This window comes from Lemur catta, chromosome 19 (assembly GCF_020740605.2).
Source record: "Lemur catta isolate mLemCat1 chromosome 19, mLemCat1.pri, whole genome shotgun sequence".
NCBI classification, from domain to species: Eukaryota; Metazoa; Chordata; class Mammalia; order Primates; family Lemuridae; genus Lemur; species Lemur catta.
Genome location: NC_059146.1, coordinates 22,690,654 through 22,760,166, shown reverse-complemented (window position 1 = coordinate 22,760,166; position 69,513 = coordinate 22,690,654). Strand labels below are relative to the sequence as shown.

The 69,513-nt window shown below is 56.0% G+C and overlaps 3 protein-coding genes across 3 annotated transcripts in view; 1 reads left to right on the top strand and 2 right to left on the bottom strand.

The window, feature by feature from the left end:
• The window catches only part of SYT3 (synaptotagmin 3), a 14,222-nt gene extending 10,707 nt beyond the window's left edge, over positions 1–3,515 (bottom strand). Inside the window, exons 1-2 of the mRNA XM_045531042.1 lie at positions 3,188–3,515; positions 1,463–1,628 (exon numbers count right to left, since the gene is read on the bottom strand). Of these exons, the coding sequence (XP_045386998.1) occupies positions 1,463–1,613 (151 nt within the window). The 5' untranslated portion in view covers positions 1,614–1,628; positions 3,188–3,515. The remainder of the gene's footprint in view (positions 1–1,462; positions 1,629–3,187) is intronic.
• A 6,948-nt stretch (positions 3,516–10,463) lies between these two features.
• Positions 10,464–19,965, top strand: C19H19orf81 (chromosome 19 C19orf81 homolog). The gene is made up of 5 exons (XM_045531041.1): positions 10,464–10,530; positions 17,331–17,403; positions 17,506–17,626; positions 18,907–19,046; positions 19,604–19,965. Exons 1-5 carry the CDS (start codon positions 10,464–10,466, stop codon positions 19,797–19,799), a joined length of 597 nt encoding a protein of 198 aa, XP_045386997.1. The 3' UTR covers positions 19,800–19,965.
• Positions 19,966–22,617: 2,652 nt separating this feature from the next.
• Positions 22,618–66,566, bottom strand: SHANK1 (SH3 and multiple ankyrin repeat domains 1). Its single transcript, XM_045531040.1, is given in 24 exon segments — positions 22,618–23,335; positions 25,232–26,475; positions 26,477–28,326; positions 30,339–30,435; positions 40,559–40,677; positions 41,061–41,129; positions 41,910–41,990; positions 42,253–42,388; positions 42,833–42,957; positions 43,186–43,268; positions 50,645–50,671; positions 51,135–51,210; positions 51,385–51,498; positions 54,730–54,923; positions 55,703–56,033; positions 56,304–56,370; positions 56,575–56,652; positions 61,097–61,213; positions 61,657–61,824; positions 63,630–63,781; positions 64,004–64,112; positions 65,182–65,253; positions 65,787–65,990; positions 66,240–66,566. Coding segments are annotated over 24 exon segments (6,486 nt in total). The 5' UTR covers positions 66,495–66,566.
• Between the last annotated feature and the right edge of the window lie 2,947 nt (positions 66,567–69,513).

The following is a 69,513-nucleotide window of genomic DNA, read 5'->3' as shown; positions in this document are numbered from 1 at the left end:
AGGTCTGGCCCTTGATCATCTCCTGGGAGGGAACCTCTAAGCCCTTAGAATGTTCTGCCTGATTAGGGTATTTTTGTTTACCTGAGGCCTTGGACCATGCTGGATAGTCTATGCTAAAGCTAACATTGTGATTTTTGCTGGGGGCCTTGGGCATCAGCTCAACTTCTGGAGGGGCTGGAGACTACAGTCAGCTACTTGGGCAATCAGCCCTGTCTACATGACCGAACCCCCAATAAACACCCCAGACCCCGAGGCTCAGGTGAGCTTCCTAGGTCGGCAATACCCTGTTCACGCTGTCACACGTCATTGCTGGGAAAATCAAGCACTGTCCATGTAACTCCACTGGGAGACGACAACTGAAAGCTTGTGCCTGGTCTCTCCTGGACTCTGCCCCATGTGCCTCTTCCCTGTGCTGATTTTCGCCTGGCTCCTGTAATAAACCATGGTTCACAGCTTCGCTGGGCCCTGAGAGTCCTTCCAGCAAATCATTGAACCTCAGAGTGGTCTTGGGGACGCCCAAACTACAGTTCTGTTGTAGACTATCCAGTGTCAAATTCTGGTTCTGCTACCTACAGGCTGTGAGACTCTGAGCCAGCGACTGCAGCTCTCTGGGCCTCATCCCTCATCATTGTCACCTGGACATCCTACACATGAGATGGCGTGCCCTGCCCCGGCGCTCAGCAAGGGTGACTGTTGTAATGTCTGAGCACACACTTCCTCCAGTTCGTGTTTCCTCAGCTGGGCAATGGCACTCAAGGTATTCCCCGGTTCTCAGAACCCTGCTGCTTCCCAGCTCTACGACCTTGAACAAGTCACTTCACCCTTCTAAGCCTCAGTTTCCCCTGTTGAAAATGCGGATTATATGTACCACAAAGGGGCACTGTGAATAGTCAGTGAAACATGCAAAGGACCTCATATACCTCTGCGGCACAGTTGGTATACAATAAATAAATCCCAACATTCACTGAATGACCACCATGTGTCCAATGTTGCTCTAAGCACTTCACACGTGTTATATCATTGGAGTCTCTCATCTGCCCTAAGGTAGTCACTTTTACTAGCCCCATTTTCCAGATGAGGAAACTGAAGCACAGAAGTCACTTGCCTAAAGCAATCCAGTGAGTAAGTGGGGGAGGTGGAATTTGAACCCAAACAAACCAGACAGTCTGACTCAAGAGCCTGAGCTTTTAACCATTACGCAAGATGCACAAATATATGTGAAGGGGATATTTGGTGGTGGTAGTTGGGGGAGACCCACAGGGCAAAACTCAAAAGGTCAGGGGTCAAGTGGACTACACAGCTCCTTCTCTTTAAATCAGAGGTTTGGGGGAGGGGAGAAGCAGTAAGCAGCATGAAGGCAAGACTGTAAGAGGGACTGGCCCCACAGGGAATAGAAAGCTGCTCTGAATCTCCTGGCTATAGTGCAGGCAGGGGGCTGGCCAAGACAGCCAGGGGTGCTGACCTGCATCTGGACCCCGGGGATAGCCTCGGATTCGCAGGTCATTGAACTCCTGGCATCTGTCATTGGTGTCAGCATCTCGGACCCGTGCACAGAGGTCTGAGACTAGGATGAGTGCCCGCCGGCAGAGGTCATCCTCATAGTCTCCTGACATGGTGGCCGTCCAGTCCTGTGTGCGGGAGGGGTGGGGCAAGGGTGCAGATGGGGAAGGGAATGGGGGAGAAGGGCAGGCAGGGTGCAGAGATAAGGGCAGAAACAGAAAGAGAGCGAAGGAAGGATGGGCAAAGGGAATAGAGATTGGGGGAGATGGATTAGGGACAGAGATTAGAGGAAGAAGGACAGTGGGACAAGTAGAGGGAGGGATGGACAAAGAAAAAGAAATTAGGAGCAGACAGACAAGAGGACAGAAATTAGGGGTGGACAGGCAAGAAGACAGTAAGAAGGGCTGGACAAATCTAGGGGACAGAGATGGTGTGAAGGGACAAGAGGACAGAAAATAGGGACAAATGGACAAGGAGGAAGAGACTGGGAAGGCCAGTCAAGGGGCCAAGAGGCAGGACGCACAAATAAGGGGACAGAGGACACAAAGATCAGGGGTGCACAGGTGAAGGGACAGAAGTTAGGGATGGACTGACAAGGTGATAGCCATTCATCACTTATTCATTCATCCAACAAATATTCATTGAGCACCAACTGCACACTAGGCACAGTGCTGGCTGCTGCAGATTCAGCAGAAAACAAAGTATTGGAGTTCCCCGACTTCCTGGTGTCACAATCCAATGAGAGGAGACAAAGAGTAAACAAGTAAACAAAGACACATAAACAAGACACTCTCAGACTGGGAGAAGCACTCTACCAGACATAGCTGGCGGATGTGCCACAAAGGAACTGGGAGGAGGGTGGGCAGGGAGGGCTCTCCGAGACCTGAAGGATGAGGCGGAGCCAGCCACGGGCAGCGGGCAGTGGGGCTAGGGTGGGGAAAAGCATTTTAGGCAGCAGGAACAGGATCAGCAGGGCCTCAGAGTGGGAAGCACTGGAGGTCAGATGGGGTAGACAAGGGGAGGAGCAGGAGAGAGGATGGAGGCAGGTAGAGAGGGAAGAGGTGGATATGTGCGGTGGCAGCTGGGGTGGGACGGAAATGCAGAGATGGGGACCACCTTGGGGGAGGGAGAGGTGTGGGGAGCAGAGAAAGATAAGGAGAAGGGCAAACTTGGGCCCAGAAGAGAGAAAGAGGTGAACAGGCAGACAGATGGAAAGTCCAGAATTGGGACTTGGGATAGACAAGTGATCAAGTACGAGCTGGTGTGTAATTCATGGGGGCTAGAGAGATGGGAGGACAGCGGGGCAGTGAAGAGGGGCAGAGATGCCTTCAAGAGAGAAGCAGTGGGACGGGAGGCTGGATGGGGTGCAGAAATAAAGAAAGCAGCAGACAGATAATGCCTGGAGATCACAGACAGACAAAAGGAGAGAGAGCAGGGCTGGGCAGACAGACAGGGGTCCAGAAGGGAAGCCTGGATGGGGGACATAAATGAGAGGGGGCCAGAAGAGAGAGGTGGATGTGGAGAGAGAGGGAATTAGTGACACATGGCTTGGAGCCAGGCATCAAGATGGGTTGAAAGGAGGATGCAGGGGAAATGAGGAACAGACAGAACAGGGCTCACAGATGGACAGGTGTCGTGGGGGTGCTGCAGAAGGCCAAGACTCCGCGACAGGCATGGTCAGACTCACCTGCGCTTACCCCTGCTGTGTCCTGGGTGGCAGCCGAGGCGGCGGCGGGCGGCAGCCCATGGGGGTTGGTAGAGCGGACAAGGGGCTGCGGACCGGTCCCCACGCGCTGGGTGGTGAGAGGAAGTGTCTGATCTGGAGGCCGAGGCCAGGAGGAAAGGCTGAGCCTAAGCCTCACATCTTGCCCTATTCGGGCCAGCTGCCAGACCCCAGCCAACCCCCGGGGGTCCAGCACCCCCCTCCCACCTCTGGGGCCCCAGCTCCCAGTTAAGAGCTTGGAGACTACAATTCCCGGCAGACCTCGCGCTCGCGCCGCTGCTGCTTTATAGACCCGACGCCGCAGTGGCTGCTGGGAATTGAAGTCCTTAATGCCTCCCCAGGCTGCAGAGAGGATGGGAATTTTTTTTGGAGGGGGGGGGGTTGACATGCGGGGGTCCCAAGACGCTGCAGGGGAAGGGAACGATGTTCAGAGCCTCGAAAGACCGCGAAGTCCTAAGTCTTTAGGGGTCATGGAATTGGTAAACGATCTCCATGCGCTGGGGATCGGTGGGCGAAGGGTGGGGTACACCCAGGTGTTTCAAGACCCCCTTCCAGGGCCACGTGCCCCTCCCTCGGGGTGGCCAGCGACCGCTGCAGCACTCCAGCTCCCCGGCCCAAGGTCCTCGCGCCACCGCACCTACCCCCTCCCCCACGCGCCGGGGCAGTCCCCTGGGATCAGGCTGGGGCGGGGGCTGTGGCGGGGGGAAGGGGAGGAGCGGACTCACCCGGAGCCGCCACCGCCGCCGCAGCCCCGCGCGCCAGCCGCGGTGCCGGCTTGGCTCCTCCCGCGGCCCCTGTCGCAGGTCTGCGGCTCCTCCCCCCGCACCCCTTCCCTCCTCCCCTCCGAACCCGCGGCCGGAAAGCCAAAATCGCGCGGCCTCAGCAAGGAAGGAGGAAGATTTCCCGGGACCGGGGCGCTTCCACATCGGGGATCCAAAGATCTGGGATCATGACGCGCTCCTCCCCCAGGGTCCAGCGAGCCCGGTCCTCCGCCCTCTTCTCTCGGACGTGGAAGTCCGGGACCCCAGCCCTCTCTTCCCCAGGACGGAGGACTTCGGGTCCTCCCACCCAAGCAGCTCTGAGGACTGCTGGTGGGAGGGTAGGTCGAGACTCGGAGTCCGAGGTACAGATTCAGACTAGCAGAGGTACAAGCAGGGACCTGGTATGAATCCTGCCTGGACCAGCTCCTGCCTGTATGATCTTATGCTTCTTGCTCTGAGCCCGTTTCCTCATCAGCAAAATATAGACAATAAACTTATTTCCTAAGGGACTCACAGTTTGGAAAACCAATCAGTATAGACCAAGCATTGGCACCAAGTAGGTGCTTAATGAATATTTCTTAAAAGCAGCAAGTAATAGTTTCTGGTATATTAGTAGCAGTTAATGATAATTGCCACTTACTATAAGTAGCAACGTGATAAGCAAATCCTTTGAAAGCATTTTTTATTTAATCTTCACTTTGGCCGTATGAGATGGCTGCAGTTATGTTATTCCCATTTCACAGAAGAGACAGCCAAGGCCTATGGAGGTTAAATCCCTTGGGTAAGGTCTAGATCTACATAGCCAAAGCCGCAGTCCAGAGAGGTGGCTTGGAGGCTCCCCAGTCGCCCTCTGCACTGACCCTCAACCAGGGACACCCAAATAAATATAGTTTCTAAGTAAAAAAATCAACTTGCTTCTTCTGCAAACACAGCTTTAAGACAAGTCTCCCAGGCTCTCCCTCTAGCTAGATTACCCCCCACCCACCCATTACTGCCTGTGTGTCCATTTTGCAGTCACTATCATACCACAGAATCCCCCAGAATTCTGGGTGTCCCAACCTCATGGCTTCTTGCATTTTTCCGGATGGGTCTGCATTTGCACCCAGGGAAGCTTGCGTGGGTGCACACCTAATGGTACATGCAGGTCCCGATGCCCACTCTCGCAGCCCCTTGCACCCAACCAGGACTGCCCAGAGTCCACAGGCAGCCCTGTTCCACAGGGAGAGACATACAGTGAGGCACACACTCAGAGATGTGTACACATATGGGCTCGCCAGACTGCTACGACACGTTTCCAAAGAGATGCTCAGATTCTGAGGCTGCTCGGGCGCTGTGAGGCAGCTGCAGTGCACTGGGTGTCTGTGTGACTTTGGGGGCAGCACACCAGGGTTCAACTCCCAGCACTCACCCTGCGACCTTGCATGGGTTACTTTCATGCCCCATGCCTCAGTTTCCCTCTCTGTAAGCGAGGATAGTAATAATTTTTTAAAAATCAGGTTCTATCTCTTTGAGTTATTTTGAAGATTAAATTCACAGGAGGTGGTTAGGAAAAATGGTTCATTTTTAGTGTGGTCATAACTAAAAATTACATGCATTTGCTTATTAAACTTTAACTTCACTTGACAAGTGAGGAAATTGGGGCTCAGCGAGGGGAAGTGCTCTGGCCAAGGCCACCCATCTGAAGCATCAGAACGGAGACTGAAAACCACGTGGGTCTGAATCTAGAGCTTTTGCTTTTATCCACTACGTTTGCATCTAGGATGTTTGAGGACCTTGCATGACATCACTGCTAGGAGTGTAGGATAATGTAAAGAGACAGAGAGCTAGGAGACAGAGATAGAGTCCTCCACATTCATTCAACTTCATTCATGCAGTCATTTGATAAATACTTTCTGAGCACCTACAGTGTGCTGTGCATTTTCTAGGCACCAGGAATTCAGCTGGGAACAAAACTGACAAAAAATGCCAGCCTTGGGAGAGTTCATGGTCTAGTGGAAGAGACAGATAATCAACTAACTGCACATACTGTGATCTTCATCCTAGGATCAATGCTCTGAAGGAAAGTCCAGTGCACTGTGTGTTTGAGCACAAGGTCAGGGCTTTCTTCCCTGAGTAAGTGGCCTTTGAGCTGAGCTCAGAAAGGTGAGTCCAAGGAAGCCAGATGAAGATGGGGAAGAGGAGAGGAAATGCTCCAGGGGAGAAGGAACAGCCCTTGTAGCACCTGGGGGCAAGAGGGAGTTTGGCACATTGAGGTCTGCTGGGCGTGCAAGCTCCACAGGGGTAGCACTTTGTTTTGTTCATTGCTGTGTCCTGGCTGCCTGACACAGTGCCTGGCACGTTTTAGGCATTCGATACATATTGGTTGGTTGAATGAATGAGCGAACAAATGGTTGGATAAATGGAGGAATGTGTGGATATAGGGATGCATTGATGGATGGTTGGATGGTTGGATGGATGCTAGAGGGTTAGATGAAGGGATGGATGGATGGATGGATGGATGAGTGGATGGATAGATGAATAGTTGGGTGAAGGATGGATGGATGAATGAATGAGTGAGTGAATCAATGAGTTTTCACAAATACCTACAGAGTCACCCACAAATGTGCCTGGAAATAGATGCAGACACACACCCAGAGAAATGTACACATGTGTGTCAACACAGATTCACTTGTTCTCCTGGGGCTCCTCTGGAGAGAGCAAACACTGAGCGGAGAGCTAGGCCATGCTGGCCAGGAGCTGCGTGGACGGGGAGGCGGGAGGCAAACCCTCCGACCAGGGCTACAACGTCACTGTGGCCCTGACATTATTTCCGGAATTGGAGGAAAATGCTGATTCAGAGATGTGTGTCCCAGGCTGGGTGCCAGGCTAGGAAGTCGGATGGGGATGGCCTGGAGAGATGGAGTGAGTGACAGAGAAAGGCATGTAGGGATTTATGAGACAGAGAGACAGGCAAAGGGACAGAGAAACAGAAACAGAGACAGAGAGATGGGGAAGTAGAGTGATGGAGACAGAGAGAGAGAGAGAGAGAGAGATATGCAGAGAAGGAGAGACAGAGACACCCAAAGACAGAGCTCCAGAAGAGGCAGCCAAAGCTAGATGCAGAGACAGAGAACTGGGAAAGGAACAACCTTCAGCTGTGCCTTGTCCTCTGTGTCTGGCTCAAGACGTAGGGGGTTTGCTGCATGTCACTTCATTCAAGCACCAGTAACCCTTGAAGGTAGCATTGAGGAGGGCAAGAGATGAGGAAATCGAGGCTCAGAAAGGGGAATATACTTGCTCAACGTTGCACAGTTTGGGAGCAGCATTCAGTGCTTGTCTATTTTACTCCAGAGCCCATGTTCTCTTTTTCACCCCATGTTGCCTCACGAGGACCAGGAGGGACATGGCAGATGGGGTTAGGGACTGCTGAATGTGGCTCACAGAAATAGAGGGAGATAGTCAATTGTTTATTCATTCAACTCACATCTTCTGAACTTCCCAGAGATCTGGCCCTGTGTAGGGTGATGCTGGAGAGCTAGAGATGAGTCAGGGGAAAAGTTCCTGAGCAAGACAGATGGGGGACAGTGGTCAGAGGCCCAGAAAGGCAGCAGATAAAGAACAAGCAGGGGGAGGAGATGGAAAACACAACTGGTAGGAGGAAGAGTCAGAGAAGGCTTCCTGGAGGAGGGGGCATTTGAGCTTCTTATTAAAGGATGAGGGTATTTGGGCATGGGGGAGAGGGGAAGTTGGAAGAGCATTCCTGGCAGAAGGCACAATGTATAGAAAGAGTGGAGACAGAAATGGGGTGGGGTGTGTGGGAAGGATTAATTAAATAAAATAATTAATAAATGGTGGTTGGAGAATGTTTGAAGGGGTGAGGTGGGAGAGGAAGATAGGACTAGATCATGCAGATCTTGAATGCCCATCTGAGAAGCTGAAAGGTTGTCCAAAGGCACTAGGGAGCCATGGGAAGGCTGTGAGCAGGGGAGGGGCAAGTCAGCTCTGGATACAGATATAACTTTCTGCAGCCCAGCCTGCAGGGAAAGGAATGAGGAGAAAAGACTGGAGGATGGAAGAACAAGAAGGAGGTTGGGGCAAAGGTCCTGGAAGGTGATGACAAGGTCTGAGTGGCTGCCAGGGCTGTGGGATGGAGAGGAGAGGAAGCAGCAGAGGGAGGTGAGAGGCAGAAGGGATTGAGCTTGGGAGTGATGGGCTGTGAGGGCTGGGGGTGCCTGTGCTCATGGCAGTCAGAGGTGTCCCCCATTCTACAGAGATGGAATTGGCAACAGGAAATGGAGATGGGCGAGAAAGAGATATGAAGATGCAGGGAGTCAGGGCTACAGAAGAACTAACTGGGTGAGACTATTTAAGTCTGAACCGTTTTAATTGCTAATGACAGACACTCAAATTGAATTTACCTAAGCATGAGAGGAAATTTATTGGGTGGATAAGGGCTACAGGCACAGCTGCATGTTACCCCCTGACCAGGGTCCTTGCCCACTGCTCAAGAGGGAGCCAATACACTGAGACAGCCGGGGTTACAGTGGAGAAAGAGTTTAATATCAATTCATTTTTACCTGTGAGCAACAAACAAAAATAATAAAAAATAAAAAATAAAAAAATATCACAGGGCACAAAATTAGGATATGGGAGAAATTTCTCAAATCCATCTCCCTGAGAATATTGGGGCCAAGGTTTTTAAAGATAGTTTAGCAAAGGGCTAGGGAATTGGGTCTGCTGACTGGTTGGGGATGAACTCATAGGATTGGGAAGCAGAAATTGTCTTCTTGCGCTGAGTCAGTTACCAGGTAGAGGGTGGCAAGACCAGTTGAGTCAGTTCCTTGGTGGGCCACTGCTCTGGGTGGGTCAGCCAGTCTACTGGAATGCAGGGTCTGGAAGACATTTCAAAGACCAGCCTTAGGTTTCACAAGGGTGATGTTATCTATGAGAGCAGTGAAGGAAGCTAAGAATCTTGACCATTAGCTATGTGATTCCTGAGTAGTGAGCAATTATAGGAAAGCAAGCTAGGGAACAAAGGATGGTTTTATATATATATTTCCTAAACTATGCCTAAACCTTTGTAGGATTCAGGCCCCTACCATGGCCTTTTATTAATTTTAGAAAGGGTGGTTTCAGATCCAGGTGTCCCAGTCATCACGAGGAATCTGTCTGTATCTTTGGGCTCTGCTTCCTTCACGTTGTCTTTGCTCTCAGGCAAGGTCTCTCCCTGCCTGGTGACATGGTGGCCCCTGGCAGCTCCAACCTGGGCTCTGGCCAGCCTGGCAACCTCGGTGAAAAGAGAGAGATCATCTTTTCTAACAGGTCCAGGAAAAGTCCAAGGGTTGACTCTGTAGTCTAGATTGATTCTTAAGCTTGGCCTGAACAAACCACTGAGGTAATCTAGGCACTGCTACCTAGAGAGCAGGGAACTGATGCTTAGCAAGCGGAAACCATAGCTAGTCAAAGCAGAGGCCACCTGGCTGTGGAGAGAAAGGGAGACAAATAGAGATACAAGTAACACAGACAGAGACTGGGGGGACAGATGAAATAGCTAAGGAAAGGTCCAGATTTCTCTCCCACAGTTCCTGCTAAGAGCTCTGCAGACAAAGAGAAAAGGATGCCTAATGGGCACCTTTGTGGCTAGACCCCTCCGCTCTAGTACTTGAGGCCCAGGAGTCCCCAGACCCAGAAGTCCAGGCCTCCAGCCCCTCCTTCCTCAGACCCAGGAGTCCAGACCCCAGCCCCTCCCCCTTCCTCCAGGGGTGCCATGGCAACCAGGCCCCCTGCCCACTTTCCCCTCCCCCATAGAGAATCTAGTTTCTGTTTGAATCTGGCCTGTGTCTAACCAGTTACTGGGTGAGGCAGGGATGAGGAGAGGGCAAGTGGGAACAGAAAGGGGATGGCTGAGGGGAGGGGCCCAGGAGAGTGGCAGAGGCAGCTGTGAGAGGAGAGAGGTGGAGCAAGGAGACTGGGTAGAGATGGGGAAAGAGATGGGGAGACAGAGGGAGGGGTGACACGGTTAGAGAGATGCCAAAAACTACGAAGAGAGGGAGGGACAGGGGCCTGGGGAGAAGCTGGGGAAACTGATGGAAGAGATCTCAGAGATGGAGAGAGGGAGGAGAGAAGTGGGGAGCAAGAGGGCAGACAAATCAAGCAAAAGAGGGGAGGAGAGACAGGGAGAGAGGGAGAGAGGGAGGGGGGCAGAGCGATGGGGGGAGAATGAGGGAGAGAGGTACGGGAAAGGGGGCTCCAGGAGACTAAGAGAGATAGGGGACAAAACAGGGAGGTGGGAGGGAAGGAATTGGGGCATACAGGGAATCCCTGAGGTTAGGGGAACCCGGATCTCCCTGTGGTCTCAGCCTTCTAGTTCTGTATTTTCTTCCTGGGGCTTCAAAGAGGAGCAGAAGGAGAGATTGCTGAGGAGAAAGAGCTGGGGTGGGTGGTCCCCTCGCAACCCTTCTTCCCGCCCGCCTGAGACATCCCCCACCCACCTTCCCAGGATGCAGCCAGAGGTGGAGCCCCTGCGCTCCCACAATGTGGGCAACCCCAGCGTGCACAGGGAGGCAGGTACTGAGCGGTCTGCGGAGGGGGAGGGCGGAGTCCCTTCATCCAGGCATTGTGTGGTGGCCCTGGCTCGCAGTGTGGCCTTAAGCCAGTCACTGACATTGTAAAGTGAGAGCCACCCCAGACTCATAGTCACCAGATTAGGGGACACTGGCCCTTTGGGCCTCAAACCGCATTGCCTATGAGCCACTGAAGTTCCTTGGCCAATACTTTGGATCCAGCACCACATTTCCCAGGAACCTCTGGGGCCTTACCAACTCCACTGAGGCCATTATTCCCCTACACTAGACACCCTCACTCTCCCTGTCCCCACACTAAGCTCTCCTCCTTCCTGGTTTTCATTTTCAAATGGCCCCACTGCCAACCCGGTCACTGGGCCAAGCCTCAAGTGCCATCCCTCCCCGCCCCCCATTCCCCCTCACAGCCCATTGGTCCCCATCTTCCCACCCTCTCTCTCTGCCCTGTCCCTTCCTCTCTGGCCCCAAAGCCCTGGCTCAGGTCTTCTGCTCTTCCATGTAGACCCTCTCCTCACCTCCTCCCTGGTCTCCACTTTCCCCCACATGGCTCCGGGGGTCTTTCTGACTTCCAGCACTGCCCCTGGCTGTCCCTTGCTCATAGCCCTCCCTGGCTTCCCATCATCCCCAAGAGAGAGTCCCAGCCCCTCAGCCTGGCTTTTGAGGCCCTGTGTGGTCTCACCTCTGCTGACAACTTTGGGCCTCGGTGCCAGCACTGCCTCCTTGCACTCTGGCTTTAGCACAGTTCGTTCATTCATTTGCTCACTCAACATTTATGGAGTAGTATCTCCGTAAGGATGCGTGTGGCTGCAGGTAATAGAAAACTGAGCTTAGTGTACTGTAAAAGAGTAGGAATGTCATTATCTCACCCAAAAAGAAACGCAGAACTGTATGTGGGGAGGTTGGGTTTAGTTGAGTCAGCAGCCCAATGATGTTATTGAGGACCCAATTTCTTACAGTCTCTCAGCTTTTGGGTGTGGGATATGTCACCTTTGTACACCAATGTGCTTACCTCTTGGTCACAGGATGGCTGCCACAGTTCCAGGCATCACCTCCAGAGGTTTTCATTGTTAGAGCCCCCAAGTGACCTCTCCTCACATCTCATTGCCAGCACTCAGTTACCTGCTCATGTTCGCCTCAATGCCCTGGCAAGAAGAATGGGATTATCATGATTATTTTAGTCTGGGGTCCTCAACTCTGGTTACACTTCATGTGGAAGGGTTTTAAAAAACAAAAGAAAGAAACCAACCTATACCTAACTCCACCTCATACTCAATTAACAAGGATCTCTGGGATTGGGGCTCTAGCATCTGTATTTTTTTTTAAGAGACAGGGTCTCGCTCTGTCACTTAGGTTGGAGTGCAGTGTCACGATCATAGCTAACTGCAGCCTCAAACTCCTGGGCTCAAGTGATCCTCCTGCCTTGGTCTCTTGAGTAGCTAGAACTGCAGGCACGCACCACCACACCTGGCTAATTAAAAAAAAATTTTTTTTTTTTGTAGAGATGGGGTCTTGCTATGTTGCCAGGCTGAACTCAAACTCCTGGGCTCAAAAGATCCTCCCACCTCGGCCTCCCACAGTGCTGTGAGCCACTGTGCCCAAGCCTCTATGTTTTGAATGTTTGCCAGGTGATTCTGCTGAACAGCAAGTGTTGGGAGGCATTGATTTAAACTGGACAGACATCCCTGAGGAAATTGGGGATGGGTGAAGAATGGACCCTCTTCAAATAGAGGAAGAAGGTTGGGACTGGCCATGGGGGTCTCCTGTCTGGATGTATGCTATAGGTGCCTACTCTGTGCCAGGTGCTATGCTAGGCATAGCAAATGCCCTGGTGGCAAAACAGACCTTGTTTCTCTGCCCTTGGGTCTGTCTCTCTTTTAATGCCTTTGGAGGCATCTTTCTTTTGGAGACCCCACCCACACTATCTGTAACCTAGATTGATAAATATAACTCATGTATAGCTCCAGAAAAGTTGAGTGGAATTGAGTCACCCAGTTGGCTGGGTTTGTAGATTCACATTTGTTCATTTCAATTTTTCTGTTTTCTTTGTAGCATTTTGGAACCAATAAAATTATTGGTTTATCAGTTTGCAGACTTCATCATAGACCATTAGAAAGCCCTGTGGGTCCCAAGCATTTTGCCTGTAGTGCCTAATGGAAGAAATAGCCCAGCCTGTTCTCATGCAGGGAGGGCAGACATGGAACATACCACCTCACAAATAATTAATAACCTAAAATTGCAATAAGTGCTCCTTAGTCTTGGGGCTGAAGAGAATTCTGGGAAGTTCCTGCAGATGACCCTGTTCTCTTTTGGTTAAAGATGTTGGTCCATGCTGGCCCTTCCTCATGAAACATCCTTCTCCATGTCACCTCTTAATTTGGCAAACTCCTTCTTATCCCATAGGTCTCACTGGGCACCTCCTCCAGGGAGCCTTCCTTGATTGCCCTTAGACTGGACTTCCCCTCCACCTCACGACACCTCTGTTGAAGCCCCTTTCAACAACTCCCTTTGCCACCAGACTGGGCATTCTTGGAGGGAAGAGGTGGTGGGTCTCATTCATCTTTTGGTCCCCACCATACACAAGGGGGCGCTGAGATGACCCTTAAAAGTTTGAAATTATTGCATTTACAAGTTATTCAATAAGTACTTATTTTAAAATTTGTACTTTTATTAATTCAGTTACACATATACATTTAAACAAATATATTAAAATTACTGTTGTCATCCAGAAATATTTGTTATTTCTAATGTCATATTTCATGAGAAACCACTGTATTCACATTTTTTCACATGCATCTTTAATTTCACTACAGTCACTTTTTGAGTCATTTAACACTTTTCCAGGATATGTAATTTTTATTTCTAAGTTATTTGTGATAGAAATTTAAAGGATTTTTTTATAACAGAAAATTTCAAACATACACAAAAATAGAGAAAACGGTATACTGGGCTGAGTGCTGTAGCTCATGCACTGTAATCCTAGTACTTTGAGAGGCCGAGGTGGGAGGATCACTTGAGCCAAGAGTTTGAGACCAGCTGAACAGGAGCAAGACCCCATCTCTACAAAAAATAGAAAAATTAGCCGGGCGTGGTGGCACAGGCCTGTAGTCCCAGCTACTCTGGAGGCTGAGGCAGAAGGGTCATTTGGGCCCAGGAGTTTGAGGTTGCAGTGAGCTGTGATGATGCCACTGCACTCTAGCCTGAGTGACAGAGTGAGACCCTGTCTCAAAAAAAAAAGAAAAAAGAAAAGAAAGAAAATGGTATAATGAGCAATGAACCCACATGTCCCAATACCTACCTTCAATAACTGTCATTATTTTGCTAACTTTGTTTCATCTAGGCACCCCAACACACAATTTTGGGGGGACATTCTACAGGATGAATTTGTTTCGAAGAAAATCACAGACAATTTTATTTCACTCACAAACACTTCAGCATGTGTCTCTAATTGCTAAGGATTTTTAAAAATACATACCAACCGTGCATAATTACACCTAAGAAATTATTCCTGAATATCATCTCCTACCTAGTATATATTTAAATTTCCTCAATTATCTCAAAAAATTTATTTATTTATTTTTTTACAGTTAGTTGGTTTGAATTAGGACCCAACCAAGGTACACACATTGCATTTGATATTAAAGTTATATCCCTTCAGGCTTTATTCAATAAATATTTACTATGGACCAATGATATAACTGGCACTTGGCTAGATGTTGAGGGCACAAAGACAAGCCCCTGCCCTCGTGTTGCTCACAGTATGTAGGGGAGAAACATTGTAATTAAGGAATCATTGAAATAAAGGTAAAATTCCAACCACAATGAGAGCAAATACATCATGCTCTGGGGAACTCTTCCGTGGGCACTCAGAGAGACCTGATTAGTCAAGTGAGGGGAAGAGAGTTCCACAGAATCACAGCACGTGCCAAGGTCCTGCGGCAGGAGGGATCACAGGGAGTTCAAGTCGCAGAAGAGCAGTGTTTCTGGAAGGCAGCAAGGGAGGAGGAGGATGGTGCCTGATCAGGCTTAAGACATTAGCAGGGTCTGATCATGTGTGGTCTTATAGGCCACAGGGAGGACTTTGGATTTTACTTATCCCAAGGACAATGAGAAGCCCTGGGAGGGTTTTTGAGGAAGGGGGCCATACAATCAGATCTACAGTTCAAAATGCTGGCCAGGCACGGTGGCTCATGCCTGTAATCCTAGCAGTCTGGGAGGCCGAGGCGGGCAGATTGTTTGAGCTCAGGGGTTCAAGACCAGCCTGAGCAAGAGTGAGACCCCGTCTCTACTAAAAAATAGAAAGAAATTATCTGGACAACTAAAAATATATAGAAAAAATTAGCTGGGCATGGTGGCACATGCCTGTAGTCCCAGAGACTCGGGAGGCTGAGGCAGTAGGATCGCTTGAGCCCAGGAGTTTGAGGTTGCTGTGAGCTAGGCTGATGCCACGGCACTCTAGCCCGGGCAAAAGAGCGAGACGCTGTCTCAAAAATAAATAAATAAATAAATAAATAAATAAATAAACAAACAAACAAAATCCTATCCCGATGGGGTGACAGGAGAGGGAAAGGAGTAGGGGGCTGTTGTCTAGACAAGAGTGGGTTGGGAGGAAGCAGCCTGAGGAGACTGAGAACCCTCCGATCCAGTCCCTCACATTTTTATTCTGATTCTGTCACTTTGGACTGTGTGACCACAGGCAAGTCACTCACCCTTTCTGTGCTTCCACCTCATGATTTGTTAAACGACACTACCTCAGACGGTTGTCTCGAGGATGCAGTGGAAAGTATTTTTTAAAAATACTTGGCACTTAAAAGGGACTGTGAGCACTTCGTTGTTGCTATTATTGTTAAGTAGGCAGATTCGAGAAGGAGATGACTATGTTTGAGGGCTGGAGGGAGGCCAGTATGGCTGGAAGAAAATGATTTGGGGTCAGCAGGGTGAGCACATGCAGGGTAGGTGCTTCTCAAAGGGGAGCCTGTTAAAATGCAGATTCCAATCCAGTAGGTCTGGGTGGGTCCTGAGGTGCTGAGTTTCCAGCAAGGTGCTGCTCCCAGACCACGTTCCCACCACTGAGGACTTTACCCTGGGGGAAAGGGGAAGCCTCTGGTGGCTTGTAGGCATGGGGTGCTGGGGTGAAAATCTCACCTCTGCTGCCCTGGGGAGACAGGTAGAAGGTGGGGGAACAGGGAACAGAGAGATGTACTAATGGGCTAAGCCGTGTCAAAGTCAAAGGCCACCAGGAGCATACTGTGGCAGTTCTGTGCCAGAGACATCTATACTGGTCCATAGGGGCTGAGTGTTGAATTTTGTGAGCTTGTTGTTAAAACTGTTGGGAGCATGAAATTGGCCATAGTGGGAGTGCGGACACTATGGTCATCGGCAAATGCTGTGTGATTGTGAAAGCGAGAGAAAGCAAGAGATTGAGCAAGAGCAAGGGAGCCTGTTGTTAACATATCCCAGCACACCACTCCCTGTAGTTGAGTTTATTGACTCGTAATGAGGGAGATTGCACATACATAAGGTGTCTCAGCAAGGGGGTGTTAGCAAGGACTTATTGCAGGAGCTGGGCTGTGTTAGGTGATTTTGTCTCATCCAGAGGCAGGAGGAGTAGATCGAGCTAGGGCTGTGGTTAGTTAAGAAGCAGCCATCAGCCCTGCACCAGGAGGGGGTTTGGGGTTTTGGTCATTTTGGGAGTTTGGTCAATGTCTGTTGTTTCGTTGTGTGATACATGATTCGGGAGTGGTCTTGTTTTTGTCTTGGTCCATCACAGTCACAGAGTGGCCTTGCCTGATGTTTGTGTTCTGGGAAACTGTTTATGTTTAGCATGAAAGCTGCCAGGAGCTGAGTTCTCCTCTTTCAGCTGCTGTAACAAAGAGACCCCCAAAACACAATAGCACGAAGAAGACAGAAGTTTACTTGTCTCTTGTGTAGTGGGAGGCAAGTGGCCTGGGTTGATGGGACACCTTGGCTCCATGAGATGATTTAGGGACCCAGGTTCCTCCCATGTTGTTGCTCACCATATCCTGGCACAGTGGAAGCTGGGTTATTGCTACATCCACATTCTAGTCCAAAGTTAAGGGCAAAAACTCCAAGACAAGCAATTTTCTTTTAAGCAAATAGCTCCAAAGTCGCACGTCTCACTCCTGCTAACATTGTATTGGAGAGAGCTTGGGCATGAGGTCACACCTAGCTGCAAGGCAGGCTGGGAACTGTTGTCTCCAGCTGGGTGGCCGTGTGCTGGGTAAAACTTTCAGCTCATAGGGGAAGGGAAAATGGAGTACGTGGGAAAACTAACAGTCAGCCATAAGGGAAAGATCAGTTAGGTGGGATTGTCAAGAAAAGGCCAGGTTTGAGAGCTGTTATGGATCAAGTTCCAATCAGGAGGCTTGTTCTGAAAGTGTTGGAACAACTGCCGACTGGATTTAAATGCTGTTACTAGAGGGAAGTGACACTCCTGCAGTGCAGAAACAAGGCTGGGGTGACTGGAAGAGGAAGGGAAAGGAGCAAGTCCCTTCTGATTCCTTCTCCCTGTCAGGCTCCCTCTGGCACCCACTTTGGGCAGAGCCTAATGGGAACCCAGCTGTCAAAGCAAAAAGCTGGTTACAGACCCAGCCCAGGCACCACAGAGCCAGTGCAGAAGGGTGCAGTTTGGAGCTGAGGGATAATAGCTCAATGACTAGCATGTGGGCTATTCTGGGGTGGCACGGACAGCATTTGGTGATGCCCATTTAAGCAAAAGCACGGCCGAGGAGGACTTGGGGCAGCTGACACTGAGTTCTCTGTCCTCAGGAGCCCTCCTTGTGGACCTGAAGACCTCCGAGGAGATACAGATTCGGGGCCTGGGCAGGCCTGCCAAATCCTCGTGAGTGGCCCCTGGCCCCATGACCTCTGACCTCAGCTCCCCCAAATGTGATGGCAGCGACCCCTGACCTCAGAAGTCCCTGCCTACTCACTCTCTCCCCAGGAAGCAGTACCTGCGGCAGGTCATTGCAGAGTATGAGGCACTGGACCGAGAGCTCCCGTGCATCCGGAAGTTCCCCACACCGCCTGCTGCCCAGCCCCTCTGCCTCTGCATGGAGACCTCCGTGAGCGTCCCCTGCCCCTGTGGGCCCAGGCTCTTGGTTTCTGCACGGTTTGGGTGGGGTGGTGGAGAGGGCACAGGCTCAGAGCTGGGGTTGAAATCCAGGCTCTGTGGTTTACCAGCTGTGGGCTTGGCACCAGGGCAGATTGCTGGAAATTGATCATGAGTTTGTTGGAGGATCCGTTGTTAAATTTATCACTGCTCCTCTCGGAGGGCAGACAGAGGGACAGAAACAGGGGAGACTGAGGGGCAGGGAGCGAGGAGACCGAGGACACAAGGAGTCCTACTAATCTATCTACTATGGAGTTCTATAAGGTTTACAAATATAACAAAAAAAAAAAAACCTCATAAGAAAAAGCCCATGTTTTTGACAGAGTCAGTAAATTGGTCATTCGGTGCATGAATCCCTTAACAATTCCTGCCCTCAGTCTGAAGAGATGTATTAGGGTTCCAAGCACTTGATAATTAAATGAGAAGAGCTGATGTTAATGGGTGCTGATGGCAGACACAGGGCTTCCAGGAGCCCTCTCAGCTAATCTGAGTGACATCCCCCCAACCAAGGGATCAATGTCCTCATTTTAGGGACCAGTCCCCACCCAACACTCCTCTTCTTCATAGCTTTGAGCAAGGGAATCTCCGGTCTCCCCTCTTCCCCCACTCAAGGTGAGCCTTTCTGGAGGTGACTGATGTCATGATGTCATTTTCGTACCACAGTAATTTTATATGCTATGACAACCGTGTATCACCTTCTTGTGCTGAAAATGTGGTTAGTGATCACTATGTATTTCTGAATGTTAAATAGATTGACAAGACGTCAAATCCCCTGTGATCCTTATCTTTTGACAAGTGAACACTCTTTAAAATGCTAACATCAATATAAAAGGGAAAGTGTACAACTTAAATCCTGGCAGAAAGCTTCAGGAGCTTTCGGCACCATTTATTGCAGGTGGCTGGGAAAGTTTTTGGTAGATTGGTAAAATTGGCCAAATTGGTGAATCATTCGGCCAACTGTTCATTGACTTTTGGCAAAATGGCTTGGTGAAAATTGATTTCTTTGGAGAATGACCTGGAATGACACAAGATGCTTTTCCATCTGAGAGATACCTGTCGTCCCCCTCTGACAAGAGCGACAGAACCCTGGGATCAAGTGCGATCCCTGCCCCTCGAATGCCACCTGGGACTCTGGCAGGTTCGGCAGGTGGGGTCTAGGGGGTAGTGGCTTCCGAAACCGGACTGAACGAGGGAGGGCCACATGGGCTGAAGTTGTCTCTCCCACACCCCCAGCCTGAGGAGGATTTTACCCACCTGGAGGTGCTGGAGGCGCTGGAGGCCGAGTTACCCGGGGCCATGGAGAGCGGGCTGGTGAGCAGCATCCGCTTTGAGAACATGAACGTCATCTGCGGGACTGCGGGCCGCCGGGACCGGTGAGCCCGCGGCGGGGGCGGGCCCTGGGGCGACTGGGCGGGGCTGGGCGGCGGTGGGCGCGGCGAGGGGCGGGGCCGGGTGGGATCAGAGGGAAGGCGGGATCTAGGGTGAGTGGGGGACCGGACTTTGAGTGGCCCAGGGAGTGACGGGGATAGGCAAGACCGAGGTGTGGGGTTTTGAGCCTGGAAAGGCAGCTCTGAGCGGGCAGAGTGGCCTGAGCACATAGTAGGGGCAGGGGTACCTAGGTAGGAGCGAGGCCTGGAGTTGCCAGGTGAGGCTCGGGCCCTGGAGCGGCGGTTTGAGATGGAGCCTCGACAGACAGCGACTGGGGGCAGAACCAGGCTGAGACGGAGGACGGAGCTTAGAATGACCCAGGCGAGGGCCGGGTTCGGGTTAATTTCGGCGAGAGGGTAGGGCTGGAGAGGAGTTTAGGGACGGAGTGACTGGGTGTTGGACCGTGGTAAAGCACGGGGACTAGGCAGGGACGCGTCGCCAATCGAAGGCTGGCGGAGACCATCAGGGCGTCCCTTTCCGTCTGCGCCCCCCGCCCCCGCAGGTGGCTCATCATGGTCACGGACTTCCAGACTCGCTCGCGCCTGCTGCGCTCGGGGCTCAGTCCCCGCGGACTCGCGCACCAGCTCGTGCGCCACGACGAACTGCTGCTGGGCGATTACCGCCTGCACCTGCGCCGCTCCTTGGTCCGGCGGCGCATGCTCGAGGCCCTGGGGGCGGAGCCCGCCGAGCGGGACTGACGCGTGGGGGCGGGCCCCGGCTGCGCTTGCGCACCACCCCGCAGGCTCGGGCGACCCTCCCAGAGCCCAGGAGAAAAGGGGCCGTTGCCTCCCCAGGAAGGAGGCAGGGCCGGCTCGAGGGGGTGGATACTGTGAGTTTAATTATAAAGAATGACCTGGTACAAAAGCCATTTCTCTCTGCAAAATCTTGGTGGGGAGTCAGGGGGAGGGAGGTGATGGGGGCAGGAATGAACCCCCATGTTAGAATCCCGCCTCCCTAATCTTCCTCCAGTCCCTGCAAGAGGACGCCTGGGTCCCAATTCCTTGAAGGATGAACCGAGGCCCGCGAAAGGGAAGACCTGGGCACGGGGCTTTCAGCACGTGCCGAGCCCTGTCTCAAGGAGAACCAGACGTCCTCATCCGTCCCCCTCCTCTTCCCCCTCCCACCCCCCTTGGAAGACAATTCTCGGGCTTTTATTTCAGGTTTTTTTCTGGATTTTTTTTTTTTTTGTGAGTTCTAGGGGGTTTGGGTTTTTTTGTTTTTTGTATTTTCTTCTTTTGTTATTGTTTCTCTTTTTGCTTTGTCTCTCCTCTCCACCCCGCGCTGCCCCCCCGTCCAGTCCCTCCCCACTCCCCACCCCGACCTCTCCCCCCCCCACCCCCTACACCCTCCCCAACCCCGCGGTACCCATCCAGAATGAACAAGCCCTTGATAGACGGGCACCGCGCAGGCCCCCTGCGGACTGGGGGCATCCGACAAGGGGGAGGGGGCGGGTAGGGGTCCAGCGCGACCTCTGCCCCTTTCCTCACTGCCCCTCCCCCCTCCCACGACCCTCCCACGAGGTTCCCCGCAGATCCCTGACATGGTGAGGGGAGGGGGCTGCAAGCCCCCTCCCCTCGTGGACGGAGCGCCCCCCCCTCAGGGGTAGGGGGCAGCAGAGGGGGAATGGGCTTGGGGGAAGGAGGGGGAGCTCCCTTCTTTGGCAGCTGAACATGGGGGGACCTGAGGGCGATGCCCTTCCCCCTTTACCCACAGCAGGAGAGGGGGCTTTCTAGGGGGAGGGGTGGTTTAAAATTCCAAAGCCCCAGGAATAAGGGGAGAGGGGAAGCGTGCGGGAAGGAACAGCCATGCTGGAGGGAGAGAGGGTTTCTTAGAGAGAAGGAAAGGTTAGGAGAGGGGGATCTTCGTGCAAAGGGGATGGACAGATGGCCCAGGGAGGACAAGGAAGAGTGACAGGAGGGAGGACGTGAGGGCGGGTGAGGGCTGGAGGCAGGGAGAGGAAGAAGTGTGGAAGCATGGTGAGCAGGAATCAGTGTGCATAGGGTCTTCTCTCACCAGAAAGAGAAAAGCGTGAGGAGGTAAGAGAAAAAGTCAGAATGGCTGCATGAGCTGCTCCTTGACAGGAACAAAAAATAAGGGTGTCAGGAAAAGAAACGATAGTTACAGCCCAAGAGCGTGTGGAAGGGGACAAGTGTGCAAAAGCAAAGAGGTGGCAGGGTTCTCATCCAGCTAGGAAAGACAAGAAGGCATGTGCAGCAAAGCCACGGTGTGCAAGGGCGTTGTTAGGGGAGAGCAAAAGGCTTCCAGGGAGCATTGACAGTGCCGGGGAGGGAGTGTGTGCAAAAGCAAGTGTGCAAGAGGGTCCACGAAATCAAGAACGGAGATAGGCAAACACCTGCAAGAGAAGGGGGTGCAAGGGAGTGGGAGCTGGCAGAGAAGGGAGGAATGAGCATTTGTGAGAAAAACACAGTTCCTGGGAGGCAAGTGTGCAAAAGTGTGACAAAAAGTGACAGTGCAAGAGGGGGAGGGAAAGGTTAGGGGTAGGAGTGTCGTGAGAGGGAGAGGTGGATAGAGGAAGAATTTGGGGGCTCAAGATAAGAAGGGAAAGTGCTTCAACTTAAACAAATGGAGGTAAGAGTGTGTGTGGGGGGGGGATTGCACAAAATAGCCAGTGTGCGATGGTTGAACAAAGAGACGAGAACGCCAGAGAATAAATACGGATGCAGAGGCTGTGAGTGGGGAGGGAAAATGTGTCCCAAGTGTGTCTGCAGCAAGGGTTCAGAGTGAGCGGCGGGGGGTCTGGAGAGATTATGGAACGAGGCGTGAACGGGACAGTCCCAGGGGAAAGTGTGTAAGCAAGTGACAGACAGAGCAGGAGGCCTTGAGGGGAGGAAAGAAATGCAGCGTGTGCGAGGAGAACAGAGTGTATTTGAGAGCGGAGGGGGCCTTGCAAGCCGGAAGCAAAGGCAGAGTGTGCAAGACAGCGAGAGGGCAAATTTGTGCAAAATTGCAGCCCGGGAAGCGGAGGGATGGGGAGAGAGGCGAGCAGGCGTGCAACGGAGCGTGCAAGAGGCTCGGGGGCAGCTGTGTGTGCTGGGCAGAGGGGAGGTGGGGAGAGCTGAGGGGCCTGGAGAGGGTGGGAAGGGTTGTTAGAGGGGTGGCAGGTGGTGGAATCTGAGGGCACCCCCTTCCCCTGTGGCCTGGGGGATGGTCCCCATCCAATCAGGCTCAGGGCTGACCCTCTATGGCTCTGTCTGTCCCCTCCCCCCAGAATCGGCCCTTCCCTCCTTCTCCATCCCCCTCTGTGATTTCTTCCATTCCCCCCCTCTGCTCCCCGCTTCACACGCACAGTCTTGTGTCAGCTGCCCCCCTCCTGTGAGGTGCAAATGTCCAGCCTGGATCAGGTCACCTGGTGACCTCCGGCCTTGGTAGATAAGGGCAGGGCGCAGTTTGAGCAGAGTCCCTGGCCCGGGGAGAGAATGACGGTCCGGGGTCAGAGGTCAAGAGGCCAGCAGGCTCAAGGGTTCTATGGACGGGCGGGTCCGTCCAGGCCAGCCATCACCTCTCCAGGAAAAATTTGAGAGCCCGGTCAATGTTCATGCGGTGGCCCACCCTGGTCACACCCAGATCAACATAGTCCTCCTTGGTCAAGGCAGGCAGGTGGGAGCCATCGATCTCGTGGTCCAGGAACTGGGCTCGGTGCTCGGCCAAACCCAGCCACTCAAGCCAATCGGCCACGTCAAACTTGGTCCAGAACCCCAGAGGTTTAGCGCCAAAAGGCTTGTCCGGGGGCAGCGAAAGCAGGCGGGTTGGTGAGAGGGAGCGGGAGGCCCCTGACAAGGCTCCTCCAAGCCCCCCGGATATCCCCGGGTGTGGTGGCACAAAGACAGGGGCAAAGGGGTCAGCTGAGCCTCCTGCCCCTCCAGTGGGGGAGCCGCGGATGTCGAAGAGGCCTGGATAGAGGGGTCCAGAAGGCAGGATGGGCAGGGACGAGGGCCTGGGCGCGGGGCTGACCTTGTGCTCCGAGGTGGGCAGCAGCGAGGGGCTGGGGGCCCGGCGGAGCAGAGGGGGCCGCATCTCGAACTCCACGCCCTGGAGGTGGCGGGTGGACGTGGAGGAGGAGGAGGCCGAGGGTGAGGTGGCCCCTGGGGCCGCAGCAGCTGAAGGGGGGACCCCAGTTCCAGTAGGGAGCGGCGGCAGAGGTGGTTTGGGCCAGTTCTGAAACAGGCTGCTGACGGGTTTGGAGAGGAGTGAGGACTGGGAGTCGTCGGAGAGTCTGGAATGTGACAAGGGGACAGGGGTGGAGGGAGGAGGGGAGGGGTTGAGGGCAGGGGTGAGGAAGGGGCAAAGGTCAAGATACAGGGAGAGAGGAAGAGAGACATAAGGGTGGGAGTAGAGAGATGGAGAAGAGATGGGAAGAGATGGAAGGAGCAAGGGAGTAAGAAGGACGTCAGGATAGAAACGAAGGGAGAGAAAGATGAGAGGACAGGGAGAGGGTGACAGTCATGAAAGATGAAAGAAAAAGAGACATTAAGTGATAATAATAATAATCGCCACCACTTACTAATGCTCACGTGTGCCAGGCATTGTTCTAAGTGCTTTCCACATCACATCTCAATTTAATCCCCATGACAGCCCTGATGCAGGTTACTATTATCAATCAGCACAGAGAGGTTAAGTAACTTGCCTAAGGACACACAGCCAGGAAGTGGTAGAGCCTGGTTACATGGCACCAAAGTCTGAGCTCTTAACCACTATCCTATACTGCCTTTCAGGTTATGGCCAGTCATAGCAAAGTGAGAGACAGGGAGACGGTGCGAGAGAAACGAAAAGAGGGTGATCATCCGAGGGAGAGAGAAGGAAGGGAACAGGAGAGAGAGAGAGATGGAGAGAGGGAGATGAAAGAGAGAAGAAACAAGGGGAGAAAAATGTTCCCCTCATCCCTTTGGCTCCCTCCAGCATGGTTCCACCTCAGGGCACTTGAACTGGCTGTAACCTCTGCCCAGCTCAACCTTCCCCAGGTAGCCTGTGACTTTGCTCCCTCCCCTCCTCCACTCTCTGCTTGTTATTTGCCTGTTATTTAAGAGAACTTCTCTAACCATCCCATTATTGCTATTGTCATTGTCATATTTTTTTTAGGGTGGTTGCAATTAGTTTGCAACCCCTGCCTCGGTAGACTATGAGCCTTATGGGGGCAGTGCTTTGCATGTCTTGTGCACTGTGGGGTCCCAACACCCAGAAGGGCGCCCAGCACACAGCAGGTAATAAATCCATAACGGATAGCGTTTGTTGACTAAGCGTACTCTCCTCTACCCAGAATACGTAAGAATAGCCAATGAATTGCATTAAGGTCTCAAAGGCCTAATAAGCCCACATTTGAATGTTAACCATAATGATATCAGGCTCTCAAACAGAATTAGAGTGAACTCTGCAGATGGACAAGGAGATTTAAAAATCTTCTGCCACCCTCGGTGTGTATGAATCAGGAATGTAACTAACTTTCTCTAACATGAGGTCTTGAATGGCTTGAACTTTGTGGCCATCCCAGGTAACTAGCTGCTCTGGGAAACTTCTGCAACATTCTGTATGTCCCCATCTAGACATGGCTCCTCTCCTACCCCATGTCATGTTATAACAATGGCCCACATGAAATCCTCTCAAAACCCTTTTGGGCTGGCACTGTGCCATCCCCCTTCTACAGAGAGGGGGATTCCTTTGCCTAAGACCACCTAGCGAGAAAGTGCAGGACTGGGACTGGAAGCCAAGAGGTGGGCTCCACACCCACACCTGGAACCACTGTGCCCTAAAGCAGCACATCTTGAGCCATACCAGGTTCAGGGGACTCCCAGATTTCAGGGACTGTCAGAAAGAACTGACAGCCTACCAAGGAAACAGACTTGATCCAGTCTCTTGTTAATAACTTTTGTTCATCATGGGCTGTGGGTTGTGATGGTGATGGGAGGAGACCACAGAAGCTACTGCGATAAAGCGAAGTTTAAAGCACCTGTGAAAGCACGCTTCTGTGAGGGGAACTGCTGCAAGCCAGCCCGGTTTCTGTTCTCTTTCTGCCACCTTGAGACCCTAAAGGGACACACCTATGGGGAAGGTGGACTCTGGTAACCACCACATTGGCCCCTCTGGCCTCCCTTGCCAGCCACCAGCCCCTGCTCACCTCTGCCGCTGCAGGGAGGAGGTCCTCTCAGGGACATAGCTGGGTCCCCCGTGGTGGCTGTCCGTGCTTCCCGCACTGCCTCCTCGAGCCCAGGGCAGAGCACCGCCCGCTGCCGAGGAGCCCCCAAACTGCTGAAGCTTGGAGCTGAGTTCACTGATGATGCTGGCTTTTACTGTGGCCAAGGCTGAGGCCTGAGGCTGGGCCAGGGGCCCGGGCAGGGGTGGTGGCGGTGGGCCCGGGCCCTCTTCCCAGGGCAGCAGCTTCCGAGGCAGGGAGGAGGCTGTCGGCAAGGGCACTGGTGGGACTTCTGGCTCTACAGCCACCGGACCCCCAGCTACTCCCGCTGTCGAGGGTCCTGAACAAGCACTCAGGGCCAGTAGCCCATCGGTTCCAGCCCCTGTCACTGAGACAGTGGGGCTGGTGGGGGTGACAGGGTCTCGGAGTCCCCCACTGGGGCCAGGCCGCAGGCCTCCGCTGGCTCCCAGTGCCCGGCCCCGGAGCTTAGAGGGAGTCATGAGCTGCGGAGGGTATGGTGGGCCAGGAGTACCGCTGCCCCCGAAGGCCTGGCCGTCCAGGTAGGCCACATAGGTGTCCAGAAGCTCTGTGCCACTCGCCACACCAGCCCCTCCACCACCACCGCCCCCTGCGCTGCCGCCACCTTCAGCAGACAGGCTGCTCAGTGTGGATGCGCTACTGATGGTCTCCAGGGGGTGGTCGCTGCTGCTCCGACTGTCCACCTCCTCAATACCAGAGTCCGTGCCAGGTGGGGGGTCTGGGCCAGGCTGTGGGGCGGGAGGAGCCGGTGCTGCAGGAGCAGGTGGGCCTGGCGGAGGGGGGTCCCCGGAAGTGGCAGGGGCCCCCTGCGTCAGCGTGGCCACCTCACTGTCATAGGATGTCAGGCTGGATGCAGTGGAGTCCAGCGTGGGAGGAGCGGTGGCCACAACTGGGGGTGGAGGAGGGGGCAGGGGGGTGGCCACAGTGGGCGGGTCAGGCAGCGGGTGGGGAGGCCCAGGTGTTAGGGGCGACTCAGGCTTTTCGAAGCTATTGGAGAACTCCAGGGGAGGAGGCAGCGGCTCCACAAAGAGGAATTCGCCGTCTTCCACGTCCACCGAGGGGGCAGGCGGCGGCAGGACTAGCAGCGGAAGCCCGTTCTCTTCACTGCCCCTCGGGGAGGTCGGGGAGGGGGGCACAGACCGGCGTGGGCTGGGCGGCGGGACCCCCGGCCCGTCCTCCGAGGGGGGGCCCCCTTCCGGCCGCCGCAGGGGCCCGGGGCTGGCAGTTCTCAAGGAACCGCACGTGCAGGGGCAGCCGCTCCGCCTCTTCGGGGGCTCCGGACCTCCAGGCCTTGCTCACTCCGGGGTGCGGAGGCGGGGGCTCGGGCCCCAGCTGCAGCAGGAGGGGCCCCACCCCGGGAGCTGTCGGGGGCAGGCGGTGCAGCAGGGAGCGTCGGGCAGCTGGCGGACTGGCCGGAAGGGACTTCTCCTGGCTGCCCAGCCCTGCCCGGTACCCCAGCTCCCGGCGGGCGGGGTCCGGCGGGGAGGCCCCCCAGAGACGCAGCACTGGCTCATGGTGGGCGTGGGGCGAGTGGTGGTGCGGGGTGGGCGGCGGCGCCTCGTAGCGGGGCGATGGGGGCCTTGGAGGGGGCTGGGGGGGCCCACCGCCCTCCGAGGACTCCTTCAGCGCCCGCTCTCGGGCGGCCAGGGCCAGCCCCAGCGGGGAGGCTGGATCCAGGGCCTTGCCGGTCAGCGGGTGGACCAGGGGTCGCGGGGGCAGGAAGCTGGTGAAGGCGCTGCTGCCCCCGCCGCCCCCGTAGGCTCGGCTGCCCGCTCCGTAGCCCCCGTAGCCCCCGCTGCTGCCCGCGCCTGCAGACTCCAGCCGGAGATAGGGCTCGGCGGAGAACATGCCCTCGTCGATGGATTTGGAGTGGCGTAGCCGGGGACCCGGGGCCGCCCCTGGGCCCAGCCCGCTGTCGCCACCATCCTCATCCCCGGCGTCGGTGGAGAGGAACAGCGTGGACCGCCGGCGGGCTTCGTTCTGCCAGCCCCCTTCTCTCCGGGCCGCCCCCACCAGGGCTGCTCCGAACTGGCTGGTGAAGTCGAGGGTGGCCGGGCCGCTGGGCGAGGCGGGTGTTGGCACGGGCGACGGGGACGGCGGCACCGGCGACATGGCCGGGGCGGGGCTCGGCGAGGAGCCGCCGCCGCCCGCGGCCTCGGGCTGGGTGGGGGGCTCGGCCTCGGTGCTGCTGCCCTGGCTGCTGCGGCCGCTGCTACTGGTGGACGGAGCCTTGATGATGATGGTGGGGATGGGGATGGAGTTCTTCTCCGAGGGCGCGGCCGCGGCGGGCGGCGGCTGCGGGGAGGCCGGGGACGTGGGCGAGGGCGCGGGCGGGAGGCCGCCGCCCTTCTGGGGCTCGCCTTCCACTTTGGTCTGCTTGACCAGCGGGCCCTTGCGGCCGCGGCCCGAGCGGGCGGGCACGTACATGGCCGCGCTGGCCGCCCGCGGGGGCAGCTGGAAGTAGCGCAGAGCCGGGGCCTGGGAGGGGCCGCCGCCCGCGCCCGCGCCGCCGTGGTGCGACGGGGACTGCGCCCCCGGGGTCGGGCTAGGCCCGCCGCCCCGCCAACCTCGCAGGCTGGGCTGGGGCCCCAGAGCCAATCGGGGTGGAGGGTCGTCTGGGGAGCCGCCGGTCTCCATCTCCGGGGGATGCGGGGGGTGGGCGTGGTGGTGGTGGGGCTGGGGGGGCGGGGCGTGGTGGTGGTGGTGGTGGTGCGGCGGGTGGTGGTGGGCGGGGGGCAGGGGACCGCTGTGGTACAGGCTCTTCTCACGGCCCCCCACGCGGGTGTCGGGAGGGGAGGGCCCATCAAAGGACGCGGGGGAGGAGGCGGGGAGGGGGCCACCTGAGCTGGGGTTGAAGGGGCCTCCCCGAGGGGAGGGGGTGAGGCGGCCTGAGGAGGAGGGGGCTGGAGGTGTGCTATAGGGGGGCTCCGGTGGGGACGTGGTGGGGGGTGGGGGAATGTCCTCAGAACCAGGCACAGACAGGCTGCGGCTGAACTTCATGGCTGGGGGTGCTAGGTAGGGTCTGTCATCTTCTGCTGCCCCTGGGGAGACACAGAGGATTGGGAGGGGCCTTGGGGGAAGGGTCTCCCTGCTCCCTTATCCCATAGAACCACGATAATAATTATTAATCATGGCACCTAGTATATACTAAGAACTGCACGTGGACTAGCCCAGCGCTTCCCCAGCTGGGATAAACCGCAATCTGCTTTCTACTGCACACCTGCAAACCGCGGCAAAGCGGGGCTGCGAAATTCAGCTGAGCTTCCTCCCCGAGCCATAAGGGGGCGCCCTTTTCCAATTCACGAAAGGGCTCAGCAATGCTAGTGCTGGTGTTGGGTGAGCAAGCTTGGCTGGAGCTGGGAAGGGATCATCATGTTTGTGTGCATAGCTACATGTTTCTTCTCATGTATATGCGGGAATGAAGGGCAGTTAGCATGTCAAACCAGTGATTTTACAGACAGAATCGCTTAGCACTGAAAGAGGGAGCTGATTTCCAGGGAAGACATTAGGTGAACTATGAGACGCAGGCAGACCTCACAGTGCGAGACTCACACTGGTGGACTGCGAACTCAGGAAGCTGGGAAAAGCTGGGTCCAATGGGCAGAACTACTCGAGGAGGCTTGGAGAAGTCCAGTCTTTGCCTCCTTCTCAACTGTCAGGGCGCAGTCGTTGGCACCCCCCCCCCGGGACTATTCTGTCAACCAGCGTCCAGCTTCATTCGCTGCCTCTCTGCTGTTAACTCCCACATTTGTGTCTGGGGCCACCCTCTCCCCTGAGCTCCAGGCCGCTATATCCAAACGCCTGCATCCAGCTGCTTGCTGCACAGGCATCTCAAACCCCAAAAGCTCCAAACCAAGCTCCTGATCTCCCCAGCAGTCCCCTCCCAGCCCACAGCCCCCCTCACTGCAGCAAACAGCAGCTCCATCCTTCTAGCTGCTTAGACTGAAAACCTTAGAGTCTTCCTTGGTGGCTTTCTTCCTCACGCCACTCACATCCAGTTCACCAGCAAATCCTGTTACTTCAAAATGTATCCAGAATCCAACACGTTCTCACCCCTCCAGAGTCACCACCTGGGGCCAGCCAACATCATTTCCTACTTGGACAGCAATTGCTGTCATCTCCTCTCTGGGCTCCTAGCTTTGCCCTTGCCCTCTCACCCCCAGTCTTGTCCCCAGACAGCAACCAGAGGGATTCTGTTCAAATCTAAGTCAGCTCATGTCCTTCCTCTGTTCAGAGTAAAAGTTCAAGTCCTCGCCATGGCCCACCAGAACCTGCAGGATCTAGGTCCTTGTCTCCCTCTCTGCCCGCATGCCCGGTGCTCACTCAGCTCTGGCCACACTGGCCTCCTCCCTGTTCTGTAAACATACCAGGTTCAGTCCTACCTCAGGACCTTTGCACAGGCTGTTCCTTCTGCCTGGAATGTCTTGCCTCCAGATATTGCCATGACCCCCAGCACTCCTTTTCCCCCTTTTCTTCCATAGCACTTACCGCTGCTATATATAAAATATATACTATATAATAGCATACTATATAATTTTCATGTTTATCTTCCTTAGATCCACTGTCTGTCTTTCCGTGCTAGGAGATAAGCTCCATGAGGGCAGGAGCCTTTACTCACTGACACATCCCCAGCAGTCTGCAACAATTCCTGGCACGTGGGAGGTGTTCAACAAACATTTGTATGATAGAATGAATGAATGGATGGAAAATCAGGTGTAAGAGAGAAGGAACCAGGGTCTGTGCTGGGGGCTTCAGCTCACTGCATCCAGGCAGGGGCAATAGTGTCCTCATTTTTTAGATGCAAAGCCTCAGGCCCAGAGAAGTGAAGTCACCTGCCCCAAGTCACACAGCTGGGAAGGAAAGCAGCCAGGATTCACACTCAAGTTTGCCCAACTCCAAAGCCTGAATTCTTTCCCCAACTTGGTGGAACTACGGCCACATATGGAAGCAGAAAAGAACATTTCTAAGCTCCCTTGCTTCGCCCATAAACTGTCACCCTCCCGGCCTCCCCTAACCCCCAGATCCCTCATAACTACCCTTCCGGGTGACATACCAATTGATTTTTGCCGGAGCATGAGCCCAGGTCCCGGAGGCAGGAAAGAAGGACGCTCGTAACTTGGCTGGGAGCGGTGGTGGGGATCGAAGCTCGACTTCGGGGCAGCAGACAGTGGGGGAGAGAGAAAAGATAGCAGAGAAAGATCAGTCAGGGCTGAAGACTGGTGGCTTCTCCACACAGCCATCCGCATTCCTTCACAAGCCCCTGCAGGAAGGGAGAGCGGTGTGAAGGAGTGGAAGGGGTGTGTGTGTGGGGGGAAGCTTTCTGAATCTGGGCACCAGGAGAAAGGAGAAGAAAGCAGACCATGTGGACCCTGCCTGCTCTACTTCCCGTAGGATCATTCATCTGGGCACTGAATTCTCCAGCCCCTGCCCACGTCCAAGTCCCCACCGCTGCTCACCTGGATGGCCACGGTAGCTTCTTCCCTCGTTTCCCTGCTGCCACCCTTGTCCCCTTGTCCCCCACCCCCCTTTTCTGGTCTGTTTTCACACAAGAGTCAAAAAGAAATTCAGGGTGTGCTACTGCCCTGCTTGAAACCCTACAGGAACACCCCGCATCAGTTAGAAGGGGATCTGGATCCCCAACTGGTGTCTACAAGGCCCTCCGTGGGGGACGCTGCTGGTGCCCCTCCAGGTCCCCTCCACCTGGATGCTGCACCCATCGCCCACTGCTGTGAGTGCCACCTGCCTGCCGCTCTGGAGAATCACCCTTCTACAAAGGCGCCGACTGGCCCAGGTGGTCCCGTGCCCCCGCCTCCTGGAGCAGCCCACAGCGCACGACAGACTGACGCGGAGGTTCCAAGCAGGGCTAACTCTGGGGTGCGGTTCACACTCCAGGGCTCCCCGTGGGATCAGGCTGGAGACAGATTCCAGAAGGGGCCACTCCACGAGGGTTCCCCCTTAGCAAACCCTTGGCACCTCAAGCTCTCATTCTGGGAGGCTGGCACCAAAATACCCTGTGTGATCCGCTTCCCGACTCCATCTCCCACTTGCTCCCTCTGTGCCCCCTAATCCCACCTCCCCCTACTCCGCCATCAGCCCCAGGTCTATCCTTGCTTGCGAACACTGGTTCTTCTCCTTGCAATGGCTTTCTTCGTATTGTCACAGGCTCCTTTTCATCTCTCAGTTTCCCACTCAGGTGTCCCCTCCTCAGCGAGATCTTCCCTGCCCATCCTGTCACTCTCTGCTGCATTTCCCTGCCCCGTTTTCTTCTACCGCACCTATCTCCACCTGAAACCACCCTGTTTGCTTGCTTGTCTGTCATCTGTGTCCGCCACTAGCCTGGAAGCTGCCCGAAGGCAGAGCCAGCTTACCCCAGGCACTGAGCTGCAGTGTCTAGGGCTCACGATACTTCTAAGGAGAAATGTTTTCATTTCTTTTCATAGTAGAAGGAAAAAAATTCTGAATATAATCCAGCCTGGATAACATTCATCTTTGCACCAACAAAATCATAAAATACAAACTTTAATTTTTTTTTTAGGAGGAAAGGCAAAAGTGTCAAAGGCTCGCAGATGTTCATAATGAAACTTGCCTGAAGGTGGCGACTTTCTCTCTCTTGTTCCCTGCTGAGTCCCCAGTCCCCAAACAGAGCCTGCTTTTCCACAAGATCATGACAAATGAATAAATGATTGAGAACCTGCCAATGTCAGGCACTGCTGGGCCCTGACTCCCCAGCCTCTTCCAGGTGACCCTGTGTGTCTCCTTCTCCATCTTTGAGATCCGAAGTGCAGAGAAAGGAAACCCTCTCGGGATGAGGTCCCCACCTTTGGGATGGGCCCCTCACTGCCTTCTCTTCTGGCCACGCCCCCTTCTGCTCCTTCCCCGCCCCCACCACCACCATTCACATCTTCCCAGTTCTCTTAGTTTCCTGTGCTGTTTCTCACCCCTGAGCCTCTGCATGTGCTGGTCCCTCTGCCTGCAACATCCTTTCTCTGTGCTGTGCTCTGCTTGGGAAAATTCTTGTCACCCTAGCCATCCTCCCTGGCCTGACTGCCCCCTTCCTTTAGGTCATCATTGACCGGTATAGTAGCCACTAGCCATTCAGATGTAAATTTCAATTAATTCAAATTAATTTTTAAAATTCCATTCCTCCATTGCACTGGCCACATTTGAAGTGTTCAAGTCACCTGTGGCTGGTGGCTACTGTATTGGACAGCGCAGATGGCACATTTCTGTCATCATAGAAAGCTCTATTGGATGACGCTAGTCTAGTCCTTCCTAGGGCCTGTATTACCCTTCTCACTGCACTCACCACCCTGGATTGGGACTATTTCTATGTGTGTCTCATTCATTCATTCCACAAATATTTACTGAGTATCTCCTCTGTGCTAGGGGCTGTTTTAGCTGCTGCAGATGCAACAGATTAGACAAACACCCCAGCCTGCATGAAGGGCAGGCAGGCCATAAACAAAAGAAATTGGTAGAATATAACATAGGTCAGATGGAGGTAAGGGATGGGAGAGATGAAGAGTATAATTTAAAATAAGGCAGCATGGCCAGGGGTGGTGGCTCACACCTATAATCCTAGCACTCTGGGAAGCTGAGGTAGGAAGACTGCTTGAGCTCAGGAGTTCAAGACCAGCCTGAGCAAGAGTGAGACCCTGTCTCTACTAAAAATAAAAAAAAAAAAATTAGCTGGCTGTGGCTGTAATGGTGTATGCCTGTAGTCCCAGCTACTCTGGAGACTGAGGCAGGAGGATCACTTGAGCCTTGGAGTTTGATGTTGCAGTGAGCTATGATGATGCCACTGCACTCTACCTGGGGCAACAGAGCGAGACTCTGTCTAAAAATACAATAATGGATAAGTAAAACAAAACAAGGTAGCCAAAGAAAGCCTCACTGAGAAAATATTATTTGAGCAAACTCCTGAAGGTGAAAAAGGGAGCTGTACAGATATGCAGAGGAAGAGTATTGCAGGCAAAGGGAACAGCAGATGCAAAGGCCCTGGGGTGACAGGGAGCCTGGCATGCTCAAGGAATAGTAAGGAGGCTGATGTGTTTTCAGCAGAGGAGCCAGGGGCTAAGGGATGGAAAATAACAGACTTTGGAAAGGTGGGATTGGGTGAGGCCTGAAAGTTTCAGGTTTCCTTCAGACTTCAGCCCCAAGGTCTCCTCCCTGGAGAGGCTTCCTCCTGTTATTCTGCATCAGAACTCCCTTAACTTGTGCCAGTTTGGAGTCATCGTAATTATTTGCCTGCTTGTTTACTGTCTGTCTACCTGGGCTTGTGGCCTACCCAGTACCCATTCTACTCTTCTTCCTTGTCAAGAAAACACCAATCTTATTTGGCACCTATTGAGAGACTACACTTTCCAGCCTCTCTTGCAGCTAGGTGTGGCCATGTGATGGAGGCCAGGCCAGACGCATAAGTCGAAGTGTTGTATGTTACTTCTCAGAAGACTCAGAGGTAACCCAAGAGACAGCAAGGTGCCCTCTTTTGCCCCTCTGCCTTTCTACCTTTCCTTATTCCTGGTACCTGGAACGCTAGTGCAATAGCTAGAGCACCAGCAGCCAACTTGGACTATGAAGCCACTTTGTGGTTGGAAGCAAGGCTAGGATGGGGGAGCAGAAATTGAGAAGGATTCTAGGACTTCATGATCATGGAGGCTGCCAACCTGCCTGAGACTCCCTACTCCAGACTACTTTAACATGAGAGAGATAAAACCACTTATCTTGTTCAATCAAGCCGCTGTTATTTGGTTTCTTTTTCTCATATACAACAGAACCCAATTCTGCTACATTTCATCCCCTTAAATGTAAATTCCCTAAAGGAAGTGACCTTGTTTGGTTCATTCCTACACCCTCAGAGCCCAGTATCAACTCCAGCATATAGTAGGTGCTCAATAAATATTTGTGGAATGGAAGACTCACTGGAGGCGATACAGGACACCCTGAAAGATACGGGGAGGACCCCGAGGGCAAGACCTCAGTCCCTTTCCTCTGAACATCCCCGTCAAACAGCACAGGGCCAGCTCCAAGAAGGCGCCAGGAGGTGTCTCCTGAACACATCCCCACTTTGACGGATTTCCTGCCATTCTGCTCTTCCCGGAGTCTCAGCCTGCCCAATTCTTCTCGATTTTTCTGAATGTTCCTTTCCTCCCCCTTCTCCTTAAGCCTCAGCCAATACCCTGCTGGGTTTTCTGTCCTGTCCTGCAGCTGGCTGTGCATGTCAGGGGGCAGAGCCCTGCAAAAGACAAAGACGGTGGGCGCTGGTGCAGAGGGAAGGCAGGCTTCTGCGCGAGCCATGTTGCCCACTGCTTTCTGCCTATGTCCACACCAAATCCCTGAACAAGCCCGAGAGTTAGGGCTGATTATATCCATTTGGATGATAATGAAACTGGCTGTGGATCAGAGAGAGAAGGGTCTTGTCCTAGATCAGCCAGTGACTAAGGAGGAGATTAAAGAGGCATCAGAGAAAACAGATCAGAGTGGCTAGAAAATGCTAAGATCAAATGACAGGGGGGAACGGAGGGGTGGAAAGAGGGAGGAGAAGGGGATGTGACCAGGCAGAAAGGCTGCAGGGCTGCTGAGAAGGCTGAGAGGAGAGTCCAGAGGACAGGAATCCTGAGGAGAGGAGGAAGGGGAGGTGGTGGGGTCAGAGGGACTGGGGGTGTCAGGGTGATGGGGAGGGGCCAGGATGACAGCAGAGGGGTGAGAATGATGAGAAGGGTCAAAGTTGACAGGGCAAGGGTCAGGGTGCAGAGAAGGATCAGAGGGAACTGGTTAGAGTGACAGTGGAGCAGTTAGAGCGACAGGGAAGGTTCAGAGTGACAGAGGAGGGGTGCCCCGACTGAAGAGGATGAGAGTGACCAGGGGGTGTTAGATTCGCAAACTGACAAAAGACACTTCGATGTGGAAGAGGAAGGCTCAAAAAATGGGTTAGATTGACATAAGAAGGGTCAGAGCGACCGAGGCGTCAGAATGAAGGAACAGCCATTAACACTGTCTGAGGAGGCGGCGGACTCCAGAGGGGGCAGGCTGACCTCCACCAACTACGGGGAACATCCTCTCCCGCGCAGAGGGCGAAGCCAATCAGAACGAGCCAGCTGCTCATGACGTCACCGGCTGCCGGGCAGACTACCCCCTCAGAGAGCCGGCCTGCGGGCCCGGTTACCCTGTCACCTCCTCAATGGCTGTGCGCGCCCTGGTGCTGGGGCGAGGAATGACAAAGGGCTGGGACATTTCTGCTAGGGAGACAGCCCCTGAGAGGGGCTGGGGGAGAGAACAGGGAGGAAGATAGATGGAGAGACAGAGATAGAAGGGGACACAGAGACAGAAGTGGGGAGACTGCAACATAGATGGGGAGACAGAGACAGAGATGGGGAGACAGAGATGGGGAGACAAAGACAGAGATGGGGAGAGAGAGATGGGTATACAGAGACAGAGGTGGGGGCACAGAGATGGGGAGAGAGAAAGATGAGGAGAATGAGAGATGTGGAGGAGGGGGAGGCAGAGATTGGGTGCAGAAGCGGGAGGGACAGATGACTGAGGGACAAGAGAATTGGAACAGCCGGGGAAGCAAGAGGGGCCCAGAGGGGCGGGGAGGGAAAGGCCTTCCCGACCACCCTGATGAGGACAGCGCCGGAGCAGCCCCAGGAGGGAAAGACAGAGCAAGGACAGAGTGAGAGATTCCCAGCCTGAGTGAGAGACAGGCTGAAACCGGCACCCATGCACAGACTGGGGGGACAAGGGAGCCCTCGGTGTCAGTGGTCGGGCAACAGAGACGGTAGCTGAGAAAGCCAGAGCCGTACAGACAGGACAGACAGACGGACAGCTGAGCCCTAGGAGACACAGCCCAAGAACCGCCTTGACCCACAGCGGATCTGCCTGGGCTCTCCGCGGGTCTCCTCCCCGCCTCCCGTAGGCGGCAGGCCAGACTGTGTCTTTGGGGAAGGGTTGACATCTCCCAGTTTCCAAGTCCTTAAATAGTGGCAGCTTATACAATGTTTTGCCCTTGTTCACTGTTGTACAGACCTGACCCAGAAGCCTTGGGTGACCATGTGCCCCGGCCCTGCCTCTGGTCTCGATGCAGAGGGTTCGGGCAGGAGAGTCAAGATGGGAAAGAAACCAAAAAGAATGGGAGAGAGAGACACAGGAGAATGAGACCAGACGCCGCCGAGAGAGGGGCACCGAGACGCAGAAACCTCTCGAAGGGGCCTCTGGGGAGGGTGAGAAAGATCAGAATAGCAGGTGGGAAGGGGCAGAGATGGGGACAGAGAGAGCCCCCAACGAGAGAGGGAGGGCTTGGGGGTAACCCAGGGACAGATCCAAGAAGTGAGAGAAGACAAGGGGGGATTCTACAGGGCAAATGACCATTGGGCTCCTAGACACAGGGAAAGGGGCCCCGCAGTAGAACTCAGCTGAGTGCCTGTGAGATTCATGTGTAGGAGGTGGGGGCGGGTAAGCAGCTGGTTTTGTTACTGGCTGGTGTTGGGGCCCATCTTGGGGCAGGGGCTCTCTGGCGCTCAGATGGTGAGTTCTATGAGTACCAGGATCTTGGCTGTCCTGCAACTGAGTTTACACAGGGTGGTGGGCCTAGCACTGTGGCACTTTATGGGCGCTCAGTATATTTGTTAAATGAATGAAAATGGGACTTGCTCTAATCTCTTATCAGAGACTCTGCACTCGGTCTGATACGCTGTTGTGGGGTCTCTGGGGCACATGCAGGGCTCACTGGTGATGAAGGTGGGGTCTCTAGTTTATTTTCTAGCCCGAGGGGCTCACCACATGTTGAGAGCTTGCTGTGCTACAGTTAATCTCATTTAATCCTCGTGAGAACTGGGCACAGTTGGCTTAAGCCCCATTTTACAGAACAGAAAACTGAGATACAGAGAAATTAAGTAACCTGGTCCAAAGTGGCACAGTGAGTTAGAGGAAGTCAGGATTTGAATCCACATTTGTCTGAGGGAAACACCTGGGGGAGGTTTACAGCCCCAGGGAGGGAAATTCAGAGTGAGAGGAGAGTGAGATGCAGTTGGAAGGTGGCATGAAGAAATGGCATCATTGAGGGTATGTTCCAGGCCTCAAATAAATACTGAATAAATGAAGGAGCGAATACGGTGGCATCCTGAATCAAAGCCCACTTAGGGGAAACCCAGGGCTGAAAGTCTTTTACTCTTAGAATGGTGTGGGTCAGTGGCTCTCAATGAGAGGTCATTGTGCCCTCCTTGGGACATTGGGCAGTATCTGGAGACATTCGTTACTGGCATCTAGAGGGTAGAGGCCACAGATGTTGCTGACTATCCTACAATGCACAGGACAGGCCTCCACAACAAAGAAGTATGCAGCCCCAAGTATAGTCAATTCTGGTATGTTCTATGAAGTTGCCACACATTTCTGTCAACCAATCAATATACAACCTTGTTTTATGTGTATTTCTGTTGAAAGACACCTTAATATATATTGTTGATTGATTCGCATGGAACGCACAGCCAACAGCCCTTTAACTCACTGAACGAAGCTTATCTAATACGAGTATTTTCTCCTTAAAGTGCATTGCAGGCTTCCTGCACTAAGGAACACTATACGGCACTTCAACACTGTGCTTGGGGGACATTTTAAACATTGAAATCACCAATAAAAAGCACAAAGATGTAAAAATACATGGCACCAAATAGACCAAGAAAAGAACTCTTGTTCACAATATAAGAGCTGAAATGAGAAGGCAGAACATCACCTCATTCAACCCCATCTGGGTGCGTGCACATAGGGCAACTCAAAATTTTCACTGCTGTGTGTGTGTTTAGGAATAACCACAAAAAACTTGTGCATATTGATTTGGGGGTTCAAATAAATTTTAGCGAGTAGGTGAATTCGCAAAGGCAGAGCCAGAAATAACAAGGACCAACTGTGTCAACAGTGCGGGTGTTAGAAACCTTGGTGTAGGGGAAGAGGACTCGGATCTTGGTTTTGATTTCATATGCACTTGCTGAGAGACCGCAGGCAAGTGAATTCAAATCTCTGAGACTGTTTTATCTGTCAAACGGGGATGCTCTCTCTCCCTCTCCTGCCCCTCCCTCCTTCCCAGGTGGTTGTCGAGAAGTTTGCTGAGGCCTGTGAGGTCGTACTGGAGGGAGAGTGAGGACAGAAGAAGATGACAGAAGGAGAAAACAATGACAAAAAGGTAGGAGGCCAGTTCAGATAAGATTTGGGCTCCATTTAAGGAAGAACTTTGTAAAAGGTCCTTCCACACATAGAATAACTGCAGCGGTAGGTGGTGAGCTCCCTGTCTTCAAGGGCATTCAAGAACAGGCTGGAAGAGGACTGGAGAAAGAGGCAGCAGAGGGGATTAAGAAATAAGAAGTGGTGTTTGGGCTAGATTCCAGCTGATGTCCCCAGGTGATGGCCTGGGTGTCTGTGGAACTCAGAGCCAGATAGGAAGTTTCAAAAACTCCAGGGTAAATGTTTTGGGGAAGGTGGGAATGACTTCCTCATATCAGAGGGCACAAGAAAAACATCTCTCAGACTGAGGAAATGGGGGAAAGAAGGAAGCCACCACTTGTCGAGAGCCTGTTGTGCTGGGAGTTGATCTCATTTAATCCTCCTACAAGCCCAGCAAGGTTTAGCTTTAACCCCATTTTACAGAGCAGGAAACTGAGACGCAGAAATTTAAGCAGTGTGGTCCAAAACGACGCAGTAAGCTAGAGGAAGTCAGGATTTGAAACCATGTCCTGCCTGGCTCTGATGCTCATGTGCTTTGGACACTTACACTGAGCCCGAGGGAAGGTGGGCTCAGGAGGTGACCCCTTAACAGCTGCAGGGATTTCAAATTCTTTGAGAAACCAAGGCCCAGTGCAAAGTGAGGGCCTGCAGCCCACAGGGCACTCTTCCAGGCCCTGAGAAGTGGCCGAGGACCCACCACCTATAAATCAGAAAGAAATTCTAGGAGTCTTGGTGCAAAATCTGTCCCCTGTGCTTGATTCTTATAAAAGTACAAGACGCTCTAGAGCAGGTGGTCTAATCCTTGGGGGTGGGCATGTGGACTGACTTTGGGGTGCTTGTGCCCTTGGACAAGAAAAAAAAAAACATGTCTTTATTTTCATTATGCTCCAACGAAAACTCAACCTTTCCTCAATTCAGGATGTAAGCAAGAAACCCTGCGCGTCTCAGCAAGACCTACGCTGCATCCTCAGTAGACATCGCAGCTATTTCCATATCCTATTGCAGTGGCGCAGACTTTTCAAAATAGTGTTTATGTGCCTCAAGATTTTAAAATTAGAGCCGTTAAGATCCACCGCCTGATCTTGCTGTCTAACATGCTGGTGAAAAGCTGATATTATGATATCCCAAATTTTGCTTTTTAAAAATATTTTGCTAACTATATTTTAGTGTAACTTCTTTTGTTATCTTGTATATTTTACTTTATGCATTTATAAGTATTATCTAAGAAGGACTATGCCAGTCCACGGCCCCCTCAAGCCCAAAGAACCCAGTTTTAGAGTAAATGGCCCCTTGGCCACTAGGTGGTGGCTTTGGCCAGAGCGCAGGGCCTGGGCAGAGAAGGAAGCACTAAGGAGAGGTAGGGCAGAGTGTGGCCTCTGGAGGGGACAGCTAGAGGCAGTGGCGCTGACAGCCCTGGTGGGGAATTTGCTCTTGTGACGGGGCACAGCCCGGTGGGGTAGACAACCCGGAAGGGGCCGGCAGAGCCCCACCAGCATAGCCAGGACTATGGCCAGACCATGGGTTCAGAGGCCTGACTGCTTGAATTGAACCCTGCTCCCCTGAGCCTTAGTTTTCCCCTCTGTAAATGGGTCAACAACTGTGCAAACCTCACAGGATGATTCTAAAGAACAAATGAGATAATCCAGGTAAAAGGCAGCATCTAAAAATGATCAATACCCACTGTAGGGTAGCCTTTTGTGGGAAAAAGCAAGCAGAGTGGGGACAGAGATGATAATTACCACGTCCTGAGCACCTATTATTACCCTGGGGGAGCTCCATCGGTGACAACATGGAGGTGGGACAGAGAAGGACAGGAAGAGGTGGGACAAGAAAGTGAGCATGAGCAGGGATGGCAAGTGGAAAGAGGAAAGGAGAGAGATGGCATCTGGGGGCAGGGGATAAGGAGGAAGAGGATGGGCAGAGAGGAAAGGGGGCCCTCAAGGTGGGGAGAAAGGAGGGAACCCCAGGAGGTGTGTCACCCCTCCAGGACCAGCACGTGACACAAGGAAAAAGCAATGTAGTTCCAGGGTGGTGTGTGCACCCCCGCCCCAAGCCGCCTACCTCAGTGGCAAAGAAGCCTTTGGGTCGGTGTTTGCCCAAGGACGCGAGGCCACCAGGCCCAGGACTCTCGCTTGCACTGATGGTCTGTTGAGCTGCGGCCAAGATTTCATCCAGTTTGTCTAGGGGAGGTGAACGGGGGTGGGAAGACAGTGAAATGAAGTTTGCTTTGGCCGCTGGGAGCTCTTGTTCATACAGAGCACCTGTACGAACCAGCGAAGGGCAGCCCTGGCTGCGTGCTGGTGGACGGGCAGTCGGGCTGGGAGACACAAGCTCCCGGGCCAGCAGGCCGCACCCGGGGACGGGAAGGGGTGAGCGCAGGGCATCGGCCAGCTGTCGTGGGAAGGGGGAGTGGGGAGATTGTGGCCTCCTTGGGGTATGAGGGTGAGGAGCTCAGAGGTGGCCGAAGGGTGCGCGGGAGGGAAGGGGGTGGAGTGGACGTGGCACCCCGAGGCCCGGGACGTGGGGGGCGGGCAGCCCTGGGAGCAGGGCTGGGCAGTCTTACTGAGAGCCATCTGATACACGGTCCGCTTTTTCTCCATGCTGGGTACCGGCGCAGGCTGCTGCTCGTACTCTGTGGGCAAAGGACACGGATGAAGCCAGGGCGCCCCTGCCGGACACGACGGAGCGGGCTCGGCCAGTGGGCGTGGCCAGAGGGTGCGGGCCAGTGGGCGTGGCCAGCGGGCGTGCGCAAGCGCGAGTGGGGCAGTGAGGGGCCGGGGTCGGGAGGGGGCTAGTCCGCCGGCGGGTTCGGGAGACCCGGGCCCTCCCACCAGTCCTGTGCCCACTCACCACTCTTCTTCTTCCAGGGGGAGACTAGCCCGGGGGGGAGGCAGTAGAGGAGCCAAGAGTTAGGACGACTGGGGAAGGCGAGGGGCCCACTCTCTGGAACACCCACCTCCCTTGGGGCCCCCGGGGTGGGGGCGGTCAGCTGTCAGAGCCGCCCAACTCAGGGGAAACCGGACCCCCCAGGTCCACTTGGCCTCGTCTGGAGGGCGGGGCTCGCTTTCCTCTGTTATTGGGGGTTTGGGGGAGCTAGTGGAGGGAGAGATGGAGAATTGGGGTGGGGCGAGGTGGGACAGAAGTAAGGAGACAGCACGACCCGCAGAGAGGGTCACACACAGACCCTGAGAGAGACCCCAACAGAGAAACAGATACAAGAGGACAGAGGAAAGCAGGCTCTCAGACACCCATTCCCCGCGACACACACGCAGGCCAGAGAGTCCGACCCATGGGTTGGGGGACAGGATGAGGACAAGACCCCTGGTAACTAACAACACTAACAAACTCAAGGGACGGTCCAGCCCACCTTGCCCTCTCCCTCCCGGCCCTTGCAGCAGCCGCGTAGGCTCACCCATCTCCTCCAGCTCCGAGGTCATAGACTTGGACCGCAGGGAGATGGTTGGGGGTGGGAGTCGCTTAGCCTGCTGGGGTGCTGCAAAGGTGATGGGGAGGCATCAGGGTCTCAGGGGAGAAGCCTCCACTCGCTCCACCACCACAGTGCTCCCAGAGGTGGGGGAATAGCCACCGCCAGCATGCTGAGCCCTCCCTGCCTCAGTTTCTCCCCAGAAAGGTCATGAACAAGCAGCTTTGGGGACAGGAAGGCCTTGGGTGGTAAGGGCCAGTCATCACGACTCCTGAGGGTCTCAGTCTGGTGGCAGTGGGGTGCCCAGGCCTGGCCCGCAGTGGTGGAGCACCTTTCTTATGGACGGCCTCATCCATGTCCGGGTGCCTGGTGACCATCACCACCTTGACCATCAGCGTGTTGCCCCCTTGGCGGATCATGTTCACCACCTGTCGGTGTCCGACCTTCACCACATTCTGCCCGTTCACCTGTGGCACAGACACACCCGAAATGACACAGAGTAGATGAGAGGAGGGCTGCTTTCAACTTTAGAGTCCCCAGTGAACTGGCCTCTTACCTTGCCCTGTCCATGACCCTCTGACCCTTCATACCATTGCCTCTCTTGTCCCCATGTCCCTCTCCCTGTAACTCTCCTGGCCCTAGGGTTGAGAAGAGGCTTGGCCCACCCTATTCACTTCTCTGTTCCTCCTTGTCCTCCTGTATTGTGTGTGCACGTGCACACACGTGCACTGGGGACATCTCTGTGCCATTCTTTTGAGATTCTTCAGTCGCTGAAGGAAGCAGAGGCTAGCTGGAGGGTGGGCAGTGGGGCTGGGAAGCCTGGTGCCAAAGGAGAATCTGGGGGCAGGCAGCCGGAGCCTGGCCTGGGGATTTGTCACCAGGGTTCCAGGGAAGAGGGGGCCAGGACTCACCTCGATGAGGAAGTCTCCCATTCGCAGTCCAGCTCTCCATGCCACGCCACCCTCGTCCACTGACTCCAGGTACTGCAGCGCCGGGAAGGCCGGGGTGGGGGTGAACTCCTCGATGGGGGTCTGCGCTGCAGACGGGGAGGAGCCGGCGGGGTCGGAGGGGAGGGGGTGGAGAGGCCGAGCAGGGGATGGGGCTCAGACCCAAGTCACGGAGGCCTCACCGTAGCTGAGGGACCAGCACCCCAGGGTGGGGTGGTGGGCGGGCTGGGGTCCCTTCTCCTTTCCATCCCCCCCACCTGGCCCTGCTCCCAGGGTCACAGTGCCCTTCTCCCATCCCCTCCTCAGCTGGCACTCACCCTTGGCCCCTCGCAGCACGAACCCAAACCCCTCATTGTCCTTCTTCTGCAGCAAGACTGTCTTCTCCTTAATGATGTAATCGCTGGCAGGGAGGCAGGAGGGATGGGGGGTGGGGGGTGGAGAAGGGATCATGAGACACAGCCGGTGCCCCACCCGGCAACCCAGTGCCCGATCCCCTGCACCTCCTAGCATCTCTCTCACCCACTCCGTGTGCGTATGCTTGCAGCAGCCCTGACAGGCCTCCCCCGAAGAGCCCGGAGTGCTCTCTCTCCCACTCACTCTTTCCTCATTCATCCGTCCACGCATCCATCCACCCATCCATTCAGCAAGTAGTTACCGAGCCCACCCTGCGCCAGGCACAGTGGGAAGGATGGGAGCTAAGCCTCCTGATTACCAGACAGCTGGGCTTGGGTCCCTGCTAGCCACTTCCTGTCTGTGACCTTGAGCCCATGACTTTAACCTTTTCGTTTCCTCATCTATAATGGCAGACAATCACAGACTCTACCTGGTGGGGTTGCTGTGGGAGTTCAATGGGGGTCACATGCATATAGTAATTAGCACAGTGCCTGGCACATAGTATGTGCTCAGTAGGATTCGTTCAGTCCTTAGATCAAGATATTAAGTCAAGAGGACATGTACTTCAATGATAGCCCTCCAAACTCCTTTGCTGTATACATATTATAGTAACACCTCCCAAGGTCCCCAAGCATATTGTAATATTGCTTATTATGCACTGTCCAATATGGTGGCCCCTAGCTGCACGTGGCTATTTTTAGGAAAGTTAATCAAAATTAAATCAAACAATCCAGTTCCTCAGTCACAGTGGCCATATTTCAAAGTGCCCAGTAGCCACATGTGGCTTGTGGCTACCACATTGGACAGTGCAGATACAGAACATTTTCATTACTGCAAAGTTCCAGCAGACCGCACTTTGACAGTCTCTGTATTCCCCGCTGCATCTCGAATGTATCTCCTGCATGCAGTCAGTATATTCTAGTAAAATGCAGACTACTCATGAATATGCTGATAGTCCCCAGTGAAGCCACCAAACCCCACCAGCACATTTGGATAAGACTCACATACCCAGTAAATGTCAATGAAACTTAAATACATTTCATTTGTCTCAACACCTGCTCAGGCTCTCTTGAACATCAGCCCCAAATGCCTGACATCACCGCTGTATGCCTCGGAATACACATCCATTCCATTCCAGGAGGGTCCAACGCCCTGGCATACGACAAGAAGACTCACGTACCCTGGCTCCAACCCCACTGCCTTCAGAATACCCAAGAATACCCAGGAGCCACCAGCATGTGTGCCCTGCTATGCCCCAAGTATCCTTCAGGGATGTCTGAAGCCCGTCCCAGTGCATACTTGTAGCAACTCCCCGCCACCATCACACATCCTGGTGTATTCCAACGATATCCAGACTTCAGTAATATCCATGTGGCCCTAACACACTCCAATAATAGCCAAGCATGCTCCCCAATTACCTACCCCCACAAATTCAGCAAAAAATCCCTCTACGAATACTCCAGTATATTTCAGTAACACCCCCACACATCCCAGTATGCTCCAATAATAACTCCCCCTCACTCTGATCGCAGTATATTCCCATAACACACCCCCTGAACACATCCCAGAACACGCCAATGATACCTAACGTGCTCCTACTGTATTTTGGTACCACCCCCCCACAAGCACTCCTGTATACTCCCATGACCCCCACGACTCCCACTGTAAAATCCATACATTTGCACCATGGTGGAGGTGTTCTGGATGGGCGTGTGTATGCCCTCCCTGCCCCACCCTCCTCATCGTGCCTCAGCGTGCAAACAACACATGTGCACACATGTACATACCCCAGCAATTATCCTTGCTCAGAGTTCATCACGGTCCAGTAAACATATCCACACCATATTTGCCATGTCTTCCTCCCCCTGGTTTTATATTCAGCCCAGGGGGCAGCCACCTTAGTAGCTGGGTGGAGCAGGGGTTGGCAGACAAGGAGGATGGGGGTTGAAAGGGCTGAATGAGGGAAGGGGAAGGGGGAGGGGAAGGGAGAAATGAGGCCAAGAGGGCTCGAACAGTGAGTGGACAGGGTCGGTGGAAATTGGTTCAGAGGTCAGAGCTGCCTGCTCCCAACCATGCATTCTGTGATGTCCTCATCCCCACTTTTGTCCCTGCCACAAACCCTGAGGACCTCCTCCAAGCCCTCATGCCCTTGTGACTCCCATACCCCTTCCAGCACCCCAGGCACTCCCAACAGCCAGCAGCCTTCTTTGCTGTTGGCATTCAAAGCCTTATCTCTCCCTGTCTTTCACCTGCCCCCTGGAATCTCTTGTTTACCCCCACAATAGCCTCACACCCATAAATAAGCCTTCCCCAAATGTCACCCAATATAATCCCTAAAACTGCCATGGTCCATGATATGCCAGTAAGGAGCACTTGCTATGGGCTAGGTAGTATTTGAAACCCTTCACAGGTAAATATGAAATTGTCCTCTCACAACCAGCCTCTGAGGTAGGGATAAGTACTAGCTCTACTTTACAGGTGAGGAAACAGAGGCACAGAAAGGTTAAGTAACTTGCCTGAGGTCACACAGTAATATTCTTCAACAATACCAAGAAACTACTTGGGTTGCTGCAGTAGAAATACCCTCCACTCCACAGCACCCAAATGCCTTAAGCACATATATGTCCACTCCAAATTCACCATGAGCATGCCCCTCCAGCACCTGAAACTTACTCCAGCGTATGTCAATAACACAGCAGCAACCAGTAACACTGAACTTAATGCTGAGCACCAGACACTATTCCACTTTACATTTACTTGTTCATTTAGTCCTCACAACGCCCGCCCCCGGCAGCGGGGGGTTGACTGTTATTGTTTCCATTTTATAGATGAAGAAACTGAGACACAGAGAAATAACTTGTTCAAGATCACATCAGCTAGAAAATGGTCAAAGCCAAGATTTGAATTCTCACAGGCAACACATATACCCCATAGGTCAGACACCCCCAGATCAGAAGAGCATCCCCTGTCCCTCCTTCTCAAAGCCCCATCCTGTGCATGCTCCTCTCTCCTCCCCTTGACTTTTTCACCCAATCCCCAGCTATACGTGCTCCCCTGTCACTACATTCTGCTTGAACTTCCCAACTGCCCTCCTGCCCCACAGCTTCCTGAATCTCTATTCTCCGTCCACCCGGTTCCCATGCACCCCTTCTCCTCCCTGCACCTCATCCCCCACTGCGCTGTGCCCTTGTTAAAGTCCACATCTCCCTACCCACCCCCATCAGTCCTCACACCACCCGCGACCATCCCTTCACCTACCACGTTGCCCTGATGTCCCACATGCCTTTTCCCAGCGTGTTCTCCTCAGACTTCGGTGACCTGGCCACCCCTCCCATGCCACCTCTTCCCCTCTCTTTGCTCCATCCTTCCCACATCCTCTTGCAGCTCCAGCTCCGTATATAACCCCACTGGATCCCCCACAGCACCCTGGCTCCTTTCATACTCCCCAGTCGCCCCCCTTCTCATCGGTGAAAACTTCTTTCTACTTTTGCAGCCTCCATTCAGCTCCTCACACACCCGCTGCCTCCTCTACGTGCAGCTGCAGTTCACATCCCTTCCCTGCAGCCTCTCCGTGCTGCCACACGGCCCAAATCCCCACCCCCAAGTCCTGTTTGCATTCCCCTCATTCCCTCCTCACCCCAATTCTCTGCACCCTCCGTGCTCTGGCATCCACCCTCCCCCTACTTCAGTTCCCCCCCACTCTCCCCTGTTCCATTCTCATCCCTCCACCTCCTACCCGGACCCCTCTAACCCCCTCCCCCAATGTGAGCTGCCCCCGCAGCACCCCATTCATGCTCCCTGTTACTGACTACCTGCCCTGCAGGAGCTGGCACAATGCTCTCCCCCAGGCCATCCCTTGGCGACCCTGAGCAGCCTCTGGAGCTCAGCGGCCAGCTCTTGTTTGCTGGATCCCACACACAGGAGACTGCAGCGGCGTCCACTCCCCCCACCCCCACCCCCAAGGTCCTCTCTCACACACCCGGGATCCCACAGCCCAGAGCCTGCTGCTGTACATGGTGGCCCTCGGGTACTCAGCCCCTCCCCGTGTACCCATGTCCACGGGCCTCTCCATAGCCAGCCCAGAGGCCCCCCCACAGGGAAGCCAGCCCCCCTCCCCATGCTGAGAAGTGGCACACACAAGCAGATGCGGCTCCCCATGCAGCTCGGCCCTGGCTCAGCACACGTGCCCTACGCACGGGCAGAGGGCAGAACCAGTGGCTCAAGTGCCCCCTACACGCACAGACCCCCCTGGGGGCAGGGAGAGGGGCGCATGGGATAGAGACACACGAGGGACCGGTGAAGCGGGCCTGTGGGGGAGGGGCGGGCCAGGCACGGGAGGGTGGGTGTGGGGAAGCACAGCCGCAGTCCCTGGGACAGACCCACTACACACACACACACACACACACACACACACACACACACACACACGCAGTCCCCAGACAGCCTCGATGTCGCTCCAAGTCACACACAGAGACAGACACTGTCAAACAGGGACACACAGATGGACACAGTTGGGGGGTGGGCTGGGAGCCCACCATCTCTCCGTCTCTCTGTCCCTTTCTCTCTCTCTCTCTCTCTCTCTCACACACACACACACACACACACACACACAGCTGCAGGCAGTCACACGCACATCGACACAGCCACACTGACACACGCACAGTCGCACAGTGACACGCAGCGGAAAAAGAAGAGAGGAGGGGAGGCCGGGGGCGGGATGCGTGTGTGATGGAGGGGGGTGACTGTGAATGGAGAGAGGGGTATGAATGGGGGGACTTGCCAACTCCATGAAGGGGTGTGGGGATGTGGGGTCCGAGGGACGGGGCCTGGGATGTAGGCGGCTGAGGGGAGCCGCTGTGGCTCCCACCGGAGGGCTCCGGAGAGTGGGGGCGCTGAGGGCGCAGAGCAGAAAGGCGAGTGCGTTCCAGACCCTTGAGGAGGGTCCGCTTGGGGGCCTGACTGGGAGGAAGGTCTTGGGGGAAGAGCTAGGAGGGCCTGGACGGGCCTTTGAGGGGGCGGAAAGATTCCGAGGGCTGCGGAGTGTGTATGGGGGGTCTGGGGGAGAGGGGCCCCAGGAGGGAGATGGCGAGAAGGGCTGAGAAGGGGTTCTGGAAAGGGTTTAGGGCTGAAAGGTGAGGGGCAAGGAACGGATGGAGGGGGCGGCTTGGGGGAGGGGGAGGAGCCCTAAGGGTGGGGGATTAGCGTCGGGGGAGGGTCGTCACAGGGGGCCGGGGCCTCCTGGCCGGGCCGCAGGAAAAGGGGGCGGCGCGCTCCGTTACCTGTAGATGTACCAGACGCTGCGCCGCCGGGGCCCCAGGGCCGGCCAGCTGGAGGAGAGCGCGGGGGGCGGCTGCGGCAGGGAGCCGCCACCGGGGCCCCCGAGACCCCCGCCGCCGCCGACCGCAGACAAAGCCATCGCCGCCGCGGCCCCGGCCCCGGCCCCGGTCCCGGTGCCGGCCGCCCCCGCCGCCGCCGCCGCCGCCGCGTCCCCCGTCCCCGCTCGGCCGAACCCCCGTGTCCGGGCCCCCAGGCCCCGCCTCATGCTGACCCGCACCGGGAGGGGGGAGGGGGAGGGGGCGCGCACCCCCCCCCGCGGGAGGGAGGGCAGGGCCGGGGGCTCACATGCCGGGGGGCGTGGGGGCGCGGGGCGCGGGGGTCGGGCCGCGGCGGGAGCGCGAGGACCGCGGACGGCGCCGGCTTCAGCACCGCGGACAGCTCCGGAGGCGGGCGGCGGGCGCAAGGCTTAACCCCTTGGCGTCCTGCGCCGGGTGGCGGAGGGGGCCGGGCAGGGGGGAGGGGGCCGGGAGGGGAACGCAGGGGCCCCCTTGGCGGGAGAAGGGGGAGGGGCGAGGCGCGGGGGGGGAGGAGAAGGGGGAGGCACTTCCGGTCTGGGCCCCCCCTAACCCCCTCCCCCCTCCAGAGCCCTCCCGCGCAGGTGCAGAGCGAGAGAGCGCGGGGAGAGGGACGCACAACATCACACAAGATGCCTCGCAACCGCGTGCAGGGACGCGCGGACTGAGCCCCACTGCTGGGGCAGGGACACCACAGATGACAGGGGCTCCAGGAAGGGACACACAGTCCACGACCACAGACCGACACACAACGCACCCCAACACAGTCTAGAAGGACCGGGAAAGGAAGGCTAGGGCATTTAGACTGGGCCCCACGTCTGTGCGAGACACCCCTCCCCACCCCCACCCCAAAGTAGCCCATAGAAGAAGGCGGAGCCAGAGGAGAGAGGGTGGCAGGCGCCAGGAGGGGTACACATGGCAAGATCGCACACACAACGGGGTCCAGGCCACCCAGACAGGGAAGGGGGGCGTTCAGACACACCACACACAGAACTGCACAGATGAGTGGCAAGAGGAGTGGAGAAGGAGAGAGAGGAAACACATTGACAAGACAGAGCCAATCCAGGAGGAAGCTGAGGGTGAGAGGGACCAACCCCATCCAGCTGGTAGAACAAGTGACCCCCCAAGACCAAGGCCAAGGAGAGACCCAGAGAGACGGTGCAGAGACAAGAAGCAGGGGCCGACAAGGAGACTTGGGGGGGGGAACCTCGATACTCACCCAGTGCCCAGAGCCGGAGACGTGCCAGGCGAACACGCACAATGGTGAAGCGCCTCAGACACTCGGGGCGCAGGGTGGCACCCCAGCCCCACTCTCTCTCCCCGTGTTGTCATTCCTCTCTCCCCCCATCCCTGACCCATCCCCACTGGCCAGAACACGGACACATAGGTTTGGACACATTTAATGGAAGGATGCTACGAACAAGGGGACCCTTCCCTGGATTGGGGGAAGCGGCGGAGGAGGGTGTCATTTTTCAGACACCAAATTATGCCCCCCCCAGCCCTGCCCTTCTGGAAGTCCAAGCCCTGAAGTCCTCCCCTCCTCTGCCCTTCCCACCTCCCAACAGCCCAGGTCCTGAATTCCAGAACAATCAGACAGATGCAAAAGCATGCACACACTTTTATGTGCTAATGCGCACGCACAGTGACATGCACAGAGAGGGACTGATGTATGCAAAGACCCACCTGTCCATATGTGTGAGCAGACACACTGACATTTCTGGCAATGCTTGCCCACAGATTCAAAGAAGCACAGATGTGCAGAGCCAGCCTCACGATTAGCATAGCCACAAAGGCACCCGTATATACAGTGCAGGACAGACCTTCTGGCCCAGGGCACATGTACAGAGATATACATCTAGTGGCCTCCAGCCACACATGCACACAGATGCATGTCATGCACACCTACAGAGGCACACGTTCACACACCAGGAAACCTCAGCTCTGGGCGTGCACACACACACGTTCATACACCCCCACAGGCACCCGTCCTTCCCATCTTGACCCCATCCCCTCCCTGCCCCTCCCCTCTCACCTCCCTGGGCCAATCCCATCCATTAAGCTTCCGAAGCAAGTCAGCCAGCAGCCAGGGAGGGGAAAGGTGTCAGTGCACCCCTCTCCTCGCCCTCATCCCACCTGGCCCTGCCTGCGCCCCTCGCCACGCCGGTGCAAGGCATGGGATGCACACACTTCCGCTGCATGTGACTGCACAGAGATGGGGCACATGAAGGCGACAAGGGCCTCCAGCCAGCCACATACGAGCACCCCGGGCCCCCAGGCATCCCCACCCTGCCCTGACCACCTCGTTGGTTCTGGCTACTCCAGAGCCAGGCAGTCACAGTGGCTGCGAACGTTGTTTTGGGGTTGGGTTGTATTGTCTGAAGTTAACTCTGGCTTCTCCCACCCCTGAATCAAATCTTAGAAGGAACAGATCAGAAAGGGGGCTTAGAGGTGGTGGAAATATTTAAAGGTGTGGAGTGTGACGGGAAGTTTTGGGGGGTGCCCGAGGGTGTAAGGACATTTACCTTGGGGCATCAAAGCTGTCGTAGGAGCCCACAGTATAATGCCGGAAGAGTCTCTTTGCCTTGTCACTGCGGCTTTCTGCAGGGGGACAAGGGACAACCTTGGACCCTCATTTTGGAAACCGAGAGCCCACTCCCAGGGCTCCCAGCCCATCTCATCTACCTCCCAACACCCCACCCCCATCAGGAAGGGGAAAGGAAAGGACTTGAGACTCCTAGGGTACACTGAGGACAGCTGAGCGTTCCTCGTTACCTTGCTTTCCCTCCTGAGAGCGGTTTGCCACCTCTTCCAGGCAGTCGGAGGGGAACCAGCCGATTCGACCTTTGACCTGGCCTTCCCAGAAGCCTCCTTCCCCGATGCTAAGTACTGGGTGAGGAATAGGGACATAGAAACATTTCTGCATTTCTATGCTGCCCCCCAGCCCCCAACACTCCACACCCAGCCTTCCCACATTTCCCAGCACCTGGCCCCAGGGCGTCCTGTCAATGTCTGAGGAAGGGGTGAAGGGGTTGGGGGGAACCAGATCGGGTCACTCTTGCATTTTTGCTCTCTGGATCCAATGGGGACTTCAGGGGACACTGGTCCTGTTCTGTTACATGGTCCCCACAGGTTAGCAGCAGGTCCACAACTGGTCCTCATCTCCCCTGGTAACTGGTCACAGCTTGCTGGTGTCATTTCCCTAAACCTCCCTAGGCTCTGTGGACTTAGATTACTGTTGAGGGGGACAAACTCTACCCCACCCTCCCACCACTGCCCCTGCTGCCTCTGGAAGTCTCCTTGCAACTTCGTCTTTTGTCATGTGTCCCCACACCCCTTCCTCTGCCTCCCTTGGCTCTAGAAGGGAAGAGAGATCAGAATCGCCCTTCTTCCCACCACCCCTCCTGGAGGGGGCTTCCTCCCAGCCCCCACCCTTCACCATTTCGCACACATTACCAACTGCCTGTGACATGTCTGGTGCTAAAGTGCAGAGACAGATGACAAGAACAGCTAATGTTTATCCAGCTCTCATCTGGGCCAGAACCCTAGGAGGGGGCACTTGTGTTATGCCCATTTGTCTGAGAGGCAGACTGAGGCTCAGAGAGCCAAGGTCATTTGCTCAAGGTTACAGGGATGGATTTGAACACAGCTCGGTCTGTTTCCAGGGCTAATGCTTTTCATCACCAATGTGTGGCTGTCTCTCCATCCAAGGGCTTCACTGCTGCTGCTGCTAATGGCAACAGTGACAAACACACAGTCCTCCATTTCTCCAGCATTTTTCACCACTCTGTCCCCACTTAGCCCTTCACGTATTTTCCCTCCTCGCTCAATCCTTTCACCTAACTGGGTAGGTAACAACTGGTTTCCCATTTTATAGACAAAGAAGCTGAAGCTAACACAAAGCCCCCTGTCCAGAGATGGCTTAGGCCACGCTAGGGGTTGAGTCAGGGCCTTCCGATGCTCTTCCCTACACAAACTGCCTCCCTCAAGAGGACATGAGGATATACGGAGGGAAGCTTGAGGTCACAGAAGAGAGCAGGAGATGGGGTGTCAAGGGGTCTGGGTTCTTGGCTGGCTCTGCCGTGCCTGGCTGGCTGGTCTTGTCATCAATCCTTCATTCACTGAACAAATACTTATTTAGTACCATCATGAATCAGGGACCAGTGTAGATGCTGTTAAATACAACCCATGTGGTTCCTTCCTTAATAGAGTTTCCAGACCGGCGGCCACTAGAAGTTTAACTGTACACGTGACGGCATGATTGGGAATGGGAGTCAGCGCTCGAGGGAACAGAGTAGGGTGTTCGGAGAGGGGCCGGATGGGAGTATATAAAGTAGATGGCAAAGGGGTACAGGAAGGTGCCCCTGAGGATGTGACAGAGAGGCTGAGACCTGAAGGATCCTGGGAGTTGAGGAGGCACAGACAGTGAGGGAGGGTTTTCCAGGCAGAAGGAACAGTATGTTTCAAGAGTTTGGTGTAGAAAGGACTTGCGAGGAACGGAGACAAGGACGAGGTCCCTGGGACCTCGAGGAGGAAAGGAAGAGTGGCGTGAGATGAGGCCAGTGAGATGGGCAAGGGCTTGGAGGATGGGTGAAGGTGCTGGCCTATCTCACTGGGTTGTGGCGAAGCTCAGAGACATCGTGGATGTGCACGCGGTTTTAATGAAAAGTCTCTTTTAATCAAAGAGAGGAATATAAAACCAGAGTGCAGTCTGTCCTCTCCCTTCAGAGAAGTACCAGCCTCATGGTTCAGAAAGACACAGTGAAAGATACTGCCCATGGTTCTCCGCATGCCGGAGGTCCCTCGCCCCACCCTCACCTTCCCTTTCTTCTTACCCATGTCCCCCCACTTCCCAGGCATGCTGCTTCTGAAGGAGCTGCACCTGGCCCCCAGGGTTAGCGCCTGCATTTAGTCATTCATTCATTCACTCAGCAAATGTGCATTGAAGGCTCCTGTGTGCTGGGTCATTAAACTGGGCCCTAGCGACCCAGAGACCAATGACTTGTGACCTTGCCTGTAGGAACTCGAACTACAAAACAGATACAGTTACACAACCTGCCCGATGCTCTGATCCCTGAATACCCTCCAAGGCCCCACTCAAGTCCTCCCGTGATAGGACCCTCCCTGCCCAGGCAGCAGCCCAAGTCTCTCTCTTCTAACTGCCCATGGCAGGGGCTGCTTATGACAATGATGGCTGGCCCTTAGTGCTTATTACGTGCAAAACCCTGGTCTGAGTGCTTTACCTGACTGGACTCCTTTCCTTCTCACAAGGGTCCCATTTTACAGATGAGGAAACTGAGGCCCACAAAAGTCACTAAGGATGCTAGGAAGTCGTGGAGTCAGGATTTGAACCCAGGCAGCCTGGCTCTCAACCTCTATGCTGCTCAGCTCCCAGGCAGCCTGGAGCCTGGCAAAGAATTGCACTTCCACCTTGTATTAACTAGCACACCTGCGGCACGCTGCCCCATCTCCAAAGCACCCTTCTACCCGAGAACACATGTCAACAGCCCTGTGATGTCCACAAGCCGGCATCTTTTCCAGATGAAGAGAGGAGAGAGGAACCAAAGAGAGACAAACCCCTGATAACCGCAGCCATCGTTCAGTGGGACTTCGCCACGGGCCAAGCGCCTCACCCCTGCCATCTCATCAGAGCCCTGAGAAGTAGGCGCCGGCCCACGTCTCAGGAGAGGACGCCTGGCAGAGGCGGGCCGAAGTCAAGGCTGCTTGGCCTCGCACTGCTACCAGGTAGCAGGAAAGACTGTGGCCTTGGACAGGGGACCTTGGGCAAGTCACTTCACTGGGAGGCTCTTTCCCAGCGTACAGTGGGGCTCATGACACCCTCGCAAAGGGCCACCGGGAGTCTATGAGACCACGCGGTGAAAGGCTCCAGCCCTGCCCAGCGTGGCGTCAGTGTCAAATGCTCATTTCTGCTCTTTCGCCTCGACCCTGCCTCCTGACTTCGTCTCGGTGACGCTTTAGGCTCCTACAAAGCAGAAGGGGCCTCTCGGGGCCCTCTGAGGACTCCAGGTGCACTGGACATTCCAGGTGCTTGAGGATTGTTTGCCGTTCCTGTCCCCTCCCCAGTCGCCCCCAGCCCAGCCTGGGCCCTGCCCTGGGTACCTTTGATCTTCTCGCCCTTGCTCAGCGAGATCTCCCCCTCGGCTTGGGCCTGGTATGACTTCACAGCCATGAAGGAGCGTCCGGGTACCGCTGAGTAGAGCTTCCTCCGCCTTCCTCGGCTGCCCAGCGAACCCCCGGGGCCCCCTGAGCCCCCCGTGCCCCCAGCCGGCCCTTCCCGGGGCGTCCCGCTGGAGCTGCATACACAGAGGGTGTGAGAGGCAGGGGAGAGTGGAGGGAGGGGGCACCTCTGGGAGAACAGGGGTCCTTGGGTGGGGGAGGAGCATCAGGGTGGGGGAGGGGTGGAATGGTTTCCCAGCTCTGGTGTTCTCGGGGGAAGAGGGCATTTGGGGGGCCCGTCTGGCTGCCCGCTGCTGCCCCCCACTCCCCTCCTGCCTCCTGGCTTCCGCCGTGCCCCTCCCACGGTCCCCGCACGCTCCGCCTGATTCAGCTTCCTGAAGCTGAGCTGGGACTGTGTCATCCCCTCCGCTCACGAGCCTTCCGCGACTCCCAGCTTCCTCCTGGGTCAAGTCCAACTCCTCTGCCCGCTCCTCCCGGCTGCTCCGCCCTCCCTCAGGGCATGCCTGGCCGGCCTCCGCCTCCCTCCTCGGCCTCCCCTAGCCGGGCTGGCCTCCTGTCCTGTGCCCGTCCTCCCTCCAGTCCCTGCCCACCCCACCACCCTCTTCCTGCTGGGCTTCCTCCACCTCACCCTGCCATTCTATCCTCAGCGGCGGGTACCCCCTGCCCCAGGCCCCTGTCATGGAGCAGACACTCAGCTAAAACTTGGTGCATGGGGGGCGGAGTCAGGAGAGTAGCTCACAGTGTCCTCACTTCCCCCAAGGGTGAGACTCGGGACTTGGTGGCTGGGGACCTACAGCAGGTAGGCAGCTGGGCTGGCCCTGGGGGAAGCTGCAGCTTCAAGGAGGGGATCCAGTGGGGCTGGGGACTGGGGGACCAGGGCTGAGTCCTCCCCTACCTGGGCCGTCCTCGGGGCTGCCTCTTGGCCTCCTCGGGGTGCCTCCCTCGGGATGGGGAGCGGGCCCGGGCGCCCCGGGGGCTGCTGGCACTTCGGAGGGTCCCACTGCTGAGCTTGGTAGTGGGGCCTGAGGGCTGCGACTGGCCCTGGGCCCCTGAGGTAGGGCCAGGGGCCCCAGAGGACGAGGCCCCTGGGGCGGAGAACACCATCCAGTCGGGCAGTGCCATGCTGGTGTCGCTGTTGGCCCGCAGCAGTGCCGGGGGCACCGTCAGCCCTGCGCCTGGGGGTCCCCGTCGCCGGGCCGCGTACTTGGGGGACTCCTGGAAGGGCACTGAGAGGGTACAGTGGCGGGGACGGGGCAGATGGGGAGGGAGACAGAGGCAGACAGGGGCCATGCGGGCAAGAGGTGGTGGGGACAGGCACGAGGACAGCTGTGAGAAAGAGCGGGCCTGAAATCTCGCCCCACCCACTGCCCAGACATTTGTCTCCAGGGTTCTCCATCCTATCCTGGCCCCCAAGGCAGGTCCCCCCACTGCCCAGTCCCATCACGAGCCCCCTGTTGCCCCAGGCTCCCGCTCAGCCCCAGCTCCCTCTCACTCACCCACGTCCTGTTCTCGGTGGTTTCGGATCAGCTCCCCCAGCTCAAAATTCCCGGCAATCACTGCCACCTGAGTGGGGGTACAGGCAGGTGAGGTGGCAGAACACCGTTGTGAGGTACCCCGCAAGCCTGCCCTCCCTCCTCTCCCAGACTGCCACCTCCCTCCTGGCACTCCCAACTGTCCCAACCGTCCCAACTGTCCTGCCTTCCTTCTCCTTCCTTGTCACCCCTCATCAGCCAGTGCGGCCTCAGCACACCCCCCTCAGCCCCAGACCTGGAAGGGGGTCTGTCCGTTGTTGTTCTTCACGTCCTTGTTGGCCCCTCGATAGAGGAGGATCCTGGCACAGGTTTCCTGAGGGTGACGGCCACAAGTAGCATGGGACAAAAAGAAAGAAAAAAACAATTAAGATCACTACGAGCAAATACAGGCACTGTGCTAAGGACTTCAGGAATAAATAATCCGACCTAAACCTGCTTCGCTCAGGACAGCAGCCAGGTGTGGCTCCTAAGAAATTTTAACTGTGTCTGGTCCAAAAGGAGAGGTGCTGTGTGTGTGAAATACACACCGGATTTCAAGGATGTAGTATGAAAAAAAAAAAAAAGAAGTTAAGTATCTCTATTAATTTTTATGTTGATTCCATGTTGAAATGATAGTATTTTGGATATACTGAGTTCAATAAAATTTGTTACTAAAATGAATGTCCCCTGATTCTTTTTCCTTTTGGTTGATGTGGCCACTAGGACATTCAGGACATGTGGTTCGTGTTATGTCCCACTGAGCAGCACTAATCTCAACCAGGTTTCCAACCTCTGCACTGCTGACACTCGGGGCCAGGTGACTTTTCGTTGTTGGGGGTGGGGGTCCTGTGGTTGTGGGACATTGAGCAGCACCCCTGGCCTCTACCGCTAGAAACCAGTAGCACTTCCCTCCCCAGTGGTGACAACCAAAAATGTCTCCAGACATTGCCAAGTGTCCCCTGGGGGCAGAAGTCCCCCGGTTGAGAAGCACCAGTCTAAACCTTACGGAAGGCTGACTATGTCGCAGGCCAGGCACCTGCATGCACTTCAGAGGTGGAACGCACTGAACTGCCCAGCAATTCCATGAAATGTACATTATCGTCTCTATTTTACAGAGGAGGAAACTAAGGCTTTCAAAGGAGTTCAAGGTCACGCAGCTGGTGACTGTCAGCACTTGAATTTGAACCCAGGTCTGTCTGACTCCAAAGCCTTTTACCTTAATCGCATACTCTGCCAGGCCTGGAAGGAAGGGGGCACATGTCGTGGGGGCTGGGGGTGGTGCCAGGACGAGGGCGGCAGGGCAGGGATGCCATCTACATCCACATCAGCTCCTCCCAGTGTCAATCCCAGGTGACTCCTCAACACTCTTTGGGCTAAACCCAACACCCTTGCCCTGGCCTGGGAGGGTTAGGGTTAGCTGAGCTAACCTGAGCTGCCAGCCCTGCCACCCCCCACCCTGCCCTCACCAACTTCATCTTCTACCAGCTGCCCTTGCTCCCCATGCTCCAGCCACACTGGCCTCCTCCTTCTTCTGACAGCCACTCTTCTGCCCCAGGACATTTGTACCTGCTGCCCCTCTGCTTGGAACTGACCCCTGGATTTCCGTGCAGCTGGCTTTCTCACTTCATTCAGGTACTTGCTCCAATGGCCCCTCTTCACAGAGGCCTTCTCTGACCAGCCTGTCTAAAATAACCACCTTGCCCTGTTCCTTTATTTTTTTTTGTATGTGAGTCTCGTACATATGCCAGGCATTCCTCTAAGCCAATGTTAGCTTATTTTCTTCATAACACCGTCTCCCTGAAATTCCATTTCCTGTTAATCATCTCTTCAGGGTCTCTTCCCCTCTATATCATTAAGTTACACAGGGGTGAGATTTTGTGTGTGGCACCCATCACCTGAAACAGTGCCAGGCCCACAGGAACTGTTCATTAGCGGGAATGTCCTCTCCCCTTGGTCTTGGCCTGGCCCAACCCAACCTGGCCTCCAGCTCAACTGTCCTCCAGCTCCCTGAGATGCTAATTTAGCCAGCATTCCCCACGCACCTCCTTGATCTCACCCGTTCCACACGACAAACCCACCAAAGATGCTTCCATGGGCTCATCCTACAGGACAAGTGCAGAGAGGGCTAATCCCATTGCCCAAGGCCACACAGCCAGTTGGTGGAGCAGTTAGGATTCGAACCTGGCCTTCTGATCCTATCACTCGCCTGTCTCCTAGGAATGGATGACTCTGATTGCCAAAGTCACGCATCGGACAGCGGAGTCAGCCCCGTTAATGTTCTGGGTGTGTGTGTGAAAGTGTGCGCACCTGTGTATGCACATGCTGCCCCCACCTAGACTGTTAACCACTGCCAGGGGTATTGCTGCACATTTTCACAGCCCAGCGCCCACCCTGGGGGGCACAGGGCCAGAGCACAGACCCTAAGCTCTCCAGCTCCTCATCCTACTCTTATGCGCTGAGAGGGTGTCCACGTCTGAGTTCGTGGCTCCCCCAGCTGGGCGCGGAGAGAAACTGGTATTTACTGCAGTCTTAGGGCTTATCGCAGGGTATTGCCGCTATTTGTTTACACGTCTGCCTCTTTGCCAGACTGCGAACTACCCCCCCTCCCCCACTCCCAGCCCTCCCCAGGGCAGGCGCCCCGTCTGATTCATCTCACATCCCCAGCGCCTGGCACCAGGCACACAGTAGACACTCAAGCAATGTGCATGGAGAGGATGAGGATGGAGGATGTGGAGTTGAGTCAGTCACAATTCATTTGTTCAAGTCATTCATTCATTCACTGGGTCATTCAATCTGCGGAAACAAGCAAACGCTGGGCACTGGGCACAGTCCTGGTGGAAGTCCAAGATGGCTGACCCATCATTCATTCATTCACTCATTCACTTATTCAACAAAGATGCATGTAGGCCTGCGGTGTGCTGGGGCTTTGGGCCAGAGCAACCCATCAGACTCAACCACCCCCTTGAGGAGCTCACAGCCCAGTCACAGACCCAACCTTCATGACCAGAGGCTAGATGGGCACGGCAGAAACCAGGGAAGCAGAGAGTGAAAACCTGTCAGACCCAGCCCTGGCTCCTGGGAAGCTTAAAGCCTGGGAGGAAGACGAGGGGAGAAAAGTAGAAAACAAGCTCACATTTTTTGAGCGTCTATTTGTTAAGCCCCATGCCAAAAGCAAGCAAAACATTAACTCACTCAATCCTTTTGCATGGTGATTATTAGTTATCAACCCATTTCACAGATGAGAAAGCGGAAGCTCAAGGAGGGGAAACAACTTGCTCATCCGACCCACTAATTCTTTATACTGAATTTTCCCTGTTTAGATGAACGGCATGGTGCCTGTCTCCTGAATGGCCCCTGCCTGACCCTGGCAATGATCATGGCAATTATTATCATCGTGGCTGCCTTCTAGGGATGAGCACTTCATACACATGATCACTCATCCCCTTCGATCAGCTGGCATTGTCATTCCCATTTCAGGGAGGAGGACAGAGCCTCAGAGAGGGGGAGAAACTTGCTTGCACCCCTCCCCCCATCTGCATGCAGGGCTGGGGCTTCTTCCCTCTCTGCTGTGCATGGCCCCATGGGCCTTGGAGTCACAGGATCTAGCTGCGAGTCAGAGAGCAGGAGAAACAGGAGCAGGCAGGGAGGGAAGTGCCGGCACCATGTTGGTTCGGTTTGACAAACACTGAGTCCTCCCTGGGCGCCAAGCATACTGCTGGCTGCCACAAGGCAGCCGTGGCTACCTGCCAAATCCCCAGCACTGCGAGTTCTCATGAGGCAGAAGGGGCTGGGGCTGTTTTGGAAGGCGTCCTGGAGGAAGGGGACTGACAGGCCAGTCCGTCATGCCAGGCTCTGTCCCCCTAAGTCCCCACAGCACCCTTCAAGGGCAGGAAGCATCCAGAAATGGGTGGGGAGACTGAGGCTCCCGGGGGGCCTGATTTGCCCGGGGTCGCCTGGAGCTCAGGGTGGGGTAGTGGGCAAAGTTGCCAGGGGTCAGGAGGCCGAAAGCCCCAGCCCTTGCCAACCGGAGCCACAGCAGGCCCCAGCTGGTTACCCGAGGCCCCTGCCTGCTCTTTCCTGCCCACCTCTCCTGGAAGCCCCTGTAGCGGGGAGATCCACCCGGCCCCGAACTGCTAAAACCCCCAACCCCCTCTCGTTCCCTTCGGGGGCTGCTCTTTGGCCTTCTGTCTTCTGTTGTGTCCCCACACAGCGCCTGCACATGCTGCGGCTGAGAGGCGACATGGGAAATAAAGGCCCACTGAACTTCCTTCACTTCCTATCATGGGCCCCAGCCTCGCTCCCCTCTGGCTTTTGCATATGCTGTGCCCTCTGCCTGGAGCACCCTGTCACCCTGCTCTTCTACTCAGCCAACTCCTGCTGAACACCGCAGGCACCTCCCCTGGGAACCCCCTGCCCCCAGCCAGCTCACAGGAGCCAGGCCCAGATGTGGGCTCCCACAGGGACCCCGGTTCCCGTGACTGCTGCAAGCTCTCTAGACTCTAATGACAAGGTGCGCCATCTGCCCCCACCACGCCACGAGCTCAACACTCTGTCCCCAGCACCCAGCTCTGGGCCTAACACGGGGCAGGCTCTCGGTAAATATTTGTCGAATGAGTAAGTGAATGGATGGATGAGTGGATGAAAGAATGGAAACAGTGAAGGAGCAGAGGGTGCCCAGGCTGGGAGGCTGTGGTCCAGAGGAGCGTCTGCGCTTGGCACCGGGGAGGTGGCTGAGGGCGGGGTGCGAGGGGCCTGGGGCGGGCGCTGCCAGGGCAGACCTTGTTGTAGAGGGCGCAGATGTGCAGGGCCGTGTTCCCCGAGGCGTTCTGGGCTCCGGGCTCAGCCCCGTAGAAGAGCAGGTGTTCCAGGTGCTGAGAGTGACCCCGCTGGCAGGCCTGGGGAGGACAGGGAGTGATGCGGCTGGGTCAGACCCGGCCCGAATCCTCCCAGGCCATTCTCCCTAGGGGCCAAGTGCCATCTGTGATTGTCCTTAACCTTAAGTCCAGGAACCCCACATCCATCACCCCTTCTCTTTTTGGCCCCCGTCCCTGCTCAGGGACCCAGGCTGTCAGCTTCACAAGCCTGAATGTTTAGTCATTCCAAGGCCCCAGAGTCCAGGCCAGCCCCACTCCTCTCAGGGATCAAGGTATGCAGTCCCCCAGCCCAGGCTCCTTAAGGGTCCTGGTGCCTACACCCCCATCTTTTCCTCTGGGGACCATGCTATTTTCTCACCCCACCCTCTGTGAGAAGCCCAGCACCTGGACCCCAGCCCAGCCCCTTGGATACTTAGGGCCCAGGCAGCCCCCACCCCGCCCCTGGAGGCCTGACTCAGGAGCACCTGGTGGATCTCCTGCCAGCCGTTCTCGTCGGCGATGCCCAGCTGGGCTCTGTTGTACAGAAGCAGCTCACAGCACCGGGGGTCACCCCCCACCATAGCCGTGTGGAACAGAGGGGTCAGTCCCCGGCGGTCCTTGTAGTTGGGGGAGCCCCCAAGGTCCAGGAGGGCCTAGGAATGGAGAGAGAGACCAGGAAGAAAAGGCAGATGACAGTCATGCATGAACCAGCTCATTCTGAAGGGCCAGAGGGTGGATAGCCGTGGGTGACCCACACTGGCCAGTGCCAGTCTCATTTCTGCCATGATGCCCTTGCGCCTGGCCCTTTCCATCTTGGGGCCATTCTTATCCCCTGTGAACAATGAGGGGACTGGGTAGATGCCCCCAGAGGACCCTCCCACTCTGACATCCTGCCCAACCTCTCCCCTGTGGGTGACCTTGGATGAGCCATGGAAGGATGTCAGTGCCTGACTACTCTACCTACTCAGGGGACAAATGAGAGAACAGAGTCTGGACACAGGAGGGCCCCTGGCCAAGTAGGAGGTGTTATCAGGACCAGGTTCCCAAAGATGGGGCATGGAAGGACACCTGGAAGAGGGCAAGCTTGGGTTAAGGCAAGTGTTGGGCCAGCCTCATTGGAGCTGGCAGCGGCAGGGACAGGAAGCGGTCCCACCTGAGGGACAGCTCTGGGTGTGGAAGCCTGGTGCCATTGAGCATTAATAGGAAAAAATGTTGGCGGCTGCACTGTCCAACAGAACATTATGCCATGGTAGGGAAGTCCGCAACCGCACCATCCTGTATGGCAGCCACATGTGGGCTAGGAACACTTGAACATGGCTAGTGTTTAACTAATGTAAACAGCCCCATGTGGCCAGTGTTCACCCCAGGGTACAAGGCAGGTCTCTGGGGCTTGTGTTTGACAGCATTAAGGGCTCTTCAAGAAAGAGTCCAGGGAAGAAAAGTGAGGATCTATTCAGCACAGCATCTGTGCCCTGGGTGTTTATCAACGGCCATCTCTGGGGACAGCCTCTCCTGGCCTGTGTATGGAGAGGAATCATTACCCTGGCGGAGGCAGGAAAGGAGAAGAGTATTTTAAAATAAGACTGTGCAAGTCGCCTCTGTATGTATTTTGTGGGTGTATGGGTTTGTCTATTTGGGAAAGTGCGTTTGGGGCGCTGTAGGAGCAGGCTGTATCCGCATGTAAAAGGAGGGGGAATGGATGTGGGTGATGAGGTGCTAGGCTTGGTAGGGGAGAAGGAGGGGTTTTTTTCAGGGTGTGTCTGGAGGGGACTCTCTCTGGGGATGCAGCAGGGAGCTCATTCTGTATTTTAAGGAATACAAGGAGGGTTCCCACCTTGGGGAGACGGAGGCAGGGTTGTCATTCAGCTGGGTTAGAGGGAAGGAGGTGTTCTGGGGGTTTAGGGAGGAGGCTGTGCCTGGGTCTGCAAGACAGTCGGCTGTAGTCAAGGTGGGCACACCTGGGGTGCTGAGATGGGGGGTCTCCAAATCAATCGGAGCAATGTCAATAGCGGTTGTACATTTGTCAGTCCGTGGAAAGGGGCTTGCACTAGGAACATGAAGAAGGCTATTTTTTTTTGAGATAGGGTCTCTCTCTTCCTTGGGCTGGAGTGCAGTGGTCCGATCATAGCTCATTGCAACCTCAAACCCTGGGCTCAAGCGCTCCTCCTGCCTCAGTCTCCCAAGTAGCTGGGTACAGCTGTGTACCGCCATACCCGGCTAATTTTTCTGTTTTCTTGTAAGACAGGGTCTCGCTATGTTGCTCAGGCTGGTCTAAACTCCTGGCCTCAAGTGATCCTTCTGCCTTCGTCTCCCAAAGTGCTAGGATCATAGGCATGAGCCATCGTGCCCGGCCAAGAGGGGCTATTTTTAACAGAAAGGAAAGAACTGGGGTTTGAGAAAGGACAAAGGGAAAGGAGAGAGGGTCCCGCTGTGGGGGCGGGGGTCCTGGAAGCCTCACCGTGAGAGCAAGGCAGTGCCGGGCACACGCGGCCTTGTGCAGCGCTGTCATGCCATCACGGGCCCGGAAGTCGATGTGGGCCCCGCCCAGGCACAGGGTTCGAATCACCTCCACAGAGCCTTCAGTCTGGGCCGCCAGTGTCAAGGGGGTCTCTGGAGGCGGGAAAAGCTGGTCACACGCAGCCCCTTGGGCTCCACCCCAGCCCTTCCCATTTCCCAGATGCCACAGCTGTCCAGCCCAACCTGTGGCCCCGAGGCCCCAGTCAGGAGAGTGACATGCTGATGCTGACACTGATAAAGACGGGATCTGGGTGTAGACGGCATTCCTGTCCCCCTGGCCCCTGGGGTCCTCCATGATGGGTGCCCCCTCCCTACCTCCGGAATCCGAGTCATGGTAGTTGGGGTCCAGCCCCTTGTCTAGCAGCCTCGCCACCTTGTCGGACGTCCCGAGCTGCACGTACTCCAGGAACTTCTTCAACCCCGTCTGAGCCATGGACAAAGAGAGAGAAGACAGGACTGTCAGGGAGCAGGGCAGAAAAGCCGGGGTCTCGAGCAGCCCCGTTCAGTGGAAATACACACGGAGCCACAGGGGCCATTTAAACCTTTCTAGTAGCAACTTTAGAAAGAAAGGAAGGAGATTTGTCAATTGCCTTGAAATTCATTTTAATGATAGACGTTCTTTAGGGTAGATCCACAATGTTACTGTTTCAACAGGTGATCCATATGAAAATTACTAATGAGGTATTTAACCTTTGTTGGGGGCTGTACTAAGTCTTCAAAATCCTTTGTGTATTTCACACTCACAGCAGACTCAGTTCTGACCTGCCACACTGCAAGCACTCAGGAGGTGCATTTGGCTGGTGGCTCCCAAAGTGGACAGTGCAAGTCTGGGGTGACAAAATGCGTGGGAAGGAAAGGGTCGGAGGCATCATGTGGTGGGGGAGAAGGGGTGGATAAGGAGGGATCAGGAGGCTTTTCTGCCCAAGGGGCAAGAATCCTCCATCTCTGACCAAAGCAGTCCCCCGACTTCCTCCCAGCACCTAGGTGAGTGGGGAAGACACAGGGCAGATATGTTCACAGGACTGGAGAGCAAGGTACCAGGACGATAGATACGGCTGGAGAGGAGGGCGTGATCCTTGGATTTAGTAGAGACCTAGGTTATGAGATTAGGGGAACTACATTGCAGTGTGTCTATGAAATAGTCCTTGGATGTCGGAGTCCAAGGCCAAGGTGGGGAGTACAGAGACCCCAAGTGGATTTGGGGCACTTAGAGGAAGAGAAGGGGGAGTCCAAGGAGCCAGACGGAAATGGTGTGGGCCTGGGCAGGGGAGGAGGGGCAAAGGAGGGAAGTAAGAAGGGGTTGCAACAGGGACAATGGGGGGTACTTGGCGCTGTCCCAAATTTGACACAGCATCCCAAGCTAAGTGGGGTGGAGGGACAGAGCGAGTAGGGAATGTGAGGGCTGTTAGGAAGAGGTGGGGAGAGAGAATGGTTGGGCAGGGGCTCCAGGTGGTGGGGGGCCATGGGGGAAAATGCCAGCAGGGTTCTCTCACCTTCGTGTGCAATTTGGCCAGCTGCTTCTCATCCAGGTTGGTCTGTTTGTAAACTCTGGTCTTGTATCGGAACTGAGGCCAGGGGTGGGGGGGGGGGGGAGAGACACAGAGACTTGAAATCAGGGGCTTGGGGAGGAAGCTTGGGCTGAGGGGAGGGTCTGAGCCCCTTCTAGTCTCCTGGGGACAGCTCAGGGTTAGAGTGGAAACAGGCCTGGAGCCTTGGCTGGGTGGGCAGAGAGCCAGGCCATCGTGGTGTATGTGTACTGCAACCCCTACCTTGAAGGAGTAGGAATCTGAGCCTCACATGGAATGTTCTAGAATGCCTACTGTAATTGGGAGTCCTTCCCCAACTGGACAGGCAAGAAGCTTGGGGCGGGGGAGTGACTTGCTTGAGGCCACTCAGCTGGTCAGAGGCAGCACAGATGGAATGTGAACTCATGCCTGTGAGTCTTTCCCACGTCTCAGGAGATCTGGAATAGCCCCCTGGGTTCTTCCTCGTTAAGGTCTTGGGTGCGATAAAAACCCGGGGGGCGGGGGGTGTCAGATGTGTGGCTGGGCATGCCTTCTCTTGCCAGTGAAAGGGTTGGGCGAGCTTTCAGCCTCACCTCCAGGTAGGGCACCCCCTTCTCGAAGGACTGGGGGTACTCCCGCAGCAGCCTCTCCTCCTCCAGGAAGTTGGCATCTCGGCCTGAGGTGGCCGGCTGGAACAGGCCATAGTTGAGCACATCCTGCAAGCTCTCACTCAGGGCACAGAGCACCTGCTGCTTGGCCGTCCAGATGGTGGCATCGGGGTTGAAGCGCAGGCATTTCTGGTGGGGGAAGGGATAGGCGGGGACCAGGGTGGGTCAGGGCCAGGGAGGAGCCTGAGGGGGGATGGGAAGGGAATAGAAAGCTGGGAGTGGGGTGATTCTGGGGACAGGATGGGGAGGTGGGGAAGCTTGTGGAAAGGGGGCCAAAGGGGCTTCCTGGGAGGGCGCCCAGCACCAGAGGCCTCCTCATGCCTGTTGGAGCCCTGTCCCCCAACCGCCTCCCCCCACCGGCCAGTAAGCATCACTCACCGTCTGGTGCAGGTCCGGGATGCCAATCCTGAAGACCATCATGCTGAAGTGGGCGTCGTCCGGGACGGACATGGAGCGGCCCTGGAGGCCTCTAACCGAGGCCAGACTACCAGGTGTCCCGCTGCCCCGGCTCCGGGTCCCCTGGGGGCCTTGCCCTGGCCCGTCTGGGGAGCTTTCGGACTCTGAGCCCCCCTCGGGACACTCGCTGACACTGTGGCGTTCCTCTTCCTCGCTTGTTGCGGGGCTGTGGGTCATTGTGGGGCCACGGGGCGACGGGGGACGGCAGCATCACAGGCGGCTGCAGGGGCCAAGGGCGGCTGTCAGACTAGGAACCCAGGACCCCTCAGAGGTCACAAGCACTACTCAGTGGACAAGCGGTCAAGGGCAGCCTCCCTCCACTGCCAAGCGAGGCAGGAAGGAGGCTGGGCACACCCTCAGACCTGCTGCCTCCTCGCCTCCTCGTTGGCAAGCACAGGCCCCTGGACTGACACGCTTCCAGCACGTGTCTCCTTCCCTGCCCTTGGCCCTGCTTGCAGCCCCCCGCCCCCCCTGCGCCCCACTTTGCCGCTGACCCAGCGTGGCCGTGTCCCAGAAACCGCAGAATCACCGCGGGAGCTACTGGCCCACTTTGCCAGGCCACAGAAAAATGCAGCTAAAATTAGCTAAGGACAGACAGGTGGACCAACCGACAGGCATCCTGCCCTCCTGGCCCCAGCCTGGCCCTTCACCTGGGCTGGGTGGGGACCGGGGCTGAGGTGTAGCAAGGGGAGAGAGAGGCGTGGTGAGCCGGGCAGCTGAAGCCTGTGCCTGGGAGTGGTGGAGCTGGTGACTTTACCCAAGTGTGGCTGACAATGTGTGCAGAGAGCTGCTGGGGAAGTGGCCATGCCAGGGGAGCAAGGGACACTGAGATGGGGGTGCCATAGACAGAGCATCTTACCCAGGGTGTCCCCAAGGGAACCACAACAGGTGGCCTATGGAGGTTGTAGGAGCATCTTGAGAGGGTGTGTGGGTGGTGAGGACACTGGCCTGGGGAGGTGACATTGTGGTGGCCTGGCCTGGTATGGGGTGGCTGTGGATGATGCTGCAGGGTGGGTGGGCTGGCATTGCCAGGTGCTGGGGGTTCCACTCAGAGGAGGACTGTGGGGCTGGGAGGGAAGCTAAGAAGTGATATGAGGTCTGGGAACTGGGGTGCGGGTCATCTCCGGATCCCTGCTGTTCCCTGAGGTGGCCTTATGAGGGTGGGCCCCTTCCAAACGGGGTCCTCCTCCCTCCTGTTCTCCCCCATTCCCACCCCAGCACCGGAAACCAGAATGTCTGGTCTGGTCCCTCCCCCCCACACCAGGCCGGCTCCTGCACAGTTGCCATGGAGATGGGAAGCAGTGGAGGGTACTGCTGACTTTGGGGGAGTGGGGATGGGCTAGGGGGTTGGGGAAAGGAAGGCAAAATGTGTGTGTGGGGAGGACAGTTCCAAGAGCTGTGGGCGAGCGAGCATCTAACCACGGGCCGGCGGCCCCTCCCCCACGCATGGCCAGCGCTCCGAAGCCCCCTCCCCCTCCAGGTACCCAGCCGCGCTGCCCCACCTTGCCCTTGGAGACCCCGGCCTCCTTCTAATCCCTCTCCCTGCCCTACCCCACATCCCACCTCCCGATCAGGGGCCCGCAGCCACTCCCCCTCGGCTGACCCTGGCTGACCCCCAGCACCAGCCGCGCGCGGATGGAGTGGCCGGAGGGATGAAAGAAAATCTGGCCGGGGCCCCCCGGCGCGCACGGCTGCCCCAACCCCCGGACCAGCTCCGGCCCCTCCCCCTCAGGCCTCGAGGGAGGGAGCGGGCACACTCCGCCGGGGCGGCATGAATCAAACGCTCGGCGGCTAAGAATAGCTGGCACGCAGCTGGTACTGAGACGGGCTGAGGAATCGGCGGGGGGGGGGGTGGAGAAGGGGAGAGAGGGGGTGCCCTGGGAGGCTGCGAGGGGACAGGGGGCGGCTGGAGTGGCCGAGAGCCGGGCCGCGAGAATGAATGGAGGCGGAGGGAGGCGGGGAGAAAGCCGGAGCCGGGGCGGTGAAACCGGTGGGGGAAAGCCCGGGCCGGCAGGGGGGCGGGGGCACCGGGAGCGGGACTGGGGGCGGGAGTCGAGGGGGCGCGCCGGCCGGCGGAGAAGGGACTGGAGACGGGTGGGGATGGTGGGAGCTTGGGCCAGGGGACGGAAGGGACTGGAAGAGCCTGGAAGGAGAAGCGGGAGCTAGAGGAGGTCGAAGGGGGCGGAGGAGGCCAAAGCCTAGACCCCCGCTGGAGGGGAGTGGGCACCAGGGTGACCTGGGGGAGGGGCCCAGGTGCGCCAGGGTGGGCAAGGCGGGGGAGTGGCCGGGCAGCGCCGGGACGCGGGTACCGCGACCTAGCCCTTTGCCCTGGAGAGCCGGGAGGCGGGTTCGGGCCAGGGGCTCTGCCGGCGGGGGATGGGGGTCGCACCCTCCCTTCAAGGTTGCGATCTGGGACGGGGCACCGGGGACTGGGGCATAACCCAATTTGGCGTCGCCTGGGGCAACGCTCCCCTCCTCACCCACACCCCCCATCACACACCCAGGCCCGGGGCCGGCGCCGGGCCAAGGACATCCGGGGCGCCCCCGGTCCCCTCCCGCAGCCCCGACCCCGCAGCTCCCCCAAAACCGCGGTTCCCGGCCCCCTTACCTGCCTGGCGGGGCTGCTGAGTCCCGGTCGGCGGCGCCCGCGGCCCCTCCCCCCTCCCCCCACCCCCCACCCCCCCGGAGACGGGGGACCCTCAGGCCATGCCCCACCGCCCCGGAGGGCAAGCGGGCCCGGGGAGGGGGGCGGGCGGGGGCCGGGGGGGAGGGCGGGAGGGCCGAGGACCTCACCCCCCCCACGGGCCGGGCCTGGCCATCCGCAGAGCGCCCCCCCTTCCGCCGCGGCCGCCGCGCCCCTCCTCGCCCGCCCCCGGCTCGGTCCGGCCGGCTCCGGGCGCCGCGTCTCCGCCTGCTCTTCCTCCTCCTCTTCCTCAGGCCGCCGCCGCCGCCGCCGCCGCCCGCTCCGCGCCTCCTCTGCCACCCTTCTCGCTCTCTCGCTCTCGCTGTCTCTCCCTCACCCTGTCTCTCTCTCCCTCCCTCTCTCCCTCCCTCCCCTCCCTCCGCCCTCTCCCCTCCCTCCGGGAGCCGGCAGAGGAGACATCGCCCCTCCCCGCGCCCCCAAACCTCGCCCATCCCCCCCCACCGCCGGCTCCGCCCCCTACCCCTTCCCTCCCCCACCACTCTTCTCCACCTC

Coding starts and splice junctions, on each gene's coding strand:
- C19H19orf81 (XM_045531041.1), top strand. CDS start 10,464: ATGCAGCCAGAGGTGGAGCCCCTGCGCTCCCACAATGTGGGCAACCCC. Junction 17,404..17,505: donor GGCAGGCCTGCCAAATCCTC/GTGAGTGGCCCC, acceptor CTCTCTCCCCAG/GAAGCAGTACCTGCGGCAGG. Junction 19,047..19,603: donor ACTGCGGGCCGCCGGGACCG/GTGAGCCCGCGG, acceptor CCGCCCCCGCAG/GTGGCTCATCATGGTCACGG.